Source organism: Rhea americana, unplaced genomic scaffold (assembly GCF_003343005.1).
Source record: "Rhea americana isolate MKP2758 unplaced genomic scaffold, rheAme1 scaffold_67, whole genome shotgun sequence".
Classification (NCBI taxonomy): Eukaryota; Metazoa; Chordata; class Aves; order Rheiformes; family Rheidae; genus Rhea; species Rhea americana.
The window spans coordinates 2,957,809-3,029,897 of record NW_028186834.1 but is presented as its reverse complement, the minus strand read 5'-3'; the positions used below and the strand labels follow the sequence as shown (position 1 = coordinate 3,029,897).

Here is a 72,089-nt window from a genome sequence, read left to right as displayed (position 1 = left end):
GAGAGGAATAAATTTACCCAATAAGAGAAAACAAAAAAGCTTAAGCTAGAAAGTTGTTACTGATTATAACATTTTATTTTTGAATTGCATCCCATTTACTGTTTTCAGCTTTATGAAACAAATTACTACACCAGGCTACACAAAGCTCTTGCTGCACTACAGACACTTAGATCCAAGAACTTCTCGTACTGCTACTGCCACCTTATTATAGGTTTTGATTTTTCTTTTTTCATCTAAGTTTTTTTTTCCAGGTAAATTGTTTTTCAGTGTTTTTATTTTTTAAACAAATACTACAAGTACTGTACAGAGAGAAATCAATGTCAGCTATAATGAGTTTTAGTATGGCAATTTCAATACCAAGAAGTAATTATGGTTTATTAGATTTGCTATTTTACTGGAAATGTCCACACTGATGATAAATTGTTCAACTACTCAGTCTGGATGCTAGGCCACATTTTACATTAGGGGAAATGACAAGTTCAGTTACACAGCTTGTGACATGATGCCRACTCCTTGCACTCAGCAGAACTCTTTCCTATAGTAAGAGACAAAATATCTGGAAGTTTTGTTTCCATACAGCTAATGAAATCAATTAAGGTCTAAATTTGGCCATAGAGAATTTTATTAATGCTAGCTGAAAGCTTAAAATCTTAGACATCACACTTCAACCATACTTTTGCCATAGCCATTTTGACTGTTGTAGCCATGGACAAAGGTATTTGCCTCACAAAGATACTCTCTAATCATTTTCGTGGGTTATTTTCCTTCCAAATATGGCATTTGCATCAGTGAGAAGCACTGCAGTACGCAGTGCTGAACATAAAGCTATTTATTTTGAGATAAGCTGAACAAAACCAAAGTGGCCACTTCTTCCGTGACTTGCAAGCTTTTCCCTTCTATATTGCAGAGGTGTATTTGAAAGAAGGAATAGAAAAGGGAAAGAGGAAATAAGCTTCTCCAAGTGCTTCTTTTAAATGAACTCAGCTTTGAGTAGCCTTTTTCAGATTTATCAAGCTGATAAATTATCTAGGCTCAGTACTAGGTACCTTTAAGGAAAGGAGACATATGGAGAAGGAACACGGAACAGCAACTAATAATCTATTTTCCGCTGCCACAAAAGCACCCACAGGAGCAGCCCATGTCCTGGGGCTCAGCCAACGTGCTGATTTCTCTGCTGCACACCGGACAGCAGAGCGGTGCGAGCCCTGCGGTCATCCTGCACCACTTGGCCTCTGCAAGCACAGCAGTGGACATTTACCAAGTCACTGCCTTCAGTTACACATCTTTCTCCCAGAAGAGGTGTAGATCTTAGCAATACCAGAATGCTACATTCAACGTTTGTTCAGAGGCTTTGAATAAAAGAAAAATTTTCATCTTTCTTTCCTCTTACCTCTGCTGAGGCTGGCTCTGCACAGCCAGCACACGATGTACCACACCATCCTCTGTGGCAGATGAATATTCACCTGATCCATCCATACCTGAGGGCACTCACACTGCTATTTCTCCAAATCCTTGCTTTTCTAAACTCCACCCTTGCATGCAGAGCTGCTTTTCCAAGCCAGGCAGTCACTCAGCCACGGACTCCCAGGAATCTCCCAGCAGAAAGCCAGCTGCGGGCCGAGATGGGCTTATAAACCTCCTGGCCCTCCCAGCTGCTCCCGTTACCTGCAGCAGCCCTACGATCCCCAGGGCTGCAGGAGGGGAGCTAACAGCCCCAAAGGGCAATCGTCCTGCTGGCTTACCGGGTTGTGAGGCAACAGCAGGCGACTCCAGGAACAAGGGTCCTAAATTATTCACACCTGCAGGCCCAGCCAGCAAAGAAAAAGTTACTTTCTTGAACTCAGTTCCCAAAGGTCTGAAAATCATTGAAGAAATTAATATAATATAATATAGTATAGTATAATATAATTTAATAAAGGAACTTTAAGTCAAAGGACAGAGGAACAGTAGGAGATGGTTACCTACAGCCGGGTTGCTCTCCGGCAAGGTTACTCCAGGAAAACAAGGACTGCTGCTTCTCTAACCTGATATATATCACCAAGATAAGAGCGAGTGATATCAGAACTTACTTCCCAGAGCAAAGTGACCCAGTAGAGGTTAACAGCTTTCCAGGCTGGATTTAGATTCAAATRGAGATCTGTATCCAGAAGACAAAGTGTCAAGCTATTCCCTGAATCTTCATTCCAGTGGCAGGGACATGATTTAGGGACCACAGACTAAGCAACTAGAAGCTTATCAGCTTGTTAAATCTCAGCTGAGACTGCACTTCTATTTGTTTACCTATAACCCTTTGTTTTTAAGCTTATAACTAAAAGCTTGATCTTAAGTCTTTTTTAGTAAATCTCCTCTGTGTTTTCTCATTCAGCCTGTGTACAGGGCAAAGTGGATTAAATGACTCTGACAAAGGTAGAGCACAACAATCTTCTCTAGAAATAGTCAGGCCAAATGAAGTGACGCATGGGTATTGCACAGACACTCCTAGACAGACTGTTAAAAAAGAAAAGTTTATTGGAGCCTTTGCCTGGGGTCCTGCTGACGTGGGGAATTGCATCTTCCCAGGATGATCAACTGCTCCCAGCRGCAGCAGAAGTCTCCACTGCAAGGGTCATTGCCACAGTGTGCCAGTTGGATCAGGTGAGACCCACTGATGCAGCATTCTGCTCAGTTTTTACATCCCAAGTGATCCTGCATGACCATCCGAGCCTGCRTATGATCTAGTGCTGTTGGGGATCTTCGGCTACGCACGGAAGAGGGCTAACTACCTCAGCTACCTACAGAAAGCTGCCAGGAATGGCTTCTCCATCTCCACCAATGCTACTGTAGGCAAGTGCGAGGTAGGCAAAGACRTTTTTAAGATGCTAAAATGGCAGATATCCTACTGCCATTCATTAACTGAATTATTTACAACATGATTTGTTTCATACTTTCACCTTCCCTGCCACTAGAGACACACTATTTAGGATTATCAGCCCTTCTGTCTTTACAATATGTCCTTATTCATAGCACCTCAGGCTGCTGTTCCGGCATAATTCAAAATGGATAGGAGTTGGTGCAAAAAGTGTTTGTATGGGAAATCTCTAAGGAATACACAAGTTTTAGTGCTGCAGGGAGTATGAGCCTTTCTTCATATCAAAAACCCCAGTCGATTCCTAGGGAATTCAATGCTATTAAATAATGCATTTCTGAGATCAGAGGCAAGAAACAGCTACTGCCATAAACTGGTCAAGTTTAATCAGAAACATTCATCAGAAGATAGTTATGGCCAAGAAAACTGAAATATTTCTCTCTAAACATCCTGAGCTCTACAAACTTTTGCTGAATCCTCGGCATGGTTCCCGGAGCAGAACAGAGCTGAATTCCAGGCAGACGCTGCCAGAATCCTTAGATCTCAGACAGATCTGCCACAAGGCAGATTTCCTCTGAAAGGGAACRTTATCTCCAAGTTTTGGCAGCGTCTTCCAGAACTTCCGCGTTTCTGCCATATACTCAGGAAAATTTGCTTCCAACTCTGCAAGTCGGAAAGCCCCAAAAGCACTGTCTGGCTCTTACAGCTTCCAAATTCTTGCTGCGGAGGTGGGATTGAGACCAGAATGGAGCTTTCTTCGGGGTTTTGGGGTGTTTGGGGTTTTCTTTCTTTTCCTTAGAATTCCCACTTGGCGGGTTATTTTGAATATTTGCAGTTTTTCTCCACTTAGGATTGAAATCACCTAGTAGATCCAATTAGGCAAACACAAAATTTGAACTTTCTAGCAGGTTTTTTAACTTTTTTCAGTACTGGAAATATCCTGCCGCTATTATTTTCTTCTTTAAAGCAGTACACACAGACATGCAATCGTTAATCCTCCTTTTGTGGCAGAATAATTCCCAGGAAATGTCTGCCTAACCTGTTCTTTAAATCCTCACAGTAGAAGTGCTACTGATTCAAATGGAAAAGAGACTTGGAGAAAGAAGAAAACCCTGGCATGCAATCCCTTTGCCCACTATACAGACCCAAGGGAGAGTGACAGACTAACTAGCTGAAAGTCCAAGAAGTGCTAATATGGTCTGTATTTTAGCACTTTGTAACATAATTTGAGCATTCCTCCCAGAATCAGAGCACACTCATGTTTACCTAGTCCAGAAGTACTGATGTCTTTCCAGTGCCTAAGTCCAGCTTGCTAAAAATTAAGTCTCGCACTTCTTGCTTTACTTACAATAGTCATGGAAACAGTTTCTTTCCCTTTGCAATGTGTTTCTCAACTATGCCTGAGACCTGAGATCATCCCCTGATCCTCTCTCCTCTAGAAGACATAAATGCAGCACTTTGCTCATACATCTCACTTTCGATAGCACTGAATGAGTCCACGCTTTTTACTACGTGTGGTAGCAAGTACACCAGCAGAGAGCAGTGTGCAGAGACTACTGCAAACATTTTAAATACCACAGTCCTCTTTATTTATCACAGCACAGCGTTTTCTATTATTATTTTGGTGGGGAAGGAGAGGAGTATGATGTTCACGATTTGCTTGACATAGAAGAACTGCTGGAGAATAACACAAAGTGGCTCAAAGATCTTATTTATTAGCATCTTTTGTAGCCTACTTTACACTTTCTATAACAATTCTTATTTAAATTTCAGGCCACTAAAAAGCTCATAATTTAACTAAGAACATCTCTTACCAGACTCCCTACCTCCTTTCCACAGCAGGATACTTTGCTCTCACGTTACTCAAGAAACAGCCAAGTCTCCCAAGTACCTTTTCCCTGTGGATCTGTTTCCCATGAGGAAATCCTATCAATTATCAGCGGGAAGCAAAGTGTGCTATCCTAAATTCATCCTCTTTACTCTGTTCTCCCTCTTTGCTTTCCCAAGGACCCCAGTCGCTGTCACTTCATGATCACTGAAACTGCCTTCTATTCTCAAGAATTCCTCTCTGCTGACCAGATTCAAAGCTGGATGAGCCCTTGTGCTCCCTCCTTTCCCTGCTTCTCCACCAGAAAATGTCTCCAGCAGACTCCAGGAACCTGTGGGTCACTGCATCCCAGCATATTCCCTTCTTGATTGACCCATGATTAGTTGAAGTTCCCCATCAATTCCAGCTCTACCCTTTGGATGATGCTATTTGGTGATACCTGAAGTCTTCTCCTCCTGGTCTGCTTCCCTTGGCCCCAACCACTGTCATCCTTATTCTTTGTCTTTTTACATTTAACCAGAGACTTTCAACAGCTTTATCACCACCTATATTCTGGACCTCAGAGCAGTTATATATTTCTTTTCTTGGTAAACGTTCTCCTTTTATTCTGGCCTTTCTATCCTAAAGGCACTGAATGCGCATACATATATATTCCACCAATGAATTATCTGAGTTAAACCACACATCTGACAGTGTCTGAAAATGTCTATAGCTTCCTGTTCATCCCCCCCTGTTAATGTGCACACAGCACATGCATGTAAAAATAAAACTTGATTTTTCTTCTTGTCCTTCCCAAGGCCAAGACCTCAACTACGTGAATTCCCACCAGCATCCCTCTTCCTGTCATGTCTTTGTCCAAGGATCAGTGATTTGTATCACCAGCCTGTCAGTCACAAATTTCCTTTACTAGTTAGCAACCGTACAACCAAAGATGCAAWTCTGGCATTTAGATTTTAGATAATATTTTGATTTTCATACCACTTTCTTTCCATAGGCTGAATCACTCTACTGTAAATATTTGATGTATGAGGGAGGGTTCCCACAAAAGGTTGTTTAGCAAATAACCACAGTATTCTGGAACCAGAATAACATAGTAATAAATCATTATTTTTCTTGAACATTGCTAGAACAAGAACAAACAAAATCTATTTATAAGCATATATATAGACAGGGAATGAGAATAGACAGAATCACGCTTTAGATCTTGCGCTGCTGCTGCAATTCTACAAAAACTGAACACTTGCTGACATAAACTGGATAAAAAAACAGCGTGAAAGCGAATGCTCAGTGGCACCAAGGGACGTTCACCTGAAGGCCCTCGTGTGAGGGGGGAGGTGACAAGCTCTGGACACTTTGCAGGACCGAGACTCCCACCGTAGTAGCTGCTGCAGAAGTAAGCCAGGACCAAGCGAGGGCTGCGCCCAGCGCCGCGGCCGGSCGCATCCCCCGAACGGGCTGTGGGGGATCGTGCTGGCATGTGTTTCCTCCCACCGCTTCACCTGATGTTATAAACGTAGCACTGCGGCCGAGGAGAGACGGAAGTTGCCAGTTATCGCCCGGTACGTGGGAATTTCTCTTTTCACTGCTTTCGGGTGAATTTTGCACCAGAGCAAGCAGAGAAGCAAATTTCTGTATAATATTTAATACACCGATGTGTTTAACGAAACCAATGAAAAGGGCAAAGTGGTGCAACCACGAGGTAAAGCAGCAGCTCGTTTCCAGCTGCTGCATGGAGACGTCCTCTGCTTAGGTGCTTCTGCGAAAATTAGTCATACTTCAAACTTGGGCTTCGGAGGTTTTCAGGAGGTTTTTGTCCAGCTGYGACACCTTGTCCCTTCCTGCAGGGAAACCTCACGTCTGTGCTGCCTCTCTATTAAGGCCAATAATTTTTGTTTAACTAGAGACGTCCACTCGTGAGTTACGACAACTAGTTCTGATCTGAGAGCATTAAGACACTGCGAATCAGCTGCTCCGCTTGGTAATTTGTTCCGGTGGTTAATCATCCTCACTGCGCAGGGCTGTGCTGGATTTCTCCTTTGGATTTATTTGGCTTCAGCTTTCAGCTATTCATTCTTTTTACACCTTTTTTCCCCCAGCCGCTTAACTCTGTAGTAACCATTACTCTTTTCCCTGTGGATTTATGTAAACACCATAATCAAGTCACCTCCGTCTCCTTTTTGGGTAATCTGAACAGTRTAAATTGTTTAAGGCTGTCACTTCCACATTTTTTCTGCAGCCTAAAATTCTTCTTTTTTTTCTGCTATCCCCACTTGTGCCCGTCATCCTTTTTAAAATAGATCAGCCTCATTACATTCATATTAAAACGCATTTTGCCTAAATAAGCCCCGCTTCCCGTGCGATCTACATAGTTTTAATTGACTTCCCCTTCTTCACGCAACATCTCGCTTTGCCTCCTGCAGTTTCGTAACCCGCATCTTTGTATTCACCCGGGCGAAAGGCAGCCGCTTCGGGGCTGCCCCAGGCAGGTGGTGGGCATGCAAGGGGCTGCCCCCTCTCGGACCCCCACCCGGCCGCCCGACTCCCCCAAAACCCGCCTGGGCRCCCCCGGGCTCCGCGGCAGGGGGGTGCGTGCTCCTGACTCAGCGGCGCTGCGGCGGCGTTTTTATTTTCCTTTCTTTATTTTCCTTTTCCGCATCACTTTGCAGTGATAGGGCACTTTTATTCTTTCAAATACCGGGCAGCCGCGTTTTTGAGCAGTTCGGACGCTTCTGAAGCTCTTCCTGGCTCTGCTCCCTTTCCTGGACGAGGACTCGCCCTCCGCCCGGTACTTACTGGAATCGATCTTTAACTCCAAGCGCTCCGCTTCGCGGTCGCACGCCGGCTCGCCCGGGGCAGCCGCCCCGTCTCTGCCTTCGCAGGCCCACCGCTCCTCGTTCTGCAACCGCGAGGAGCAGCTCTCTGTCGCTCCCGTGAGAGCACGAGTTACAAGAAATTTTTATTTTTTTGATTTTAATCGCCTAACAAATGAACTTGGCCTTCACTTCGCCTTGAGCTTGGGGTTCCCCTTTTGCCGGTCCAGGCGTGGCCGGAGCGCTGCCTCTCCACCGCGCGCTTCCCCGTCCGCCTTGCCTTCGCTCCTCCGTCTCGGCGCAGCCCTGGCCGCCTTTCGCACTTTGGAAATTGCTCTGGATACAAATAAATCCGCTTGTGGCTCCACACGCAGGATTTTAAAAGTTTCTAGGAGATCRGAAGTAACATGGGACAGATCTGAGCCTGAGAGTCACATAACTGGTTTTAGGGGGTGGTTTTCTCATTTTCTTCTTTTATTAACTGACGTTCTCTTCCATTTTAAAGGGCCTCAAKATGTTAATTCTTCAAAATACCAAGTCCTGATCATTCTTTATCTTCTCTGTGCTTTTCTGCTTTTTCTTCCGGCAAGAACACCAGCCTGCACACGGTATTTAATTCACTCTGCAGACTCGGTTACAGATGAGCAGGCTGATGCCTCTCACGCAGCACGCCGCGGCTTAGAGAAACGCAAGTAAACACCTAATATTGGACTTGAAGGAGGGCTCCAGACACAAAAACAAGCCACCGCAGCTCCAAAAGTGTCCGAGGGCCACCCGGGCTGCAGTAACTGTCTCCGGTCATGCTTGCAGCAGGAGTCAAACAGGAGGTTATTTGATTTAATTTGGTCTGCAAGAGGGAAGGACAAGCAAAGCCCAACTCCTTTACGTTTAAGACRGGCTAAGATGGTGCCTACAAAGCGTAAATACAGCTCTGCTCGGGCACGGCGACTTCTGAAGCTGCTGTCGCCCGTCTCTGCGCTCAGGAAGGGGCTAAGCACCAAGCAACGCTTCTCGCCTCGCTCTTCTGAGCTGAGGCGTCCTCGCGTGGGCCGTAAGCCAAGCAGAGACACGTCCCTGCTGAAATATTTTTTATTAGCTGCAATCATTTTCACTATTTTAGAAACACTGCGTGTTGGACTGCTATTATTTCCTAGTTATATAAACTCCACATAAACTTTACTGTTAACTTGCCTGATAGTCATTTGCTTAGCATGGAAAAATGGTGCCGATGTCTTGCRGAACTATAAAACACACGCAACTTCTCTGTAACACCCACCAACTCTCTACTTTAAGGATAAATAGGTATCTGAAAGAGGGTATGTCTACAGTTAARTGTAATTGCTGGCATTGCAATTGGTTGGTGCAGAGCTGGGAAAGGGTCAGATGATAAGGAAAAGGGGATTTATGCCAAGACACCTGGTTCCTATTCCCCCCRAAAAGGGGGTTTATGCCAAGACACCCAGTTCCAGTCCTAGGCTTTCCTTGGGCATGGATTTCTCTCCGTGCCYGACTTCCCAACCCGCCTTTTCAAATAAGTGGGAAGACCAACAAAACCACACGGAGAAAAGCCTGGAGGCAGAATACGAGTCACTGAAAATGCCACCGTGAAATGTCCTGTCCATTGCTTATACCAGCAAGGGAGTCAGCGCACTCGGTGAGCGGCGGCACCGAGAGCTATAGCCTTCTCCTGGGCTTTTGGGAACGCTGTTTCGGCTGGCTGTAGCRAGGAGCTCAGAGACAGCTCTTCCAAAGGCCGGAGATGATCAGATGCGAASTTTGAGTCTGTTTCATATTTGGGAGAGGGCAGAATAACATACCCCTTTCCATATAGTTCTACACAACACAGTTTTTCTGTTTCACGCTGCCAGGCGCCGCATCGCTCTCCTTCACCCCTGGCGTCCGAGTCGCGCTCGCAGCCCTCSCCGGCTGCTCTTCTCCGTCGTGTCTACACCAGCGCAGGGGTTCGTGTCTCTACGTTTGCTGGGCATGACTTCTTCGGGCCTCGTGCGCTCCTGCACACCTGCTCTCGCTACCCTACCGTTTGCTTTCACATCACTTGTTTCGTATCTCCRGGCGGTCACTCTCCCCGTTAGTCCCCTCGTTTTGCATCCTCCTCCTGCCTTGGCGGCACGGCCATCTCATCGATTACGTTTCACCTTGCACTTGCTTCAGACCTTACGCTTGTCAACACTGTGATTTGTTTTGCATGTAAGGTTTTAGCGTCAAAAGGCCAAATAATTGCACGGCCATCGCTGTGGACTGGGCTGGGTGCCCACAGACCTGCGAGCACTTGGGCCCCGATTTCCAGGGGAGGCTCCGGGCCCGTCAGCCGGCTGGGGAGCCCCGATGTCTCTCAGCTGACGGGACAGCAGGAATCTGCGGTATCACAAACGAGGAAAAGAATGGAAAGAGCAAACACATCATGTTTATTGCAACCGTAACGCTATCAAGCTCAGCACGTATTGCTTTATTCCAGATTTATAGCTCGGATCGGCGCACGCTCCAGGGCTCAGCATGCAATCCCAAAGACACTATATTTGCATGTACTTCACATCCTATAAATAAAAAATGGAAGTGTCAGAGAAGCATTTGAAAACACTCTGTTATTAAGCAGTTACCAGCTGATCTTGTGCGTTTTGGCCATTCGTCTTCTCCAAGCTGCCGCTGTATGCTGTGACAAGCCGTAGATGTTCCAGCTTTGGTGCCTGCCTGAAAACCAAAGCAAAAGAAAAGAAAAAGTGGGATGGAAMTGTTATCTTTAAATCTTTGTGTCTTTAAGATAATCTCTCGCCTGGGGGCAGGCAGAGTGGCAGCGAAGCCCCATCTCCCAGCATTTCTAAGGAAGTGGGTGCTTTCCACATCCCCCTGTGTCACATCTCCTGTCCTGACAGCATGGCTCAGGGGAAGGCTTCAACTGGGGTGCATCAGCCTGTGTAAAGCAGGACACCTGGCACAGCCACCCTATCCCCCCACCAGCATTAATGCAAAATGGCTACAGCCGAGTTTTCACCCACCCATTTTTTTCCTGCCRGGATTCAGGACCAGAGAAATGATTAGAGCAATGCAGGAATAATACTCGGRACCGAAGTAGGGGTACTCATCCCCTCCAAGGCTCAAAGCGTGCAGAGGRTAGGGTTCATCAACATCTTGATGAACCCTTTTGTTCATCATCAAAGCTGACAACMTCTGGTGAACATCAAGCCTGGCTGGCTGCTACTGCAAGCCCGGAGAAACACGATCCTCTGTYGGCAGCACATCCCCCTCTCCCCAAAAGCCAGCATGGGTGTGCTGACAACCTGCTCACCCTCCCCCTTCCCTGTCACCAGCAGTATTAAAGTTTAACATCCCATTTCATCCTGGACCGTCAGCGCAGAGGAGGAAACCAGCCAGCCTGGAGGGAGCCAGCAGGTAACTATTTTCCATCGATGTCCTACCCACAGCTACCCGACCTCCCTTGAAGTTGCCCACCCCACGTATCCTATCCTCTGCCTTATTGGCTTGTTATCTACTTATTTCAAGCCTATCAGTATCTTCTGATTTCAGTGCTGCTACTCAGGCAGGTTAATGTCAACTAGACATCCCAGGGACRTGCGATGTCCTTGTTGACTACAGTCAGCTGCATTGCTCTCCACCTTCTGGGATATAACTTCCCTTGTATTTTCCTTTAAAATGCAAAGTACAGCACTGGTATGAGATGATCTGTTAGAGGTGAGTACATTTCTAGCTCTCTTGTCCCTGCAAAGGCAAAAGTAAAATTTAACTTGCCTTACAAAAGTTGGACTCTCTTAGCTCCATCATGYTATCACTTAACCGTTGGCAGGTCCATACTGCACTGCACAAAAGAAAGAAAAGGTATTTCAGAGTCAAACACAAATAAAATAATTTGCACAGTAAGGTACCTCAGTCATTAGGTAATTAATCTGAGTTATTTTTGTGTTCTGATAGAATGGAAGGATGAATCATACCTCAGTGAAAGAATATTTTTATATCTCAGCTTTATTACCCGTTCCTGTGCGCAACACACCATTAAGGGTCACACGTGACGCCTACTGAGGTAACAACAACCACAAGCCCATACCTCTCCCTGGCCAACCTGGTGCTCCAGGCTTCACATCCCTCTCCGAGATCTTGATGTGTTCCTTGAAGCCGCAGTTCCCAAAGTCAAGCTGCCAACAGGGAAACAAAAGAGGGAAGAAAACTGTTACTATTAAGCACACACGGGAAATCAATCCTCTGCCAAGTCCTTTCTCAGAGGGTTTGCACAACCCACAGCCTCCATGGGTTGGTTGTTCCTCCGCTCTGCCCTAGCGATGGGAAAGTGCAGCTTACAAGCTTGGTCCTTGCTGGGCAAGAGGGAAGCTGAGGGCTGACTCCCCAGTGCCCCAGAATAACAGCAAGGGCTGCTCTTCGCTGAAGCAATTTCAGGATCCAGTTTACAAGGCAGCCAAGCAAACAGCTGCATGGAGAGGGCTGACGGATCGCACCCTGCAGCCAGGAGGCCATGAAGGGCGACCRAGGGGGCTCTGCAAACTGCCTTGGCGTCTTGCACAAGCCTTTGCACAATTTTTTCTCATGTCAGTAGCGGATCCCACTGTATGTGAAATTATCTGCACCTCTGTTCTCGTTTTGCTGATTTACTGTTGGGTCATCCCAGAAAAAGCACCATCGCAGATGCAGCTGTGAAAATTGCTGGCCTAGGCTTTTTTATTATTATTCTATTTCCTCTTTGAGAGAGGATGTGCACTACCAGCTCTGTGTTCTTTATTTGCAGGTGATTTTTATTTAACTGCACTTCTGATCCCAAGATGGATAGGCAGCCCTGCAGCCTGGGCCCTGTCTCTGAAGGCGTGAAAGCTTCATTAGATTTATGAAATTCTCCAAGATTCACAGAGGCTCTGCAGTCCATCTAGCAAAAGGCTTTACGCTCTACTCCTGTTCCCGTGATTTGTATTCCCTGTTGAACGATTATTTTATTATTATTGTTTAGATTCAAGGTTTCTCTTGCAGCTCAACTGCATGTGAAATTCAGTTAACAGATGCACACGGACAAGAGCAACCCACCCCACCATGGGTCTCTTGCATACCTTGGCTCTTAACCTAATCTTAATGCTCTAATACACCCTTCGCAGCCTTGTTCTCCAGGCAGGTGCAGGAGCACTTGGTCACCCCGTAGGGACACAGATCCCAACCACTGATCTAGGCAGGAGCCAGGACTTGTGCCAGCTCTGCTGCCTCCTTTCCTCAGCCGCAAAAAGCAGGAACTGATGCTCTCATCCAACCTCCAAAACCTGCTGAGTTCCCGCTAAGGGCAAGACCTCCCCAGGATGTTTCCTTGCTTCTTATTTAATGCAATAATATTAGAGAAAGCATTAGTGGGTACCAAAGGGAGTTTTTTCAAGCCAAGATTATTTAGTACTTTCCCTAGGGATGAGGCTAGGACAGTAAAGGGCAGGTTAATGGCATTTGCGGAAAAGACTGTATCAGAAGATGAGAACTCCAGAGAGAATAATAAAGTTAAATGGATATAAGCCAAATAAGAGTGGAAAAATGCAGGCTTGTACATCTAGGAAATAAAACCCAAAGTGTGGGATTTTTATTCAGGAAAAAAAAAAGATATTTGGAAAGCCATAATGCAGAAAAAGCCCAAGAACAGGAATGGGCAACATATTAGTCATGAGTAAGATCTGACCAACATCACCAAAAAGGGTCTTTTACAGCCTCATGCTGATCCCACCAGCCTCTGCAGGGTGCTGCAAGGGGCTGGTTAACCAGGTGGGAAGTTCATCGAGCTCCTCAGATAAAAAGCACTATCGGATGGGCAAAACATTATTGCAAATAAAACCGTGGCTGAAAAAGTGGTTGCAGGAGGCCATGCTGCGCTAAGCGACTGCTGTCGAATGCCAGCCCCCAAGCSGAGCTTCGTCTGACCTTTAAAGAGCCTCTCGCCGGCCCCTCGGGTGGGCACCTTGGAGAGCTTTCGCTCTCTGGTCACGCCGTAGGGTTGTTCCCTTCCCAAACACTGCACCGGCACATTTTCTTCAACGCCTATTTTTATCCATCCTTTTAATCAATTATTTCRTCTTGATTAATGAACGCGAGCAGGATGCCCCCTTGCTCAGTGACCGGGTCCTTCTCTTCGCGCCCCGTTTCGCACCCACATCACACCGGTGCCCTTTCATTACGGGCGCAGAAGTACGCGGCAGCCTGCCAGATGCTGAACTCCTGTTCCTAAGAAAGCTTCCTAGAACTTACTGCTTTCTTGAACTAGAATCCGAGGCAGCGAATTATTTTGAAGTAGCCTACCTAAATATGTGACCACATTRTTTATTTAAACATAGTATTTTTAAAAGCTCTTGAAAAAGTCCATCTCTCCAAGACTACTGATTTTTCAGTCCTGCTTTATCTAAAAGCATAACCCTTAAAAAACAACAAATAGAAATGCTAAACATATTTCAAAGCTGCCCAAGAGCTATTTGGACAGATCAAACAACATCACTGTGTTATATTTAATTAACATGCGCGCTGCAGGGGCCCAGAGAGGCCAGCCAGGTTGAGGTCCCGCTTTGTAAAGTTGTGCAGCAAACACAGTCACTGCCCYCAGAAGAGCTGCAGCCTCGCGAGACACGTAAGGGGACTCGGTCTGGAGCAGAAAATATCCCTTGGTACATTACAATTCAAAAAACATATATGRTAAACATTGTATAGCTTTTATTTGGGGATTAGAGTAAACTATACACACGAGGACCAGAAATCTATTAAAGTATTCAGCAGGTAATAATTTCTGCCAAATTAGACGGTTATAGTAAATGCTTCTAAGCTGTGTTAGATACCTCCAGAGAGGAGGCGTCTGCCAAGCCTGCGGCCCAGGACCGTCCTGCGATCTGTTTGAGGCCGTTCGTACTTGTCCGTCCCCCCTCAGGAAGCCAGCGGCTGAAACGGGTTCGTCACGGGCTCCTGCTCCGTAAACTAGAAAAAATTCATTTGTGAATGATGGCAGTAAAAGCCACGGGCTGAGCTGCACCCTGCTSTTCATGAGTTTTAAGAGAAAATTATACTTGAAGCTCAGGTGAGCTGAGGAAGTCACAAGGAAGTTTTGCCACCGTAGCACATGGTGTCCTTCAAAGTCATCCCCTTCGCGCCAGGAAAGGGCACCTCGCGCCGGCAGGAGGGGGGCACCTGAGCCCTTCCGTAGCCCCAGCGCACGCTGCTAGCAACATACTCTGATTTTGTCATGAAAAAATTCATAAACTGAAGAGATAACACAAAGCCGTCAGAGGTGCTGGCGCCGCTGAGATGTTCTAGTCGGACGGACCTTCCCGGGGTTTCTCAGCAGAAATCCCAAACCCGGTTGTGGTGCAGCGTAAGATGCGTTGCCRAAATCACCGTCAGTGTTGCTGCGACGCGGAAGCACGTTGATGTTGGAGAAATAGGGCATTGCTTGGAGCCCCTGAAGAAATGCAGCATCRCTGCCTAACCTTCACACTAAGCCACCAAGAAGGAAAACCGACCAAACACCGCTCGACTGAGAGCAGCTCAGGCACCTGGTAGTGCCCTAAGTGACCCATGTCTTCTTCGAAAAGTGCAGCTGGTTTTAATGGTCATTTCATTTCCATGTGACACCTGAAAAACCACGGTAGAGAGGCACCACATAAATAAATGTATTATGCAGCAAGACAGACTTATGCTCATCATATAAAGACTGGCTGTTTAATAGCTCTTGCTGCTACATTTTGGGGGTTTTCTGGTTTTGTTTTAAACTTTAAAAAGCCCTGTRTACTGGTATCAGAATCACTGCTATCCCTACTTGCATTTTCATGGTGTGTGATGCAGCCATGAACAAGCCAAGCATCCTGTCACTTCAATACCACCTGTATACAATTCTGTTTCTATATCAATATAAAAGCATTAAAAAGTCGATTTTGTTTACCTAGTTAAGAAGAGCATTTTATATGCTCTCTTAAGTCAGTGCACAATTTCACTGGCAATCCAAAGCTATTATTAAGATAAATGCAAGTGCTATATAAAAAACTTAATTTGGTTTTTATATCTTTGCAGTTGCCTCTTTTTTGTGTGCCGCCGTGTGAAGTATCAGGCACCTGTTCCTCTCCTGACATACAGATACTTTCAGTTATGATTTTATTGCAGCAGGGAAGGCAAAAACCCCAGGCTATGTGCTGCGCCCGTRGGTAATAAAGAACCACTGCAGACTACGAGACAGCAGAAGGCCACGGCTGGTGGACACCATCCTGGTGTCCTGTCCAAAACCTTGGACTGGGAATTTAGGGCTGAAAAGCACCTTGTGTTTCCCTAAACGGACCTTGATGGATTTCTAGATATTGGAAAATTGCCTTTCTTCACCCTCCATCCCAGCCACGATCAGCAGGAGCCACTTTGCTGTTGGGATCCTCCTTCTTACGTTTGAAGTTTATCCTTCAGGACAGTTCCTGGGAAATTTTGACCCTACTTTCTTCCCGCCCGCTGCTCGAACACAGCACAGATTGAAATCCTCCTCGAACGCAGAGGAGGGCAGGGGGCTCGACGGCCGTGGGTGCAGCCCCACGGCTACGCAGCCTCCTCCCCTTCACCGCAGCGAGTCGCGGCGTGGGCTGCAGGACTCCGACGTGCTCCGGCACSGCGCTCCCGCGCTTCCCTCCCGTCTGCTCCACGATTCCCTGTTTTTCTGAGCAGTGTCTGGCCCCCCCGACGCTGGCTATCCGGTGCCAGAGGGATCAGCCCCAAGCTCCCCTCTGTCTTGGAGACCAGCCCCGCTCTCCCGGTTTGGGGCACTGCAGCCACTGCCACCGCGGCRCAGCGAGCCGCACTCCTGCAAAAACCGGAGGCGGAAGATGTAGCCACAAACGCGTAAACATTGCCGCTAGTTTGTGCAGTTTGGTAAATAAACCGCATCTGACGTTCTAGATATTTAGCGAGATAATGGAGGTAGGAGAGGAGCTGAAGGTTGTAAGGTCACAAACTGAGAAAAAAATCGATGTGCAATAGGCAATAATTACAGAAATGCTTCTAAAGCTCCTTCCTAAATCCATTAAAGCGAAGGGAGGCGCACGGCGCAGGCTCGGCAGGGCTATTCCCASGCTCGTTCTTGCCTGATTTTAAAAAGTCAGTTCAAAACAAAGTCTTTTAAGCTGCAAAATTTCTTGACCTCTTTCTAATCCAAAATTGAAGTATAATATGGAAAGTTCAACTGTTCTATTTGCAAGTAGAAAGCAAATGATTTTTTTTCCACTCCATTTACACTACATAACTTTATGATTTTCATTAATAGAAGCACACRGAGAGAATGACCAGTTTACAGCTAGTTGATGCCTGGCATAACTAAATTCATCCTTACGTCTGTTTTATGTATTGTTTAGGTGATGGGTTTGGTACATTTTTCCTCTCTGTAATGCACAGATTTGTGATACTAAAAATTCCCAAGGTCCACCCTGCCCAAAACCTTCCCTAAAGGGAATAGCTTAGAGCTGCTTAGTTTTATTTCCTCCTTGGGATAGTCAGCACCTGCYGTCCCTATAGCTGAACTAGCCCCTTTGAAAGCATTTTCCTTGCCCTCCCAAATAGTCCCAAATGCAAGAGGGGCAGAGAGCAGTGGGAGAGGGAAAACTGAGCACGGGCAAGTTTTATTGGCAAAGCTTCAGAGGCCAGAGAAACCTTCCTGATGAAAATAACACAGCAGTGCTAAATTTCTGCCAGATGACTCCATTTTTGCAAAGTTGGGTAACGCCGCCGTTCCCCTCGCTTCGCGGCCGGCCCGAGCCTCCCCCGGAGGGGCCGGGGGCTCCGGAGCGAAGCCTCCCGCCGGCATCGCCGCTGCCGGGGGCGTTTTCCAGCCCCTCAATCCACCGCTCGGCGCCCGGGACAGGCAGCGGCGGCTGCCGGGGACGCAGCGGCACCCGGCGGCGAGCGCCGTGTTGTTGTTTTTTTTTTTTTTTTTTTTCCTTAATGCACAAATCCAGGTTTTCTCTTTCAGTAAGCAGACACACTGCCTTGGGGCTTTTTCTCTGCTTTTAGCTCACTCTCAACACGTCAGACCAGGAAGCAGACCTGACGCTATGGCCAGATCGCGCTCCCAAGAYGATAAATAGTCCGTGTTCGCACCGGGCGCTTACGGCAGCGCCAGCACAAGCTCATTCGCTCCAGGACACTGTCCGCAGCTCAGCGACCACCACCTCTAMGTCGTCTTCAGGAGAGAGACCTGCCAAGGCCGAGCTGCCATCACCTGGGGCCACTACATTCTAGTTGTGTTAAAAAACAAAACCTTCATAAAACACAGTATCTTCACGCTGCTGCAGAGCATTAATCCGCCGTCTATGGGATTTCCATTGGAAAGTAGCCAGRGGAAGAGCATATCTCACATTGAGCTGGGCAAAGCAGCCCAAAATTATTCTGCTTAAAGCTCCGTTCTCCACGAATGGAAAACYTGAGAAGTAAAACATGCCCCAGAAAGTTTTGTGTCAGTGTTTTTGCCGCCTTTGCTTTACAGATAGATCCATTTGTTTTGCTTAAGATGTTTTTTCCCCCCAGGATCCTCAGACCTGCCACTGCAGCACTCTTTCCATGAAATGCAGGTCCATGCATACCTGAGGAGGGTATCAAAGAGATCGACTGGGCCAACTGCAAAATAAAGGGTATTTCTTCCTACTACTGAGCCTTACGGAGGGTCAACACATGTCCCAGAAATGGGACGGCAGTTCCACCTTCTTTGAGTAGGAGTTACTCATCCCTTTAACAGGGGTCCTGYGGCCAGGACCTACAGGGCGCAAGGAGCATGGTGGTGCAGCGCTTTTGCACGACCTCATTTTTAGAGGCTGCTGCTGAGTGTAGTTTGGATCTCCAGGTGCCTGCCTGGGTCATACCCAACAGCAAGGACCTGGAAAGAATAAAATAAGAAAAAAAATAAAGAACCACTAAGAATATAGCTTAGTAGTCAGGGCATTTAAGCTGGGAGGAAGGAAAAATACATTTAACCTCCTGCTCCAGTTAGCACAATTATTTACCAAACTGGCACAACTTAAACGAGATTTTTTTTTAAAAAAAAAAAAAAAGAGAGAGAGAGAGAGAGAAAGAAAGAAATCAAGCTTTGTCCTATATGCCCACAAAACAGGGTATCTCCTGGGCTTTGGAGAACYGAAAACTGTTTCTTCTATGCTGGTCTTTCACATGATACACCTTAATTTTTAGTTATCTACTTCAGTTTCTGCAAGGAAAGCTTAATTACTTGACTCTCTCTCTTCTGAGCAAAGTCAGTGTTACCTGTTTTGTATTACACACAACTCATTCTCGGCTCTTATCGAACTGTTACCGTTCTATTCTTGAGGTCTCTCTCCAGCACTAAATGCATTTGCACTTATAATCTTGCGATGTCAGAAAAAGTTCTGTACACAACTACGAATCAGAGCTGATGAGACGACTTTCCCAAACTACAGGGAAATGCTCCTGTAAAACAGAAAACCCAAAAAACGTCTTGAATCCTAATCCAAAACACTATTCACAGTTCTTCCTCTTGTTCAGCTTCTGAAAAGATGCAAACGTTCACCATATTGMGTGACATGAAATGTTCCTGAATAGTTCACACCAACATTGCCAGAGAGCCCGAGCAACCAGTTCAATCTCTAATAGGAGCAAAAATAAGCTGCTGTGCCAAGAGCAAAGTTCTAAAAACCGCAACCCAGASGGGAGGACGGGAATTCCCAGCTGCGCAGTATTCTCATACGGACGGTGCGCTGCAAACTRCACGAGTGCAGTCAAACGTCAGCCCATCCCTTCTCCTTGGTAAAGAGATTTTTGAAAAAATTTTGAGTGACGAGACACCTGCAGAACACACAGAGTACTGGGCTATTTTGGATTGCCCAGCTTCCACTAGAAACACGAAACTCAGAGACAGGTATTAGAACAGCGAGGGTTACTGCTACTCAGTTAATCCAACTTTCTTCAATAGTTAAATCAGAAGTAAAATCTGGCCTATAGCATTGTACATCACTTGCTTCTTCAGGGAAAAAAGTGACTGGCTGATGATTAACACTTGACATATTTCCCCTAATTTTACCACCAAAAAAAGTTTTGCAAAAGATTTTTTTTTTTTTTTTAAGTCATGCTTAAATAACAAAATGGCTATCAGAAAGCAAGCTCAAAATGTACCCTCCTCTCAGCTGGCTGCAAAAATACACTYAGCTCAGCAAGTTCAGCAGTTGCCTGTAGTCAATCTAGCTTCATCCCATAACAAAAGTTCTGCTTCAAGGAGACACTTCATGTATTCAAACTTCCAGAGAATTACTGCATTTTTGACATAGCTTGTACACTTTTGCTTTTGGCAAGACAGTAATGGACACATTTAATTGCCAGTTTTTTTTATTATTATTATTCMTTTAATTATGTYGGGTCATTTTGAAACTTTAAGTCATTAGAAGAAAACTGCTATATCAAATCAATTTTCAAAACTACTTTTTCTGCAGATTACATTGATTATTCACTGTCAGCTCTTCAAATAATAAATTATTCATCTTAACAATACTTTAATGTTTGGATCACGAATGTTCAAAGGAAGAATGTTTCAGTCTAAACACTTGGGTTTTCATGATGATACCTTCAGATACAATTTTAATGAAAAAYTTTCAAACAACCAAGGATTTCAGAAGAAAAGCAAAAGTTTTCACTGAAGACAAAATGAACTAGACTGACTTRGCAGTGACCCGTCATTTCTTTTAAATCCAGCTGCATGTAAATAACAGCTTTTAATCACACAGTGCCAATTAAACCTGGCTTTCTGCCTCTTCCAGCAGAATAAATCAGAATCTCAGAGATTAGCGAAGTGTGCCCAGTTCAGGTAGTCTAATCCTGAAACTTCCCATGCAATTTTCTGTGTGTAAAATAACTGTTCCAGATTATTAACTAGCCACGAAAATAATAAAGGTATGATTTGCCTTCATAACCTGGCAAGTTCAGTTAAATCCTTGGTAATACAGCAAGCACAACATCTTCGCGGTATGTTTGACGGTTACGGAGAAACACTGACTGAAGAGCTTTTGCTGGCTCACGTCTCCACCGGGACGTACTTGCGAGGAAGCCGTTGCGGCCGCCGAGGCCGGAGGAGCAGCCCGCTGCGCGCCRGGGCCGTGCCGCTCCCCGAGCCGGCGCGCGAAGCTCCCCGCCGCGGCGGGAGGGTTGCGTTCAAACCGAGCGCTGCACCCCTTGCCCGGCGGCGCTATCCATTTCTGCTCGACCTGAGAAACGCGAAGGAGCAGGGTTCGGTCAACAATTTTGTCTCTTCTTGGGATGTTAATTACCAACTCGACAGGATTCTGAGACCAGGAATAAAAACTAAAATTTGTACAAAGGTGCAAATTATAACCGACTTATCTATGTATTCTCCCCCGACAGCAAATCGTAGGAGAAAACGCTATTTCATTCTCAGTGTTTAAMACACTTGTGCCTTTGCAATTAACCTTTCGGATGTTTTAAACCCAACCCAGCAGAGAACGAGGGAAGGTACRAGTTTAAGAAGAAGAGAGCTTATTTTGTTTTCTTGAAATTGCCTTTTATTCAAGTTGTACAGTACCCAATTACAATGGCTACTGAACCCTTCAATTACTTTTCTAGCTACAATTGGCCAGTTTCTGATGTAGCGTTACGGTGGCAGAACACTGTTTTCAAGGGGTTACTCCAAATCAGAACACTGTAATCAAGTGCCACGGCTACCATGTGTAAGTACTGATGACTCCCTGTGTTCAGTCCAAGTCAAATTCATGATTAAAATCTCAACGGTACCTGTACTTCCCTCTCCAAAATACTACCAGAATGCCAAATACATTCCATTTTTACACTTGGCAGGCATGCCCATTCTCAGTCTGAAAGCTTTCAAGATCAAATGTAAACCCATTCGCCTTCAAAAAAAAGTTCACATATGAACTGGCTTGTTAAAACTAGCTGATACAGAATTTACTTCTTAATCTAGTTATTATCGTGCTAGATACACAATCCACCTCTAGAGGGCTCCCTACTACTTAAGAGCGAGAATTTTTACAGAACATCAACCTAAGAGAACTGCTTGAAGCAATGAATCTATCSGTGCCCGCCAGAGGCATCATCAGCTCTTGATGTGGGCTATTCTTGCTTGTTCTCCCCTTCCCATCTCCTGTGCAATCTCAGTTGATGTAACACATTACGGAAGAATTCGCTTTCTCTGTCACACATCACAGCCAAGAACTGCRAAGTTCTGAATACTTGGTTGCCACAACTTTCTAACCCAGGTAGCCGTTTACAAACCAGATCTATGCAACACCTACCTACCTATCAGCTCAGCCAGTACCCAACCCCGACTTGCTGTGTGTGATGCTTCACTTGATGCGATCATCTGTCCCAGAACTTGCTTGGGAACACACTACAGGGTTCAAGAGGAATAAGAGCCGGAGTCAGACCTAGCAAACGCTCATTCCAGAAACACAAGGTAGAAGCCAACCCAGATCTGGGCCCACTAGAGGCACTCCAAGGCTGCAGGATCCCATTGCTTGTTTTTGGTTCTGCAGCTAATGTTGCCTTAAGTGCTCCAATGAAGTGCTCMAATCACTTTTTCCATTAGCAGGAAATACTTGCATCAACCAGTACAGCTGTTTGCCAAATGAACAACTGGCCTAATGGCTTTGCCCTCTGGCTCAGGCATAGTTCAACTGTCTGAAGTAGGACAAGCAGCATCTCTTCTCTCCTGACAAACTAGGTAGCATTGTATCAGAGAGGAGTCTTTCACCTGCACGTCAGTCCATGTGTGCGTAYGCATCAGTGACATAAGCAGTGGCAAGATGTAACATCCTATTAAGATCTGAATATAGCATCTGTAGGTTCTTCTTTAAAACACAGGTTGAGCTCATCTACAACACAGCTACTGAGCAAACAAATACCTGTTTTAAGTGTCAGGGCACATCCTTCTGGTGCATTTTAATTTATAGGGTCAAGTCAAAAACCTCCTGACTATGGATGCTTTCTTGCATTTACTATTATTTGAACAAATCAGCATAAATGAAGCAGCAACCAAGGCTGTCTGTATATTACTTCTAAGCCACTCCCCATTTACAGTACAAATTGCAGCCTGTAAATGATCCATATAAAAATCAACTTTGAGTCTCACTTCTGCCTTTCAAATTTTCCTGAAATCATCTGTGACCCCTTCCTCAACGCCTGCACTCAGCGCCCTCGATGCCGGCCGTCCCTCAAACTYGTTGTACATCACCAACTTAATTCTGCTGCTGCAGCCTTTTCACAGGCTGTATTAGCCCCTCAAAGAGGCAACAGTGGGGGCACAAATGCAACAGTGGAGAGAAGAGGGGAAAACAGGGCAATTGAGGAAGAAACAGCAGCAAACAGGACATGTTGGCTTGTGCCAAGACAAGCCCAAAGGCTTTTATGCTACACCTCGTATTTAATTAACATCAGGATGCTACTCAAGTGACGCACCCATGCACCCTTCACTTCCGAAAGACCAGGAAAGAAAGGCAGAGTTTATCTTAAAAACCTACGTTCATGCACCTCTCCTTAGTCTACTCACAATCCCACAGGGTAGTCACTCTCCCAGYTCCAAAGAGACATTGCTGGATGGCATGCAAAGTCGCTCTTTTGCCAGTCATGTCATTTTGTGGAAGTTCAATCACAAAATGCAATGCACCAACGAGTACCCAACAGCATTTTCTGCATTTGCGAGAACTAATGGAGAAGATATATCTTTACCTGCTGTTTTAGGCATAAGATTATCAGAGGAGGTAGATGACACCCTGCAGAAACACCTCAAACTGTCCTTGCCTGGAATTCTCACACAATAGCACCCAGATAATTTGCCACATGCGCCACTGAAACTTCAAGCTATGTACCATCAATAAATTTTTCAATCAAATTTTTAAGACTCTAATTTCTGGAAATAAAATAATTCAAAAAAATATTCTTGCCTTGCATTCAGGCCATTGAATTTTATCAGGAAATCCAGTCACTAGAGCACRGTACAGCTGCAGAATTGGAAGATTCTTGGAAAAGCACAGCTTGTATTACCCTTTATTTTACCCCTATTTGCTTACAGGTCTCATCACATGAATCAGTCAGTCTTACTTATGACTCAGAAAATCATTATTTGGAAAACCCTAAGCTAGGTACACAAAATATGTATACATACACATATATATGTATATACACACACATATACATACATATATAAGTATATATACACACACTCACATACATATCATTGGTCAGGATAGATTAATAACATAATTCAGTAATAAGATTTAACATTTTCTTGTTTGCAYCAAGGTTTTATTCAATTCCAGCACGTGAAGTTTTATAATGCTTGCTGTAAAAATAACTTTCCATATTTACTTGTGTTTTGGAGTCTCATTTATCATGCTTTGAAGTAACTGAAAGCTCTAGCAATTAATCAGCTTCTCTCTTCATAAAAAAAATGAGGAATCTGTTTTCAACTCAGGAGAAGAAACCAAGAGATCTCCCTCTTGTAGTCTTCTGTGTGCGCAAATTTAACTACATTTGTGAGCTCAGAAGAAAAGTCTGAAGAAGAGATTGTTATCATCAAATATTAACAGCAACTGCAAATAATTCCATTCAATACACGAAGCTTTCCTCCTAGAAAGAATGAAGAGGAACATTTTCACTTTACTTTTTATCRATATGGTATTTCCTTGAAGGAAAAAAAAAAAGACTTAAAATGCATTGCTGTCTCCTCTATACCACCACTTGAAAAGAAAGTGGGGRAAAAAAAAGTTACAGAAGGTAGTAGTAGATGAAAAAAAAATCTAACAACTGAGATGATGTCAGGTTTATCTAAGTAAGTGCTATAGTGCTATGTAGATGAACATATAAACTGCAGTTCTAAACATCTCACACTTCAGTTTATACAATGCACATAACTATCTAACAAACCAATCTTACTGTTCAAAAACCACAGCAGATATGTAGGAACTTTACATGTAATGAGATTAACAAGTCTGACACAAACATAAAAAGAAATTTTGTGCCTTTATTGGAATGGTGTTAGGCTTTAAATACACCAATTTTGATAATCTGATTATTTGGTTTTGATTAGAAATGACACTACAGAACTGCAATACTGGTCCAACAGTCTTGTCTTTACTTTTTTCTTTTTTTTAAGCAAGAGATAGAATGAAAATGCACCGAGTAATCAGAAAGCACTAGCAGGCATTGGTTAATCCAAGATACTAGCTTCTCAGTTCCAAAAGCACTCGCATTGTATGGAACCCAGGATTTAGACTGGTCATAATTTGCAAGAACTAGTTGCATAAATCATATGACTTGTTCTTTAAATTTAAGTGGTCGCTGGTAATTTTTTTCCTCAAATATTACAGTTTTTAATTCATATTTTTCTTCAAAGTATAAAAAAGTATGAAATATAAACAAGCTCCTGCATTGCACCCATGAAAGGGTGCAACTGAAGCGTTAGGGAGCTGACTATCTACAACACCACCAAATCCCATCAAATCTTGGATAATTCATTCATATACAAAATATCAGGGCACAGAAAGAACTAAAATTCACTTTTTTGTTTTGTTACACACAGGCTCAAATAATCAATCTAAAGAAAAAAAACAATCATTTTGGCTTTCCACTACATCTGCATGTTGAGACACTTACTAAAATAATCCTGTTTGTGTTTGGTCTTTTTCTTATTGTCAAGTCATGTTTGTTATCTTAATACCGGCCATCAGACAAACAAGTAATCAGAGAGACTCTTCCTCCCCACCTCCCTAGCCCTGACCCCTCCACGGTCAGCTTTAAGACATGACTCCAAACACAGGGTTGTGACGACAGATGCTAGGACCAATCTCTTCATAATCTTTTTTGGTATGGCATACTTGGTAGAACTCAGGCTGTAAAAGGAAAGAGAAAATAAGTTAGTCAGTGCTGGGCATAGCTGATTTTAACAATATAAACATTTCTGTTGCAAACAGGAAAAAAAAAAGATAAATAGAAAATTTGGAAACCCTGACACTATATATTACCACAAAACCAGAAAGTTACATCTGAAAATTCTCACATATGAATATGTAATTTTGCTTTCATTTGCTTATTTAAGCTTTTAAAGTTTAATGGAAAAAACTTCGGGGGCAGGGAGGGGGGGTGTATTTTTATATTTGAAGACTGCTGGATTCTCCAACTGCATTTAAAGCAAAGGAGAGAAGAAAACTCCAAAAGCATACTCAGGACCAAAACACATTCAGCTTTATAGCCAACTTACTGTGGAAGCCAGCATTGATCCTCCAAACCAAACAGCGTATCTCTGCATGTGGTGTGTAATGACTTGAACATCAATAGGCTTAGGCTAGTTTGGGAGAAAAAAAAGGAAAAAAAAAAAAAAAAAGAGAGAGAGAAAGAGAGAGGGGAATATGTTAAAATTCACTTTTGCTGGTGACATTACATTAAGTGCATACTCCAAGCCTTATTTTCATAATTTCATATTTTCTTAAATGCCACATGTAAACACACACTTCTACTACCAAATTTCCACTTGTACAATAGACTGAGAAATAAGTGATTTATCAGCCAGTAAGAGCTACCTACTTGAGCAGGCATGAAAAGGGAAAACCTGCATTTATGCCACTTTTCTCCCAAGAGCTCCCCTACCCTGTTCTCCAATTATCCACCTCCAATTTTCTGAGTTGTCTGAGGAACTGTTTACATAACCGTAAGAACAGATGCACACTTTGCCCTTTCCAAATTTAACATCCTTTTAAATTTCACAATAAAGCCTTAGTTGCAGATTGATTAAGAATCTAGCCAGAATCATCATAGCCAGTTTTGTTTTCCTAAACTACAATTTCATTCTAGTTATCCCCCTTCCTTCTATATCTACAAAAGCTTCCATTCCTACTAACCAGAGTGGTTACAGAAGGCTATATCATAACTTGTTCTTATCAAAAAATGGCACTGTATATAACGAAGTATAAGCAAGAAAGAATTCATCTATTCCAGTACAACTCACTTAAACATATTAAGTGGTTTGAATCAATCACTTGTAATACATCTGAAAAATTCAAAGCAGTGATTATTTACAATATCTAGTACTCTTAAGAAGGAAGAATCACCRATTTCCTTATTCATACCCTATTTTCTTATTAAATGGTAAGGGACTATCTAGTAAGGAGAACTGAGAATAAACAACATTATTTGAACCAGGGTACTGTATAAACTTTGAAATTTCAGAGTTATCAGCATGACATATTAATGAGAATTGTTTGAGTTTGTCYAGCTAGTTTACCATGTAGAAATAAATGAGGAAATCGCTTCAGTCTTGCCTTAAAAGAAAACTACAATATGAAAGACATCAGAGATGTTATGTATACGAACTGTAGGAGTATTAAGAGGAAGTACTAGGAAAAAAAAAATAAAAAAAAAAAAAAAAAAAAAAAAAAAAAAAAATGCAGTTAAAAAAAAAAAAAAAAAAAAAAAAAACCCACAACAAAAAAGCCCCAGAAAACTCCACAAAAATTATATCAGAGGTCAAAAGTAGAAAGAACTTAATCACGCAGTTCAGTGAAAATCTGAAATCATTTCATAGGATAATGTACATTATTCAGAGTTTTATCCAGTCAGGTCTTTAAAACCTCCAAAGATGGAGACTGCACAACCTCTCTGGACAAACTGTTCAGATACCTGATAATCCCCATGGTGAGATGTTTTTCCTTATATCCAGTTTGAATCTCTCGTTTCAATTTATGTCCACTGATTCTCATGCTCCATATGCAAACCATGAAGGGTCTAGTTCCATCTTCTCCAAAACCTCTCCCTAGGTAATAGGGCTCTTATTAGACCCCCCCCCCCCCAAAAAAAAAAAAAAAAGCTTCTCTTCTCTAAACAAGCTCAGTTCCCTCAGCCTCTCCTTACAGGGCAAGTGCTCGCATCCACTGATTATCTGGTGACTCAGCACTGAACTTGCTCTGGCTTACCAATGTCTTTTAGAAGGCGGAGGAGAGARAGAGAGACCTGAGACTGATGATTTGAAACTAGTCCTTCCCCCTCCACCACCATAAAAGGAAGGAGTGGGAGGAAAGACGCACCAACTGTTTTTACATCAAAAGTCCTATCCTTTYATTAGGTAAGATTTTTGTGGTTCATATCAATAACAGCAGATCAGCAGCACAAGAACATATTTGGGGAAAGAGTATGGTAGAATCCTAGAACGAAAGAATTATACAAATGTCTTTCACAACTAGTCTTCAGTTCACTACAATATGTGAATCTCTGTAAAGCTTTTAGAACTTTGTTTGAAACTTTATTTTCATTTAAGAAAGAATGTCACTGCAATACGTTATTTTCATATTTTTCAAATAATAAGGCAGAGAACAGTATTTATTAAGAGGACTGGCTACAAGAACTCACCTTCAGTCTGCCGCCACTAAGTTCTTCACTAAGTTTCAGTCTAGCATCAACAGTCCTTTTTAAGTCTCGCTGTAAACGGCGACCAAAGTCCCTGAACATGGTTGAACCCCCAGAGAGGACAATATTCTGTTTTGAATATGTACATATACAAAAAAATAAAAATAAAAAATAAAATAAAAAAGAAAAAGAAAGAATAATAATTATCAGTTAATTTTTGTTGACAGTTACTGTCAAAGGCAATAGCTACTCRTATCAGTAACAGCATGATGGCACTTTCTGAAAACTGTCCAGGACACGCATTCATTGCTCCTGAATATCATGCCACTTTAAAAGGTATCAAGGCAGTTACAAAATTTATTGATCACTTCTGGAAATGGAGGTTTCTAATCTTATCTAGTTCTTGAATTCTAAATATAATTCTTAAAATTACAGTTAATAGTTATGCTTTTACAGTTAACAGGTATGTTTTAGTTTTAAATTATCTAATACTTAAAAGTGACAGATTATGAATTCACCAAGAAGTTGTAAATGGTTTTTAAAGTACAGCCAATTTTAATGTGACATCTTACCACATCCCCCTCCTTTCAGATTTATCCCAKTTCCTTTATTTCTTTTAAATAGAACCTGACTAATGAAACATCACATTCTAAAAAAAACGTACGTGAACAACATAAAGCCTTTGGCATATTGGACCAATTTCCAGAAAAAGAGTTAGTGAAGGCTTCTGTTCTTAAAGTTTTTGTTTTTTAAATYGAATTTCCAATACTCATTTCAAAATAAAGCAAAAATCCCTCTAAAACAAGTATTTTTTWAAAAAATACATACTATTATAACTACTGACCTTATAGAGAGGACGTCTAACATCAATGGGACAATTCTGAATAACTTCGTCTACTACTTCGGAGATTGGTTGTGTAAAGTCAGGATTAGCAAACTAAGATTAAGAACAAAAACAGAAAACTCAAAATGCTGGGACTAAAAAGAGGAGAAAGAGAAGGAACTTTCCTAYTGTGCTAGAGATGTAGCAAAAACTAATAATGGAAATAGATATGTTAGACATTTTTACTGCCATTTAGAAAAGGTTTGAAAGGACAATATATCTAAAGTATCTATTTTGCCAGCTATTCTTACAGGTTTTGTTAACTAATGAATCAAAGAATACACACCCTATTCAGATGCTGAGCACTGGAGCAAAACAGTCTAACATAGCATGAAGGAAAAGATGTGACAGAATATATTCAAAAAAAAAAAAAAGAATTATTCCCATTTACTTTTTGTCAACATTGGAGACGAGTAAGACCGACTGTACAAAGAGACAAGAGGACAACGTATTTAGAAACGTTTGATATTTGAACAGATAAGTAGAAACAGGAAATAATGCAGTGATGGTGAAACCTAGGAATTTATTTWAAAAAGCAAGAAGAATATATGCTTTATGTAAACCATTTAAGAGTTCCAAACATGCTGTGTTTAGTTACAAATTTGTATACAGATTGTCAACAATCACAAACTGAAAACACACTGACTTATAACAATAGCTGGCATTTATAAATAAACAAAGAGAAATTTAAATCAGGATAGCTACTTCTTCAGTAAGTTACAGATGCAATTTGTTACCATTAAAATATGCCTAAAACAAAAAGTGAGAACATTCAAATCAACTTACCTCAGGATGAAAGAAAATTTCCGGCCCCAGGAATCTCTCATAGCCAACATCAATGGTAAATTCTTTCTTTGAGATAGCATTAACTCCAGTATACTGCTTAATCCACTTTGTACCATCTGTGTCATACTTGTTAAATTCTTTTACTAAGTCAGGGCAAACATAACTAAAGCGTTCCTGAAAATTAAAAAAGTGCAGTTATAAGTATCTTCTTAAGYATAGTAGAAAACATAGTATGAACTTTGAAACTGTGTATTAATTTGGATCTTTAAGAATAAAAGTTGAAATTGGCAGATACAGAATAGGCCTCAAAAATGGCTGAGCTGATGTTTACCATATACAATTAACTGCTACTACAAATCATTTCTGTGCAGCATTGAAAGCAGCACATCTTGCTGGGCTAAATTGTTTTTCTTCAGTTTTTTTTCCTCAAGTTCTACAGTAATGAGAAATGAGTTCTACAGTATATTGAAGAACTGCCATAGAAACAGGGTTTAAGTGTACTTTAAGCCAAATACCTTTCAGAATAGCTTTATATTACAGAATATAAATTCTGTACAGAATTTTGTAGAATTATACTACAAAAAAAGTAGCAATATTCAGAAAAGAGTAAGTATAGCTCTTTATATTACATATCCCAACAAGAATGTTTCCTACCAAATATAATGAAAAATAATAATAATGCAGGGGGTGCAACAGGGAGATGACAAGTTTGAAATTCTAGGCTAATGTAAGCATAATCCAACAGTATAGCTTAAAAATGTACATATCAAAATTTTTATATTATTTAGAAACAGAACAATTTTCCTTTAAAAAGGTAATGATTTTAAGAGATTACTGTATTTTAGAAACAAAGATCTATTCTAAGACAACCTAAATATTTGCAACATTCATGTTACCTTCACTGCTTTAGCTGTTTCCAAAGATTGTTCAGGAGGAATTCCTACTTCTCGCTCTCTCAGCAACTGCTGAATGAAGTATGTTATATCTCGCCCTGCAATTGGAATGTGTTTGATACAGCTGCCAATGACATATCCTTCAGCCTGTAATCAAAGTAATTGGGAAAAAGACATTGACAGGAATTCCACTTAACAAAACTCAGAAGGGAGGAATAGAAAGAGACAGAGCCTGTGAACTCTTATTCACTACCTATGACTGTGAGGTTGAAGCATTTTAGGACTGTCTCACTTAACTGCCACAATTTCAATTCATCAATAGCCTTATCCTGCTTGTTAAAGTGTTTCTCAGTAGTATGTCTTCTAATAGGACCATAASAATATTCCTGTTGTTACCTTCTTGTACCTTTCTTTTTTGATGCTTTGCATTTGGTTCACAATTCTTACAAGGTTAGAAGGACCACAAAGACAGTACATAACACAGATGAAYAGCCAGACTCACTACTTTGGGCCTTATTTTCTTTTTTACGTAAGGTTACTCCTAACAAAATGGTCAATTGTGCAACGTTAGTTTAGAATAAATGACATGGCTTTGCAGTAACAGCTGCTTATGACATTACAATCCATTCGAATGAAAATTAATTTTCTGAAAACAGGGAGAAAATGCATTATATCAGCACAAAAACAGACTGGCCCATACTCATCTGCCAGTCTTGCAAGTCATGCTCATCTCACAGGCCAGTACCTAGGCATTAAAAGCATCTGGTCTAAATGGAGAATCCAAGAGCATTGAAGACTGGCATCCAACCTCACCAGATCAGCTACAATGATATTCAAACAGATGAATTCAGATACTGCASTAATATTAAATGCTTAAAATTCCCTATGTACCTTACATGTATATAAAGTGAGGGCTTTTTCCTAATGTAGAAAATAGTTCAAAGTCATAAAAAAATTACTATAGTTAGTTTCAGTATAGAGATAGGTGTTTGTTAATTCCTCTTTATCTACTCTTCAAGAATTAAAGTGGCTTACTACTGTGGTTAATACGTTCAACATGTTTAGAAAAAAAAACAAAAAGTGAATGTTACTCTAACAGAGGAGCTTAATGCTTCAAGTGATATAAAATAAACACTCATTCAACTTCTTAAAATTCACGTTCAGGAAAAGCTCAACTGTTTTAAATAGCAATTTGAACCACTAAGTATTATTAGAAAAACCTCACAATTTAATTTTACAAGGTTCGAAATTTCAGCTGTTAGTACTAAGTCTTAATTAAAAGAAAAAAAGCTATCTCAGATGAACAGCCACTATGTTTCACCAAGATTAACAGGAAATTGCTACATTATAACATAATTTTGATCATCATCAATGCTACTATTTCTTATAATAAAGTCACTATAAAATTGAAGTCATAGTAGCATAATCGAGCTTTATATGATTTTTAATATTTAAAAACTGCAGTCTAACTTCGGTCTTTGAGGAGAAAAATGTGTCTGGTCCCTAACTGTACATTCTTCTCATCAAGGAATGATGAGCAGAAGACATGTTTCCAACTATTTGGAATAAGAACGCTATTAAATGTTGCATTTGTAAAATTTTAACTATATAGCTTTGTAAGTGGGAACTCCTAAATACAGAGTAAACAGTAATTTTATAGTTAAACTGCAAATGCAAATGTTAATTATTTAATAATGTACTTTTTGCTTTTAGGCTCTTGTTATATTGGAACAGATATTCAACTTTATTAATGCTATCTTGAGTCAAGTAGATATTTTTTTTTTGCTCTGCATCACTGATGCATGATAGTATACTACTCAACCTTCAGCATAGATAGATGGAAACTCTAAACTTAACACAAATGTCTGAGGATAGATGTATTATAATTTAATTTTATATATGAATTAAACGCTAATTCCTAAACCTTTTGGACTACTATAATGGCATATTCAACTCTTCTTGGTAAAACAAACTGAAAACACTATAAAACAATATAATTACCTAAGATTACTTCGCCTGGCCTTGCAAATCACGTTTTTTAAGAATCATTGGAAGACAATATGCCAACCTCAGAATGCAGATGAGCTCATCAAAATTCTCTGTCCTATGGAACAAACTACCTGACATTTTTGATGATTCCTAGCTATAATTCAGTCAGAGAATATCTTCATATGAAGCAATCATACCTCCATATAAATATAAACTGCACAGAAGTTACAGGACAAACTGTCCTCTAGTTGTTTCTATAATCTGGATGAATACTTACCACAGGAATAACGTGAGTGACACCATCCCCACTGTCTATAACCGTGCCAGTCAGTGTCCTTTCTCCTACCTGTCTTGACGTCCAAGAGGCAGCTAAGGCAAGGACAGCCTTGCAAAATACATACAAAAAAAAAAAAAAAATCTTAACAGCAGCACCGGGTTACACATCCCACCTTCTACTACCACTCCCAACAGTATCTGAACAGACAACATTTTAAGTCTAACTAAATTCAAATCTAATCCCAACATCAGGATGTTTTTAAACTGTATAGACACAAATCAATACGTGATGGATGGAATGTTTTCTTAATCAGAAAAAATAATAAAGTTCAGCATAGCAACAACAACAAAAACACTACCAAGCACAATAGATTATTATACACTTATTATACAGATGTACTGACAATAGAATTATTTAATTGAAATTATTATAACAATTAATCACAAYAGATTGTGTAAGATATCAAAACTAGAAGAGCTTGCTAGCATTCCATCTCCTTTTTACAGATAAAAATCCAGCTATAAAAACTAAGCAGAACATCCTCTAATCAGACAGTGCTGTAAAAGCACTCACTAAGTACATTAACTGAGGATGCAAGTGCTACACCTTTTACCCAATCCAAAACTCATCTGTCATCCAAGCTTTCTTCCAGCATTAGAAATAAAACAGAATTGCAAGYTGTTCTGACAGTTTGATAGCACAAAATTACAGAGGAAAGACCAACAGAAAAGTTCTATGATGGATTAGGATTAAACCTAAAATCCCACTTTTGGCATTTTTCATGTAATAGAGGGAAAAAAAAAGACATGACAAACACCACCTTTTGGATATAGTCTACATTTTTTATTAAAGCTTAGTAAACAATTTGAAAATAAAACATATACACAAGTCACCTTAAAGAATAATGAGAGAACTTTCCCCGCAGAAAAATGCAAGGATGAAGGGGCTGCATTTGTAGAGGGAAAGGCGAAGGGAGGAAGGAAAACAGACAACAACATACCAGCACGAAAAAAGAAAAATCTTAAGAGGAATGTAAGGGTACTCCCTCATGGCCTCCAGTAAACCACTATTTTAGGTATTTGTTAGTGCTTTATTTTGCATTAATTAATACTTTCACCTTTTCTCCAAATCACAACAGATTTCCAGTGGGAATCTGATTCTGGGCTATTCTGGAAGTTATGAATAAATATAATTGCAAAGTATACTATACTTTGTTTTATTAGCGTTTCATGAAAATAAATGTTTTCTTAAACTGAAATGATTCAAGTATATCACAAAAAATAGCTTTTTCTTAAATCCTGTTTACAAAAAAGTTTAGAAATTGCTTCCRATTTTGTTACCTGTTGAAAAATACCTCTTGTCACAATTATCCTCTTAAATGCACTTACGAAAAGTATTTGCAGTTCATTCGTGGTAATTTATGGCATGGAAAATGATTTAGTAATATTACATGTATGCATACAACAGCTTACAAAAAAGGCTACGTAAATGTAGCTTCAGGTACATGATGCTTTCTAGTCCTGTTCAACCAACCATCTTTATCTTACTTCAGAGTGAGAGGAATTCAGTTCTTGGCCTAGCACCGTTACTGTAGTGTTTTGTATTTATAAGGCAATAGATTTTACACAGTACTGTTCAGAGTTCTTTTATATATACAGCTGAGGAACAGAACCTAGAGGACACACTATTGAGTTAACGCCGTATCAATCATCTAGTGGTGAAACTGCTGACCAAAAATTCAAAGTATTCCAAACATCACTTTAGATTTCATACTGAAATTTTTCTCTCTTGAGTTGTAACTCAACATGTAGCCCTACTTTCAACAGTCCTACTCTTACCTGAACAGCAATATACAGCCCTGGAACATTGAAAGACTCAAACATGATTTCAGCAGTATATTCCCTATTCTCTGGAGTATTTAATGGAGGTTCAGTCTGTAGGACAAAAAACAAAACTTTGCTTACATTCAAACCAACAGTTGACATTGCTTAAAAATTACTAAGAAATAAATTTTGAAAAAATTAGTCATTTAATGAATACAYTGTATAAAAGTAGAAACGTGTGAATGGTGCTTTTTAAAAGCAAACAGCAGATCATACAATCCAGAAACTCTACCACCACCTCTAGCAATAACAATATTTATGCAAGCCACATTGCAAAAGTATGATGATCCGTATGAAAACAGGAAAAAAGAAGTGAGATAAAATGTCATAGTTATTACTGTTTAAGAATATACCCTGATAGTATCTTCTGTGACTTGGTTAGCTCATTGTAACTTTTGCTTTCACTGAAAGAATCAAGCACTATCAACATGAAACAATAAAAGTTGCAGTTCATCACATCTGAAGAATGACAATTATTTAAAAACAATTCTCAGCCATTCRTTAAAAAAAGAAAAAGAAAGAAAACTATTTTTTTTCAGCAGGCAATTACTACAAAACAAGAGCTTATGTCCTGCTGTAGAAATTTACTTAGCTGAGAGAAGCTAGCAACACTATGTGTGTCCATAGYATGCTGTCATTTTCATAAAAATACCAAGCATACTATTAACTCTCCCCTGAAAGAGTACTTTGAATAGCGCTACAGAATATTTGAGAAAAAATATCAATCTTTCATTGCACCAATTATATAATGGAAGGGAACAGAGGAGACTGAGCCACACWCTCTGTTCGGGGGATGAGACAAGAGGCCACAGACACACACTGCAACGTGGGAAGTCCTAATTAGGCATCAGGGACCGTAAAGGTGGTCAAATATGGGGAAAAGGTCTGGACATGTTATGGAATCTATCTTTGGAGATACTCAAAACTTGGCTAAACAAGGCCCCAAGCAACCTGATCTAATTAGACCTACCCTGAGCAGTGGGTTACATTAGACGACCTCCAGAGATTCCAGAATAGGTTGGAAGGGATTTTATTTGTGCATTTTAATACAAATAGCTAAGACCTCTATAAACTTCACATCAATATACCTCACCTATTTCTACATCTTAACTCCTTACTGAGGAACAATAGAGGCTTCAGAATAACACTGGCCTTGATTCAATCTAAGCTGCCCAAATATGACGCACAAACCCTTTGAATTTCATGAAGAATGAGAAATAAAATTCATTCTCCAGACTAACCATGCAGGTGGCAACATAGCTAAAACAACAGTAACTGCAATCATGTAAATTCAAAACACACAGGTACATGTTCATGCAGAAATACTGACTTGAAATTTTAATAATGATACATAACAGCAGTATTAAGTTCAGTAGCTAACTAAAAAAAAGGGAGAGGTACAGAGGCACTTGTGGGAAGAAATAAAAGAGGGAAGAGTTTTCATTTCAGACACTTGGGCTTTTAACATCTTTAGATAGTTAAATAAACAATCTGGATGGGGATAAGCCAGGCCAGAAAAGTTTCAGGTAATATGCATTTACTTCACTTTTCAAAATAATCATGCTTATATGTAAGAATTATTACATAATCAACACAACATTCTTACTACTCTTAAGCAATTTCATAAAAAAGGCATATTGTTACCTACCAAAAGAAAATAATGATCCTCAGGTTCTGCCCTTAGATACTTAAAGATTATTTGTTCCATAAACCTCTCCATCAGGTCCCAGTCTTCAACTATGCCATGGCGGATGGGCCACTGTTGCAGGAAAATACCAAAACATAGATTGAAATATAGATAGAACATAGATAGAAAAAAATAAATTTTTCTTTTTAAAATGTAGTAAAAGCACCTGATCTACATCTAAAACCCTTGTGTTATTTCTCTTCCTAGCCCAACCTGAATATCTATTTGAAATTCACTCTCTTGCTGACCTTGAATAACAGGGACAGCAACATTGCATTTTACCCAAGACAAAAAACAAACACACACCACATGTTGGTACTAGGCAAACCAAAGGTTCCCCCTGTCCAACATCCCAACTCAGACATGGCTGATAAGGGATGTCTAGGAACAAGAACCAACCCAATTACACCTCCCCACTCTTCCAATTTCCAACTATTCTGAGCTCACCTCAAAATAGATGTATAGTCGCATACTTTTTTGCAAATTCCCACAAGCTCCTGCAGAGTAACAAAACTTACATAACAACAGACTCAGTTTTCCAGTAACATACAGTTAATAATAAAGAACATTAAAGTTATCCAAAAACTATCCATCAGAAGCTATTTACTGCATAGCTGATGTTTTCTAAAGAGAATTAGAAAATTGTAAATATTTCTTTTAATACCTTGGTTGCGTAAGTTGGTTTTTCTATTGCTTCATCCCCAATAAAGAAGTCTAAATCATCAACACCTTTCAAAACCCTTCTTTGTGCTTGATCAACCACTTTTGCTGATTCTTTGATAGCAATACCTTTAATAGAGAATAGATAAACAGTACTGTAGATTATATATCTTCCACATACATACATATATTGTGTGTATATACATACACAATATATGTACACATATATATATGTGTACGTATATACACACAAACACACACTGAATTAAAGTAGGAAAACAATGTAATTGTATTCATCCTTTGTTTCAGACAAACACAGCAAATAAATAAAACATAAATTTCAATTCTAATCATAAACTAACATAATTAGGATTTACAAAGTCACACTATACAGAAGTAACTACAGGTTTATTTGTTAGACGTTCAACATGCAGCCAGGAAGATGAAAATACAAAAAGAATCACTAAGGTAGTGTATCCCTATAGAGCTCACTTCATTTGGCAACTGGGCTAATTTTCTGCATATTCAGCAAATACCTGAAAAAAAAGAGTAGTAGAAGTTGTATAAAGAGTAAGAAAGAGAATGTTGCCACTATATAAACTGATGTTTCACTTCACTTGCATTAGTTTGGTTCCTGGGCACTTTATAATGAGATATGGCATACAGAGAAGGGACTGAAAAGCAAGTAAGTAAGAACCACAATAGACAAGAAGGAACAAGTAGGAGAGGATATGAGACATGCATTACTACTTCAGGAAGGAAATAAAAGAACTTTTTTTAAAGGATAGAAATTTATATGGCTACCTGATGCATCTTTGGATGCTTTAATATAGATTTTCCACAAAGTCTGTAGATGTTTAATTTCTTCTTTTTAACTTTATTTGCATCTTATTGTTGAGAATGGATTGAAGGAATAACAAAGAACAAAGTTATAAATCTCTCCTTCATTTTAAGAAATAACTGGCAAAACTCAAGAGCTTGTATCGGTAATTTACTTCTTCCAGAATAATTACTCATCACAAATAAAGAAACAAGTTTATCAGAAAAACATTGTCTAAGGCTAAACATAAGATCCTGGAAATACAGATCAATGATCAGGTATCACAAAAACACAGTCGTTCCCTCTCCTCATCTTTTGCACCTGCCCTGATCCCAGGTTATCTGGGCTTGAGTGCCAGCAATATCTCCTATATTTTTTTCAAATTTTACTAATCGCTTTTAAAACACTTTCAATTACACAAATAATAAAATTCACATATGTAAGAACTATAAGCATTAATTATTCAAAGGTTATGATTTAAAGATTCCTCAAAGGCAGAGTACTTTTGCTCACTCTCACCTTAATTGAGAAGTTGTATTCACTTACAACTAAGATCAACATTATTAAAATGGCTTTTGCAGCCTCAAGTTGKCTGGCAGGGGACTGCAAAGCTACCTGAATTGGTAATTTATAGCATAGTAGGTTAAAGCACCATTAGCTCATTTAGAATCACCACCCTTCTTCCTTCTTTCCCCACAAGGAGCAACAAGAGATGAGCTGCGCAGCCAGAAAATGTATAAATAGTTAAATATTGTGAAAGACTGAACAGAATAAAGCAGAAGTTATTCTGTGCTCATTAGGAGGAAAACTGAATCACACTGTAACTTCTGTAGTAGCTTACATATTATGAGAGAGGAAACAAAAGGGATGGAAACTGTAAGTGGGCGGAGAAGTAGAAGCCAAGTAGAAGCCAATCTTGCCAAGCAATTTTCAACTCATCATTACAGAGCTTATGCATTTTTAGGAAATTTGGCTGCCCAGCTGTGTGTTATCTTCAAGAAGTTTCAAGAAAGATCCTATCACTTGCCATACTATTCTAGAGACTTTCAAGTCAAAGTCATTATGTGCTGCTACCAGCTTAAAACAAGATGTTGGCTCTAAACATATTGCTGAATTTGAAGCGAGCCTCTTTGGTGTCATTTTTCAAAGTCAGAAATGAAGAAAAGAAAACAAGCTGAATCAAAAATCATATTCTGAAAATACAAACAGGAAAATAAATCTTGCTAAAACAAGAACTAGGTTATGATTGTGTCTGAAGATGGGAAGCAATCCAGCAATACCACAGGAAGTTTGGCTTTGGTTTGCTCGACACAAGTATAAAAGATTTTAAAAGAAAGAGGACATACTTGAATCAAACAAATTTTTGTTCTTAACCACTACTTGGGCCACTTTTTTAAAACTGTAGAGAAAAGACATCCTAGTATTTAAACTATCACAGATAATCTGAAATAAATGAAAAATCAGGAGAATGCCTGGGTATTGGAAATAAATTGATTTCTGTTTTAACATAAACCAGGAAAGAGTTCAAAATAAATGAATGAAAATCACAAGATGAATGATCCAAGAGATCTATAAAGCAGTGAACATGACAGGGGAAGTGAGCCAGTCTCTGGAGAAAATTGGCCCTAAATATATTCTCATTTACACCATTCTCCAAGCAAGCACTTGTAATTTYTGCAGAAGCATATTCAGAACCAAAACAAGAACACAATATAAGAAGGGTGGGAGATAAAAATTTGTTAAGAGTAAGAATAAATAAGATAAGAAACAAGTGAACAACAGAGAAGGAATGCTGCTTGAACCAGTTTAACAGCAAACATTTCTTCTAGAAAATCAGATTGATAAAAATTCAACCACCATTGTTGAAAATAAAAGCAGAAACCACAATATTAATTTRAAGCGTGGACAGTATAAAGAGAAACTAAAGACACAGAACTGCTTTAAAAAGAACTCTTGGGTGGGTTTGGGGTTTTTGTTTGTTTGTTTTTGACATTTTTTACTTTGAAACTAACTACTGCTGTACTCTATTCTTAATTTCTCCAGAGTGGATTACACTAGTGCTATTAATGTAAACTCATGCTGTCGGTGTAGTTATCTAAGCTAGATTACAGTACAAATGAGAAAAAAGCCTCTTTTCATTAAGTAAAAGCGTAGACATGGACCATTTCAGCTGCAGTAGCATTTACACTAGTGTTGGAGTGGGGGGCGGGCAGAGGTATGGTTTTGGTTTTTTAATACAATACACTATATCAAATAGCTAACAAAAAATTAAATACATCACACTATCAAATACATAACAAAACAGCTTAACAGAAGAAGCTTCTCAGCTACTTTAACACCACACCTGTTGTATGAATTTCTCTGCTTAATGATCAATAGGTCATTTCCCAAATTTGTCTGAAGTGTCATTACCACTTTCTCATTATAAAAAGGAGAAAGTATTTTAAAACTAAACTAACCTGAATATGCAGAAAGAAAGTATAAAAATCAGTGATCTGAAATTGAATAAATCATTTACCTATTTTAGAATTAAACTTGGCTATGCATATAAAGAGCAATATTCAGCTCTTTTTCAGCTATTCAGTAACTTTAAATTTAAACACATAAAAATTAGACTTATGTGAAGAACAAGACCGTAAAGAATATTTATATATATGCATACATATCAGACACACACACATATATATGTGCATGCATGTATATATAAAACAAGCAAAATATGGAGGTTAAAAAAATATATAAATCAAGAACTATATATTAAAAGTCAATACTGAAGATTCTTTCAACTTACATAAAAAGAACAGAATGCATTAACAGCATTGACCCTAGCTTTGCATGCAAACAGCTTTTTGAAATGTGCTTTTTTAAGAACACAATTCAGAGCCAGACCTATCAAGTATTACTTTGCAGCAACTATACTTAATTACTATTATTTACAGCTCTCTTTTCATGTTGTATTTACAAGAAAAATTGGGTGTATTAATTATTCCTGTTTACCAGGATATAATACTTAGTCACTTTGGCCTTTAGCCCAAATGAACATTGATAAAATGCTACGCTGTGTAAGAGGTCAAAAGGTGAGGTATTTCTAAAGGAAATTGGTTGAATTCTACCCCTAGTCTACAGCTGTATCACTTTAAGTGGCAGGAATGTTTCAGAAAATAGCAAATAAATATGTACGTGATTATAAATGGGGAAAAAATAAATTGAAAAGTTCTATTTGCAAAACTTATTAAATTACRTAATATAGCTGTAATATTGAAAATATCTGTTAAGTGTAAGATTTTAAGTCCTAAAGGTATCAAAATATCCTTTTTTATTTTTACRGTTACAGTCGACTAAAGTTTTATATGCTGTATGACTTGACACAGAAAGAAGCCTTCTGAAAAGTAAATATATCCATGTTACTGTATATTAACATGGAYTCAGCTTCAAGAAATAAATTTTGAAGATTCCTTTATTATTTTAGTGAATCTGCATTTCTAAAGTCATCACTTATAGCACAATAGAATAGAGCTATGCCACCACTCTATCASAACTCAGAGGACTAAGTCACTCATTTTTAATTGCTTCTTTTACATAGCAAATTACAGAAGCACTAAGTGTAACTTCAGTGCTCATATACAAATAACAAATACTTACATGAAGGAATGATGAACTGTGGTTCAGTATTACCAGCATAACCAAGCTTTGTATACCTATTAACACAAAAAGTTATTTTTTAATACCACAAATCTTCCTTTATTTTTTTTTATGAACATACCCCTCTTCCCACATTAAAAGCATTATTTTTCTCTTTTTTAAAAAGTAACAGCAATGCTTCCTACCACAAAGCAGGTACCAATGCTAATTTCTACTTAAGTGAAATTTTCCTACTGAATACATGAAGCACAAAATTCAGTTGTTCAGTGTTTAGACATAAAATTTAGAATTAGAGCAGATTTCTTCCCCGCTCAAAAGTTAGTGGTTCTATAGAAACATTTGCACATAGTAAGAGTCAGTGGCAGTTTCTATAACTGCTAATTATAGGAAAATAAATYCCTTGCTAGGACTGCCAGCTAGACTTAAGGAAGAACCGATGATAATTTCAGAAATACACTTCCTACGATGTGCTAAGATGTCCTAGATGGGAATTACAGATAGCTGTTAATGACCACATAGCAACAGAAATTCTATTTAATAAATGGAAAATAGTTTAGGAAATGTATTTAATTAGGCTATGGAGAATAAAAGGAAAAAACTACACACCTCCACAAATCAAATTTCCGGAATTTACTATGAATACATATATCACTTTTTGGGGGGATCAAGTAAGAAAAAAAAAATGAAGAAATTACCAATGTTTTCACGAAAAACTGCAGTACTGAAATTATCAAGTTGCAAGAAATGTTGAAGCTCAAACATACAAAATATGTTTTCAGTAAAAGAATTAATTAGAATAGTCTCTCTTTTTCCACAGAGAATGGAATAGTAAAAGTCATGGTAAGGTTAGGAGTTAACAATAGCATAGACAAATTTTAAAACATGCAAACCAAAATSTATACTACATTTAAGAGTTACAGTCCATGTACAGGTTTTTAAACAAGCATGAATGTGGCAGCATTTTCATTGTCTTTAAGTAGCCAGATAGTCGTAGTGACTACACTAACACCATCAGCAAAAGCATAAAACACTGCAGCTGCACTTCTATAATTTTCAGTATTTAAATATAAACCTGGAAGTTTTTTTTTTTTTTTTAATATACAATGTAATGCTAATTTTAGTGAAAGCTATAAATCTGTATCAGTAGCACAGCAACATGCCTGGCAACACACACAGTAACAGACTGGCTTTTAATAGGCTAGAACAGGCTTGCTGCTGCAGTAGGTTTTACTGAGATGCTAATGATGCAGCAGTTCACAATTCACTTGCACGCTCACTAATGTCTACACAACTTCRGCTGCTGACATTAATTGTGTACAGTAGTGCTGGGCCAGGAGAAGTGCTATCTTCAATGAAAAGGAAGATAAATTTCTCTCTAAATAACACAGCAATTAGCACAGGACCTCATCTAACACCAAACATGCTTTGCAAGAGAAGTATTTCAAAGGCTGTAAACCCCATGTTGCCAATAGTGCACTGTAATAGTTGAGAGGAATCGTTCAAAAAAAATTTTTTTTTTTTACATTGATCAACATTAGTGTTATCTGAAAAAGAAAACTTCACAGGCAAAATATGATATATACAGGAAAAGGACAAAAATTAAATACAAAAAAAAAAATCATCACCTGGCAAGGAGATGAACATCATGTACTACATGTGCCTAAATTCAGGACCTGTAACTCTGATCTTGTAGAATCAAGTCACAAGGARCACAATTTTACAATTTTTTTCTTAAATACCTAGTTCCTAAAATAAATATGAATTTGACAACTAGATACTTCTATAACCCATTGCTACAGAACAAAGCTGTTTAGCATAACTGTATTCTTTTTAGATGTTTATAATTCCACAAGAAAAATAACAAGAAAAACAGTAACTATAGACTCACTCTGTCTTCCCATATAAATCAGAAACTGCAGCACATACAATTTTTAGAGCTACACCTACAGCGAGGCTTTGGAACAGGAAGGCTAGCTATGTAAACCTACAATCACGAATCTCTGAACCCTTTAGTTAGGTTTGCAGAGTTCACTATAATTCTAATATTTATAGTTAATCCACATGATTTTTACTGCTATTTCCATCTTTTATATGACACTCACTGGAGAGGCTCCAAATAATAAWCCCTGGACTACTGGTGTAAATCCAGATCTCTTTCTTACAGACAAAGGAGAGGATCCAACATGTTGGAGTCTACCACATATAAAAGTCGAGTTAATCATTTCTGAAAATCAAGCATCTCTATTCCTTATAATCCATGCCACTATATTCCATCTCTGGCAACAATAATGAACTCTTCTTTACTCCCTTCTTCCTTCGCTACCACCAAACACAGTCTTGATTCTCTGAGTCAAGCTTTCAATTTTAGTTTAGGAAAAAAAAAATTGTCTGCATGGCTAACACGTTTTCCATTTTGCCTAGGTAAAATGAAGTTACACATTAACATTAAAATAAGTAACAAGTCTCAAGATAAGTAACAAGTCTCACTCTMCTTTAGGTAGCAAAAAATGTAATGTAATAACCTAGACCTTACAACTTGTTCCTGCAAATCTTTGTTAGCTTCAGATAGCACTGCACCCCAATTCTAAAATCAGAAAAATAAATAATAAAAAAAAATCTATGTGGATAGAGTTAGGACTATGCACAGAATGCTATAAGGCATYCTGAAAATATTACCAAATAAGTAAGAAGTGCCTTAACATGCAAAAAAGTTAAAAATCATTTCCTTACTAAACTCTGTATTTCAAAGAAACGATAACTAAAACTGTGGCAGGTAACATGCTGCTTTAGTTCCTTGTGGTGTGGGAAGCAGTCCAGCATACACACACATCTTCAGCAGACTGAAAGAAAAATACAAATGAAAGATGYGTTTTAAATAAAAAGGCTGTATTCAGACACAAAATCAGCATATCTAAAAATACTTCTGCTTACTTAGAGGGAAAAAAAAACAGTCTTCTGACTCACAAAAGGAGTAAGTGTTTCATTCTTAGAGGATAAAGAAAGAAAAATACACATGGATTTGGGTCTCTGACTACTGAAGGATTGTAGCAGCAACTCTCTAATCTAGTCTCCAAAGCAAGGATTCCCATTTCTGCTACATCAACATTTCCTTGCCACATCCTTTCTTCCACATTCAGAATGACAACCCAATTTGCCCGTAAGTCACCAGGCAATAACCTGGTGCTACCTCTTTCTCAGACCTTTCCTTACAACTCTTAAGTTCTTGCGCGTAGACAATCTTCTTGCGGCATTTACACAGCAACAGGSGCTACAGGAGTCTGAACAGTATCTATGGCTGCTAGGGACTATGGTAATACACATAATAAACAGTAAGTTTGATTTTCATAAATAAACATATATACAGGAACTCTAGCATTAAAATGAAGGGATTTTTTTTTTTAAAAAAAAAGAAAAGATAAAGAAGGTAAGGAACAGTCTAATAGATCAATAAAAAGTTGATATAAAACTTCAGTCCCCCAAAGGCATCACCAGAAGAATCATTTTAAAACCAGTAACTTTTGCAAAGGCAAGGCTTTATTCACACTGAGCGGTCTATCCAACCACTGCCACAAAAAGTAAACAATATTTAAATCACAGAAAAAAAAAGAGAGAAGTGTTACCTTGCGCAAGCTGGATTTTTACAAGTGTGAAAGACTTCCACAAAGCAGTTCATACACAGCAAAATGTGTCTGACTAATGTATGATTCATAGGGGGAATAAGACACACCCAGTCTTACTCAGAGGAGCAATTATTCCTCTTCTGTCACTACGGAAAAGAATTCTGATACGGAAGAAATCATATATCRTATTGGCTGTACCAATACAGAATCACGTTTGCCAGTAAATCACATCTTTTGCTTGCTACCTTCAAAAGTCACAGGAGTGAATTAAATAGAGAAAGGCAGGCACTCATTACTTAACGAGACAAACAATTATCCTCACACAGAATTTAGGGCGCTTAGCAGAGCCAAGGCAGCATACAGATGGGTGTAAAATTCAGCTAAGCATAAGATTTTTATTAACATCTCTAATACATATTGCTCTACAAAATCCCAACAACAACAAACAGCATTCAACTTTGGTCATTCCAATTCTGGTTTTCCATTCTGGTTATTTCTCCACGTCCAGCTACCCTAAGGTATTTCTGTAGCCCTAACAGCTTATTTAAGTAGAAAGGGGGGGGGAAAGGCCCTAGGGGAAAAAGTGTTTTCTGTTGGATAGCCACAATCATTGAATTTACTTTGCAAGGTAAACTACAAACTATCCAAACCAGTCCACAACATCTTGATAGATCCCACAGAGACAGAGAATATATATACATGTGCACATACACGTATATATRTATGTGTAAACTAAGTGCTGATATTTCCCAGGGATTTCCTTGCAACTTCCTCAAAAGGCAGATTAGTTCTCAACACTTGTCCATTCACCAGCCTGCGCAAATATAGCGAGGTGACAAACATGAATGATTTTTTCTAAGACATTCRTACCACAAAGCAAGGTGCTAAGGAAGGTTGCTACTATCTCAGTTTACTCTACTAAATAAATTTGAGCTATCAATGAAGTAGTATCTCTACAAAGTCACACTCGTCTCAAATCCACACCATGAAATTAAAAAGTAGTTTTATAMTAATATGCATGAGAAGAGATTCCTGGAAGGATGTCCAAAAGGCTCTTAATGCTTTCAACTGCACTAACGTGATTTCTTATATATGCTCTCTCACCTAGAATATGTGTTTCTAAAGAGATGACATGAGAGCAATAATAAATTCCCTTGAAGGTTATTTGCCAGTCAGGCAGGCAATTTTAAAGCCAAAAGGAAACAGCATTTATAGCAAGAACTTTTAATAAGAAYGTCATTAAAATACTCAGTCTGCAAACCACAAGCCATGACCACTGYTCTTTTCTCCATTTATTTTCTGTCCACAGTACACATCATTGTATATACATTCTCCAAAATTAYGCATCCTAATTCTGGCAAAATTGCTATTTTAACAAAAACCTAAAAAATAGGAAGAAAATCATTTTTTGGATGCTGTATTTGTTGAGCTGCCCCCCAAAAGTGCAATAGGTAATGTAGTGGCCTGCTACCAAGTGTATCCCATCCATTCTGCTGACTATCCCATGCAAAGACACAATGAGCTAGCCATGCACAAGCAGAAAAGCGCACTGTAGGAGAAATATCATCTAATYTTCATCAACTTCTGCGGAGTAAGTCTCCTCAGCTACACCTGATGAGCAATTTCATACAAAATAGACATTTTTAAATGCACACAGACAGGAATACGATGCAACTCCAAGGCTGGTCACACAGTAAAGATGCAAAGCGACTCCAGAAAGAAAGATTTTTCTGGCAGTTGGAAAAAGGAAGTACGAACAACCTGAAACTCCCTGGAAAGAAAGCCAGRACTAGGCTGAAATTTAAACAGCCTCTTTCTTGATTAACTTCAAGATACATTAAGTTAGAAAGTGGAAGGATGATTTTTCCAGGGTTTTCTTTGTTGTTGTTCAGAGCCATCATCAAGAGATGACAATTTGATGAACTAATGTCCACGAGCTGAGCCACAGCAATCTTTCTGTGCATGTTCTCAGTCAATCTCAAAACACAAGACAGATTTATTAGCTTGCACAAACAATGGGCTTCCTGATGCATGGTAAATCTTACACACAAGTTAAGTGTGTACTGTATGAGCCCTAAAATTCTCCTTGTGTGTACAAGAGGCAGGGTTGGACAGCTTAGTGCTTGTTCACCACACCCACATCAAGGATTCTCAACCTAAACACATCACTGTGAAGTCCTATACAAAACCCATGCATGTAGTCATGCTCCAAGCWTGTCTACATCCACTGAGGGGTTTAGGCTTCACACAAACTTCATCCATAGCTATTCTCAAAAATAAGCTGATACAGCTTTTTCACAATAGATACCTCCTGAGCAAGTGCTTCATATATTTAAGAGATCAGCATTCCACATCCTCTTCCATCCAAATGGGTTCAGAGCCACATCTCCCATTTCCTACAAGTATCTCATGCACTTGCTTATCAACTCTTCAGAGGCAAGAGCATCTGCATTTCTTTCCTGAAATTATATGAAAAAGATTAAGACTCACAGGGCCAAAAATAAAGCAAGATGATTGTCCAGTAATCAGAATGCTCATCTAGAACAGGAAAGAACAGAGTTTTGATCCCTGCTCCAAAGACTGCTCAGTTATTTTATTTTATTTTATAATCTAAATATACCTTAGAAATGCCTCCGAGAAGAGATTCTGACTTTTTCCAAGAAATACAGTGCCAATGGGAGTCAAAATTATCACCACATGTTAACAACTGCACATAACAGCATATTGGCTATTTAAAAGAAACAATTCCTGCTATTTTCTTAAACGCAATACAGATACCTAAGTCCAGCAGTTTAAGGCCTGTGAATCATTATTTAATTGAACTATTTTTCTGTGGTTTAAAGTTGCATGCMTCCAAGAACAGGAAACTTTAAATGCATCTTAGCATTTCTGCTCTCCTGCCTAGTCAACTCCTACTTACCACACCAGCCTCTCTGAATCCTATTCTGAGCAGACTACCGTACTGACCAGGGTGCCACTCCACAGACACCGTGCATCAGCATCACGGCACTAGAGTCCCTTTATGGGTCTTCAGAGAATATAGTCGAGAAAAAGACTGCACAGGGCAATTGCTTTGGTTCAATAAAGAACAAAGAGGAACAAAAAAATGCCTCAGCTATGCAAAACAGAACAGTGTTTTGCATAACTTAATTATGTTGAACTTAATTATGCAGATCTTCTCCATCATAAACAAACTTTGCYGCTTAACTAATTTTACAGAGAAATTTACAAACTTTTTAATAAGATCCTGATTTAAGTTCATTCACCATACAGAACATCATGATCAGTCTACTAAGGCATGTTAGTAAGGTCCAGTTACATACTCTGTATGTAACTGGATAGGAAGCATATAGGATCATGCAGATGCTACATAAGTTAGTTGAAGTGTGTAAATTCTGTGTTGCAGGTGTGCACACAACAGTCAAATTCAGTTCTGGCCAAGTTAACCTATTTCTAGAAGAACTGTAATTAAATAAGCATGTTGAATAAGAAACTACAGAAAACTGCAGAAAGGGAGAAGATTCCAAGAGGGACAAACAAAAAAAAAAATAAATCAAATTGTAAAAACTCCAAGTTTTTGACAGAATGGAAAGGGATTCTACTCTTCAATTCCCAGCTACTTGAGGATATTCTGTTCATTCAACCAAATAAGCTACTATCACTTGATTAACTATCAGATGAAAAAAACAGATCTCACGCTTGTATATTTTGTCAGAAAAAAACAAAATAAAATAAAAAAACACACTCTGCTTAAGCAGAAGAGAGATTAGAAAACCTCAAAAGAACTAATTTGGGTCAAAGCTTCAGCAAAGAAGAGTTAATATTCTTTCCTGTGTCAATACAAGAAACATATAATTTACAAGATAGGTAAGGTAGTTTACTGTCTCATGTCTTTTGATAGCTATTTGCTTTAAAAAGAAGTGAAAACTTGGCAAATCTGTATAAGCCCTTAGTCTTCATACATATATTCTCATGTAACCAAAAGTCTGCATAAAGTTTTACATTTTTATTTGCTGCTTTTCTTCTATCATCATTCTTGAAAACCAAGTGAGATTGGAAAGCCCAGGGAACATTTAACTCTCAATTCCCTGAGAAGAGAAGTAACAGGAAAATGATAGTGAAGAGGAGTAAAGACATCCTGCCCCTTTAAGAAAGGTTCTAGTCTCTAACACCAGGTGAAAACTGGTTAAGTAGCAGCAGATCATCAGAAGTCCCTGAAGTAAAGGAACTGATTATATGAGGAAAGTGGGACTTGCATAATATATTAGTTTATCATCTCTTCTCAAATGCCCTTGAAAAAACACCAGATAGCAAGACTTTGAAATAGGTCATGTCTTTCATATTATTTTATGCCTTCAATAAATACGTTTATCTTTTACACATCACTTTTTTTTCTAATCGCAACTGCTTGTATCAATTTTTAAAACATTTTAAAATTTTAAAACATCAACAAGTGTTTTACACAGCCAATAGTAAAAAACAATGACATAGTGGAAAAAGAGCACAAGACTGGAACTKAAGACAAAGAATCTTGTTAAAGTGTAAACAAGATGCATCAGGGAATGATAAGAGGGTATGTTTCAAAGACACATGGGATCCATAAATGCTAGAGAGTTTATAAATCTTGCAGTCTGCAACCCTGGTCTTGGAATCTACTACATTACCATGAATCTGAAACTATTTTTTTAAAACATTTCACCTGAAAAAATAGCAATTCACTTGAACAAAAATTTTCACCTTGCAAACAAATACTACATCACATGCTATAATCATCTCAGTAAAGAAAAACATAAGAATGAATGAAGTGGTACACAATTTGAAATTTGAGCTCAAAATCAGCTCAAAAAGAGAAAAGCTTCTAAAACCTTTGCTTTCCTATACTACAGGATATTCAGACTAAAGTAACATGAATCAAAATAAAATTTTCTGGGGACAGTTTTTACAACAGTTTGGAAAACTCAGAAAGCTACTAATTTTAATGGCATATAAATGGAATAGAAGAGCATCTACCTTCAAATTTGCTCTGATTTATGTTCACTTATATCAAAGATTAAAAGTAGTAATTGCCCTGGAAATAAGTTCTTCTCTCCTAAAAGTGAAGAGGAATATAATATGCTTTAAAATAACCAGAAGAACTTAGTTTACAACTGAGTCACTATGTCACCTGGAAAAGCCCCGTATTTAAACGTAATAGTACAGTAGACTAACAATATCCAAGTTCATGCATTCTGAAGATACTAACAGCTTAACTTGTAATGGGTCAATTTTACATATATTTGTGAAATCCATTTTAAATATTTAATGCTGAATTTTAMTTCAACACAGCAAAGAAAAGATACCTTTGCTTTGAATATATCTTTCGCAAAGTAAGAAAAGTAAATGGCTTTGTACAGTATCTCTGTATAATGAAAGCAGTTTGTGTTGGCAAAAGCAGAATACTCTCTTTCTTACTTAGWATTTCCTCTGAGACCTTTATACTAATTCATTTTAAGAAGTGTCTTAGTAGTGCCCCTGTGTTACACCATACCCACACAATACTAAGCTATACTTCCTGTTTTTAAAATAAATTACATTTTATTTTTATTCACGTTTTCTGARTATTTTTGCAGTCTAATTACTCCATGTGATGACATTTACAAATAATAAGGAAACAGTGCTCCACAAGTTTGAAGTCATCTTACCTAATTCTTCRTACTGTAAGCTGTTATAAGGGAGAGACTAATTTCGCAACCTTCTGCATGGATTTGCCCAAAATAAACTGAACATTGTTCAGACATTTCTCAGAAAGAAAAAAAAATCCTAAGAGAATACATTAGCTATACATAATTTTCTATAGCTGAAACCAGGAGGGTTTAGTTGAACCAAAAAATACAAGATATCCAAGTAAAAATTTTACATTTGAAATCCTTATTACCAGCTTCTCACAACAGTGGGTCTATGGATATGAATCAGATAAAGACTTTGAGTCATATGACACAGAAAGAGGCATAGTTTACTTAATTTGAGGTTAAGGTTAGTTAACCTGAGGTTAGACTGATTTAACTTGAGTTTTTTTTCAAACAAATGCAATATAGTGTCTAAAAGTGTAAAGAGATACTCCACATTATAAATATTTATATTCAAATGTGTGTGTATATATATATATATATATATATATATATATTTATGCACGCACGCACACACACAAAAGATCATTTGCACTTGGTATTTTTACTGCCTTCATACCTGACAGCTCCAGCCATCAATCAGTGGCTACTATGCTACAACAACAGCACCCCTTCGCCCCCATCAGCCCATTACAATCTAAGCAGAGGGCAAGATATAACCAGACAGACGATGGATCAGGAGATAAGGAACCAACAGCAAGCACAAAAGGAAACTTTTTTGGCACATCTCCAGTCCAACCAGTAAACCAATCGACAGTTTAGCMTTTCAGTAGGTAACCAAATGTTTTCTATCAAGAATGGGTTTGCAGGAAAATAAAAGTTTACATATTTACCATGTTACACCATATTTCTAATAAAAAAGAGCTTCAAATTAGAATCAGTTGTCGTGTAGAAAAAAAATGTCCTATTAAACTGTGAACAGAAACAGATCACTGAATTTTGTTCAACAAAAAAAAGCATGTCTCATTTAATAAAAGTGCACAGGTTCTGAAGTCTGACAGTAAATATACAAGGAGTCAGATTGTGAGAGTTCTTGCAAATGATAAACAGCACAATAAATCTAAGGCAAGTCACAACATACAAAATGCTAATATTTCCTGAAAAAATTGACAAATAAGAGATATCGCATAAACTAAAGAATTAAAATTTGGATTCATTCATTGACAGTTCATAATCAAARTAGACTTTCAAGACATCTTCCTGTCTTGCTCCCCACAGACTGATCATGCCGAAATACACCCTGTGCACAGCTGCAAACACTTGCAAGGCCACAAGGGAATGATAAAGAGAAAAAGGAAGCCTCAGAAAAAAAAGATATCTAAATTAAACTAGAGTTTCACTGTCTAGTCTTAAAAATGCAGACTCATGCTTAGACTAAAAAGGAAAAATTGAATGACGTTCTACCAAACAGGAAGTCAATGGCTGGAATTATGACTTTTTAGGATATAATCCTCCTTGATAATTTTTARTTTTCAAAAACAACAAAAATGAAAGCAATAGATCAAACAACACACTGAAAGGACACTTTTTCTCTGATAGGTACAACAATTCTGATGTGGACACTTACAAGTTTGCACTCAAAAATGGTATTTTTAAGCATCTACCTATAGATGACTGTTAGATCTGTACAACAAAATATATTTGTTTTGGTTCAGTGATCAAAGCAAACCAAAAAATGAAAACATTTAAGCAAATTGAAAAGTTATTTTTCCCAATGAGAACAGAACTAAAGAATTTAATTGGGCAGAAACCAAAATATATTTTTAGTTTTTTAAAAAACCTTTGAATTTAGCATTTTCTCCTTAAACACTTTATTTAAAGAATGTTATTTAAAAAACAAATTTTAAAAAGTTGTTTGAAACTRTCAAAACAAAGCCTCTTAGGATTTCATAAAGAAAGCCTAAAATGATGAAACTAAATGTTCAAATATTTCTACTGTTGGTCCCTCCTGTCAAAATTCAGTCTGAACTCATAAGTTATTACGGTATTACCTCTACTATTCCATCTTGCGTAACAACAAGCTCGTCAACGGTTTTTTTTTGGCCTACTTCAATTCTCAGATTCCATGACTGTTTTAACACACAGACTTGGCAAATGGACGTATCAAATCCCCATGGTAGATTCTAACGAACATGATCTCTGATTAAGAATTCAAAGATCTTTACAATTCTGATGAACATGGGGAAATGTGTAAGTTATAGAATCATTTTTATGAGTATATATCTACCTGACCCAATACCCATCTCATGGGACCTTAAAGTGCACRAATTAAAAGACCAATCATGGAGCTTCTTATATGTGTCTATAAAATAATATACTAGATGGATCCTCAGCAACTAATATAATATTTCTGAATTCCTAGAAGCTGTATTTTCAACTAATTTAGGTGACCTAATGTGCACCACATTCATGCATTGAACATACTTTCCAGGTAGAACATTCATGCCAGGAAATAATAATAAGCAACCAAGAAACAAAATGCAAACATGCATTATATCACCCCACACACACAACTCCTATACTCTCCCTTCAAACATTTAATCACTCCCAGGACCATATTCTATTCTTAGTTATTGTTCAAGCTTCCCACACACGCCTGAGTATGAGCTCTGCTGTACATAAAAGGTTGTTCATTTATTATTAGCTTTACAGACTCGACCCATGGATGCAAGTGCTTTTGCCCTCTATTCAGAGAGAAAAGGAAGAAAAAAAAAAGATAAAGAAAGGAAAGAAAAAAAAGAATTTGAAAGGAAAAAAAAAAAGTGGGAAGTGGGAAAGAAGCAGAAACAGAAGGACAGGAAGGTGGCATAGATCCTGGATGGCTTCATACATGCATTTGAATAAGATGTTAACTGATTCCAGAAACACTATAAATGCACAGAGCCTACAATGTGATGTTACAACCTGRCTATGATGCATCACTTAAGAGATGYCCATAGGTACTCATGGGGCYTCAGAATTTATTTTCAATTATTAAAGAATTTATTATTTTTTCTTTTTAACCAAACTCCAAATCTAGCAAAATGCCTTTTTCCACTTTAAGGATGAATTATTTCCTCATCCTTCCCACAGTCATTTTAGTTATTGGCAAGCAAAAGATTTTTTTAAAAAATCCTGGAACACTCTTTTTTCCACACTCCATTAAGGAATGACCTAGGAGATTTTTTTGTTCATGTTTTCCATAATAAAAAATTACTTCTGAGATGACACAAATATGCAAAACTCAGTCCAAAAGAGAATGGTTTCATGAAGACAAGAATCCATTAACAGAAGTTATAACACAGTCTAATTGACATATTAACTGCTAAAACATCATAATGCTGAAATGTTTTATACCAAATAGGAGTTACATTTTGAAATCTGGTGGGAAAAATCCCATCCTGGGAATTTGGGGGGGGGGGGAATCATTTAATTATTTCAGATACAGTGTAAAATAATTTTTTTWAAAATGTGTTAAACAGGTAAGATTACAGCTACAGAAGCTGCATATGATGTTACTTCCCCTTACTTTTTTTTTTTTTTAATAACACTAGATTTCTCATCTCATGTACCTTTGCTAATGAAAATTATTAGCTTTTCATGGATCTTGTAACCATTTACCAGCTCAAAACCCAAAAGAGAAACAACAGTATAATCCTGTAACAACTTTTCACACCAAAAGACACTCAACCTATAAACACTTTGCTCTACTTAAAAGCATTAAGTATTCAKTTGCTGCATAAAGATCAAGTAGAAAGATTTGAGGTGGATTGAGAACTGGCTGAAAGGTAGAGCTCAGAGAGATGTCATCAGTGGCGTGGAGTCTAGTTGGAGGTCTATAGCTAGTGGTGTCCCCCAGGGCTCAGMACTGGGGCCAGTCTTGTTCAATGTATTCATCAATGACCTGGATGAGGGGACAGAGTGCCTCCTCAGCAAGTTTGCTGATGATACCAAGCTGSGAGGAGTGGCGGACACACCTGAGGGCTGTGCTGGCATTCAGAGAGAGCTGGACAGGCTGGAGAGYTGGGCAGAGAGGAACCTCATGAGGTTCAACAAGGGCAAGTGCAGAGTCCTGCACCTAGGGAAAAATAACCCTAGGCACCAGTGCAAGCTGGGGGCTGACCTTCTGGAGAGCAGCTCTGCAGAGAAGGACCTGGGAGTGCTGGTGCTGGTAGACAAGCTGACCATGAGCGAGCGAGCAACATGCCCTTGTGGCCAAGAAGGCCAATGGGGTATCCTGGGGTGCATTAGGAAGAGCATTCCAGCAGGTCGAGGGCAGTGATCCTCCCCCTCTGCTCAGCCCTGGTGAGGCCTCATCTCGCATACTGCATCCAGTTCTGGCCTCCCCTGTACAGGCGAGACACAGAACTACTGGATAGAGTCCAGCGTAGGGCTACAAAGACAATCAGAGGACTGGAGCATCTGCCCTATGAGGAACGGTTGCAAGAGCTGGGCCTCTTTAGCCTGGAGAAGAGACTAAGAGGGAATCTTAGCAATGTCTATAAATACCTTAAGGGAGGGTACCAAGGGAATAGGGYCACACTCTTGTCAATGGTGCCAAGTGACAGGACAAGAGGCAATGGGCACAAACTGAAGCACAGAAAGTTCCATCTGAATATAAGGAAGAACTTCTTTACTGTGACAGAGCACTGGAACAGCTTGCCCAGAGGGGCTGTGGAGTCTCCTTCTCTGGAGATATTCAAAACCTGCCTGGACATGATCCTGTCTAACATGCTCTAGGTGACCCTGCTTGAGTAGGGGGGGGTGGACTAGATGATCTCCAGAGGACCCTTCCAACTTCAACCACTCTGTGATTCTGTGATCAGTTGAGGAGTTCCCAAATGCAATGTCCGCTCTGCCACACACACAACTTTAGCACTTGGAGTGAAGAGTTGGACAGAATTTCAGCTTCCGAGGTTTAATATTTTGAAATTTATCCTTACTTCATTTATAGCAAACCCGGTTACAGAAACTGAACAGCCAGTAAAGTCTCAGTGATATGATTAGTTCTGACAAATACTTTACAACCTCCTGTCACGAAAGCTTGGAAATCCTGAGCAGCCTTAGTTTCCCACACTCTCAGTTCAGAGGGAATCTAGACACCTTCAAAGCACTGGGCTACTATTAGGTTCCTAGGGGCTGTTATGTTCCTTTCATGAAGAGGAGAGCTTACTCGAGCCAATTCCAAAACCTTGAATTCTTCCCTATTATTCAGGGAGGGAAAACTACAAAAAAAGAAGCAACAACAACTTACCCAGGTTACAAAAATGGAAGTGAAAAAGGAACTTAACTTGGCATGTAAAAGGAGACAGTAGAAAAAGCAACAAGAGAGACCAAAAACTTTTTGACACAACCGATTTATTCAACAGAAGGCTAACCAACATATCTGATCCTACTGGGGGGTGGGAGGAGAGAAGAAAGAAAAAAAAAGATCTGGTGTACATTAGAAAATTCATTGACAACACTCACTATCAATAGGTATCGTATCCTGCCAGTATACACAGGAAAGCAGCACACAAGCCTTTAGAAACGGCAATGTTCAGGTCCAGAAAACATAAATACATTGCTTTGAAACATTTTCATTGTTAAAATTAAATTCTTATTTTGGAACTGCAGTAGCTTAGGAATACACAGCCACTTGCTTCAGCTCAACTCTAGAGCCATTATTTTCAACACTTCTGATTATCTGCCATCCCAAATGAGCTAATTCAGGTACCAAGTTTATCCTAAGAAAAAATGCATTCACAACCATTCCAGAAATACACAGCTAAGATGTGGCTGTCAAGCTAATCAAGCTAAATTTTGAAGTAGCGTAGGAATAGCATTTAATTGTGACTTTCAGGCTGTCCTACATTCACCTATAGAATAGGCAAAAGGATCTATTCGAGTACCTAAAAGGCACAGAGTAAAAGACTGCAGCCAATTAAGATTAAGTGTATGTACAGCATACTAAACAGAAAAAGCCTCTTACTCATTTGTTAATGGAAAWAATTCCACCCCACTTTTCTTTTTCTCTATTTTTGCTCTAAAATASATGAAATATCTGCTTCAAGCCATGGAGTATTTAAGAATCTCTCACAGTGTATATACTAAGTCAGTGAGCATGATTAAAAAAAAAATAGTATGAAGTTACTATTCCAGACTTCTTTTTTGAGGAGACACAGTGTCTCAAATTTTGTGGAGAGAAGGGAAAGAAAGGGGAGGAGAGCACAAGATCAGAGTGAAATCAAATTAAGTATTAACACTGATGTTAGATAAATTCCCAAAGAAGCAGTAGGACATCTAAAATTAACTGGATAACACTATCAATTATAGAAAGGAATAATCCCCCTTCTAACAAGTGTTTTCCACTAACTAAACTCTTCAGATTTTTTATTTCTATAACTTTATTATGTAATTAAAAGAAAGTTACTTCAAAAACAAATAGTTCTAATTTTTTAATTGCAATTAAATATTYAATTGATACTCTTTTTAGAGTATCCGTTACCTTACGTTCTAGATATCAGGTTTGGTTAAGCAAAGAACACACAAGAATTTTTCAAGAATGCAGATTTCAGAATAACAAATGTCACACTGGAAGAATCTTTGCTGTGCCCATAACCTGATTGCCATGTCATTGACTTCACACATTTTCCAACTCATGTAACTGGACAATCTCTAAAACATTTTACTAACCTGCTGTTAAAACCTTAGCTAGGAAGCATTACACTGCCCTAACCTCTTCTAGTGCTTTGTCAGTCTTATACTTCGAAAATTCTTAAAATTTGTCTAATCTAATCTGGTTAACAGCAGACTAATGCTTAAAAGTGTCCCTTATTGAGTGTCACTCAATTTCAGTTGGAAAAAAAAAAATCTTAAACAACAAACTGAATCAACTCAACCAGTGGTTACATGCGCAACCGGCATAAAAGGACACCCTTATCTCTCCTACATCTTCCCTSTTGTTGATTAAGATAATGGATAACATACATATTGAAAAATCTCCTTCTAAAAAGTTATACTAACTAGAAAAACCTCATGCACTTTTATAGTTTTGCCTATTCTAAACAACCTTTCCATATTGGTTTTATTTTCTGAATAGCTCTAGCTTTCTTTTCCTGTCTTAAGAGGCTACCTCCATTTGTCTGCTTTCYTAAATTTTGGTACACAGAACGTTGAGGCCGCAGCTAGAGTACTGTTCTGCAGAGAGCACAAGGCTTATATAAACTACATGTAGTGTTCTTGCTTGTACACACAAACTCAGATTTAAAGGGTGAAGGAGGGAGAGGCTCTGGCTTGGGGCTCTATCCACAATTTTGTGAACCAGAATGTAAGGAAAGAACCACCTCAGACTACCAAGTGATCAGAAAGGAAAGCCTAGAGAACAGAAGAGTTGGGATTCTTTTCAAAAGAAACACAGATTCACAACAAAACAGTATCTTAGAGATCTCTGAAGACTAAAGAAAACAGAAGCAAGAAGATTTGGTCAGCCTCACAAGAAAGAACGTTATGAAATACGCCCTCAGGCACCAAAACTGATTAATGGAACACTCATATACTGATCTTCTTCAGGAAGATTTATTGTAACACAAAGGTCCCTTGGTAAACCTCTCACATTAAAAAGGCAAAGTGGTTTCATATCCAGCTATGTTGTTTCTATATTGTTTCAGCTATGTTGTTTCTGCCTGGAATCACTGAAAGCACTGAGTGAGCTACACCCATGGAAGAAATCTATATTTTGCACTGACTTTAATGGGACTACCTATAATGCACAAACTTCTAATATGGAAGAAAGCTTCTTGTATATGTGGCAGGGTTCATTCCAAATTTCAAGTTCTGCCCCCTCCCAGGGAGTGTAAATAGTGCATATACACATCATGTCAGTCACRTATACTTCTGTGACACTTGGTTACACATGCACGCTCCTACTGYGCTAACTTCCCCTTCGTTCCACAAAATGCAAAGTTTTAGTTTTTGCTGGAGCTACAGGTATGAAATTTCCACAGAACTATTAAGCATACAGTCATTACAAATGCATATATACCTGCTCATTAAATATATATAAATTGTATGTATTTTTTATATATATATATATACACACATATATATCTTATTAACGCCCTAGACCAAGTGGACTCTCTTAGGAGGGAAGATAAGCACAGTCTTTTAAAAAGTGTCTGGATTCAAAAAGAACATGCCCTCTCAGAAGTCATCTACAAACACTGTATTCATTCTAAACTCAGTAAGAAAATTCTTCAATTATTTTTAACAAGACTGAAGAGAAATGAAACAAAAAGAGAAGTTTAAGAATTACAACACTATGCTAGCTCAAGACAGAGAACTTTGAAATATATCAGTCCTTTTCTTTCCAATAAAACCCCACTACATATTTAAAATAAAATATTCCACCCTTAAAACCCTACTGCAGACCTTGGGTCACAAAGAGGTTTTCACTTCCTCCGTGTGTTCCTGTAAGCGGTACAGCTGAACCCTCCCAGGCTGGCTTCCTGCAGACACCTAAAGCTTTGCTACCTAAGTCACCTAAGTGAAAGCCATGCAACAGCAATAAATAAATAAACAAAAAAAATCCAAATCCCAAAGGCCTTCCACCGAAATACATTTTATGTTATGCATCACTAGGACTTCGTTCTCTTCATCATCTGGTAGCCGCTAAATACAAGAAACGGTTTGTAAGAAGCATTTSGTTCAGGTTTGACACTGAAAACTGCCTTATAAGGTATAAAAGCCTGAAAGCAGGAAGAGGCTTTGACAAAACTAAGGAAGTTCCTCTGCGCTTGCTCACTAGAGGGGGAGGGTTTTCTTTCCCTTTTTTTTTCCCCCCTCTCTCTAATTTGTCTTTTTTCTTTTTTCTTTTTTTTTTTCCTCCCCTGCCTTGTCCCCCACCCTGGCCGAGCCGGTCACGCTAAAGGCGACCCCGGAGCGGCACGGCACTGAGCGGCGGCCGCCTCAGGGGCGGCACCGCCGCGCCCGCTCGCCGCCCCGCCCGGCTCCGCGCCGCCGGCCGCGCTCCGCGGGCCCCGGGCCGGGCGGGCAGCGAGCGGCTGGGCCCTCGTTCTCGGCGCGGGGGAGGCACCGGGCCCGCGCCGCCATCTGCGGGGAACACGCCCAGCCCGCCGCCGCCCCCCTCCTCCCGGCGCAGCGCCGGCACCGAGCTGTCAGCGGCCGCCGCGCTCACCCCGTGCCGCAGTCCACCACGCAGGCTGGAAGCCGCCCTGCCATGCTGCTCCGGTGGCGGCGGTGCTGGGGAAAGGCGGGCAGCCCCTGCGCTCGCTCCGGCGGCTCCTCCGCTCTGCTCCGCGGCAGTGAGGGCGCTTCCGCAAGCCCGGCGCTCCCGCCCGCCCTCGCACGCACGCACGCACGGCCCGGCACGGCCCGGCGAGCCCAAGATGGCCGCCGCGCCCCGCCCTGCGCGCGCCGAGGCGGGCGGGCGGGCGCGCCAACCCGAACATTCGCCAGTGACGCCCGATCTCGCGGCCTCGGCCCCCGCGACGGGGCGCGGAACGAAGCGGGCGGGCGGGCGTTTGCTCTGCCTTTAGCTGCCCACCTCCGCCAGGGGAAAGAGGGCAGCGATCACGGTTTGACGCGTTGTTTAGCGTCCCTGTCGCGAATAATATTTTAACGCGGAAAATCTGGGACAAGATACAGGGGCAAATGTGGGGAAGCATGCCGGCGATGAGGAGGATGGGGCCGAGGAGGCCCACTGGTGCCCTGCGCCGCCCCGAAAGCCCTCTCCAGAAACAGCACGACCACACAACGAATGCAGAAGTATATACTTCTCATTCTGTTTTTTGATGTTTCTAGATGAAAAGCGGAGTGATCTAGCTGGCTTCCTCCAGCACATTTCACCCGCTGTGTCCTCTCTCCGGTAAATAAGGCGCTCCACCAGAAAAGCACCACGTATCTCACGGCASCAACCCCGAGCTGTTCTGGTCACCTTCAGGCCATCTCAGTCCCTCGCTTGCTGCAACAGCTTTGGCGATACAAGGGTATGAGCCTTGCGCTCTGACCACAGCTAGGGTAAAGTTGGTAGCCCATCAAAAGAGCTGGTGGTCAGGTGTACTAATGGGCCTGAAAGGCCCTGACTGGCCTCACCTGGGGCCACCCCACGTGCTCTGTCCTTGGCCCAGCACCTCATTTAAGATCAGCCCTGCTGGTCCCTGGTAATCTGCCTGGCTTGACCTCAGACCTGCCTCATCACCATGAGCTGCTTGATGACCTGGGCTGGCTGAAGCTGATCATCTAGGCATGGGGAGGTGAGGAACTGGCCACTGAGGCCCCTGCCGTGGTGGCTGTACTGCTGTGCTTGGTGGGCCATGGCCTGGGGTAGGTCGGTGCTGGTGTCCAGCTGCTCTCCAGCTCCTGCAGGTAGCTGGCTTGTGCTGGGGAACAGGGGTCAGTGAAGGAGGTGCTGCAAGCATCAGCTTTTTACTTTACTGGGGCAATGTTCAGCTGGGTTTGAACAGAGTTAGTGTACTGTAGCTAGCACTTTCTATTACTGAATATTTCTGACTAGTGCTCCTGATTAGTCTAGCTAAACTTCAGTAGTAAAGTAAAAAGACAGAAATTGAATTGTTATGAAAGTGTGCTGATGACTTCTTGCTAACCAAAGCATCACTTACTAGAAAATATTAAATCAACCCTTCAAGCACTTCATCCTGCAGCTGGTTTCTTTATGTTTTTTCTCCCTTTTTGAGTCCAAGTGTCTTCTGTGAGCTTGTAGGACACTGAGTAGGGAAAAAAAATATTGCAGGTCATATRGAAAGTGAAACAAATCTAGTTAACAACTGTATTGTGATCAGGTTATGTTCTTCCTGAGACTATCAAGACTGATACTGAAAAAGAGCAGTAATGATGCATTYTGCTTTACTAAATTGCAGCAGAATTTGCTTTCAAGGATTCTGGAAAGCATAGAATTTCTCCAGTGTAGAGATACTAAGTCAAATTTTGCAAGGGAAGAAGTTGAAAGACTAAGCTTGCTAGCCATGAGGTCTCATGCTTCATTTTTTTTTTAATAAGGCCTTCCAGAAGCAGTGCTCCARGGTGTTGTGGATGCCAGTAAAGTAAAGGTGCAAGATTCTTATTTAAGTCCCACATTCTTGCATCAGAAATGCAAGTTGGAGGTATTTCTCATCAAAACTGAAGTAGATCAAACAAATTACCAACTGATTCCTCTATAGATCCTTTGTAGCTTCATGCAGTGGGATATAGATTATCTTGGTGGATATTAATAGCYTAAGTCTTGCAGTTTAACTACAAAATTGAGCCTATAAAGTTAAAACTTAACCAGATCCAGAGAGATTGCAGTGCCAAATAATATATTTTGAGACTTTGTTATATTGAAACATTTTCCAAATCTTTTTTTTTTTCCAGTGGTTAAAGGAAAATCCATTTTGCTTGTTATTCATGGTTGTGTTCTGGAGGTCCAGCCAGATTTAACCAGATGTCAGTCCCAAACTCCTGCAAAGCTTTTCACTGTTTTCAGGGTGTACCTAATTTGAGCTTAAAGTACAGGGGCAATTGTTGYTTTTCATCTCCACAGTGGAATTGGAATGAGTAAAATCCCAAACTGCCTATATCTGGTACTGTCCTGTACCCAGTCCAGCAATATCATCCTGTGATGCCTCATAGTCCAGTCTTTATTAGCAGAGTTGGGTTGCAGGTGATTTTTTTTTCTGAATAGCAATGACAGTAGAAGAAATTGCAAGGTAAATATAAAACAAGAAACAACAACATAGAGGTCGTCTACCATGGCAAACTGTCTGAAGGCCAAGAATGCAGATGGATGCAAACATGAGGAGTGAAAGGATAAAGTTCAGGAGGAGCATGCCTAGATATTTGCCAACAAGTGAACACAGGAGCAGTCTCCCCATTTGACTGGGATGGAGGTAGTTTTCAGACAACTTTCTGCCATTTTATAGAAATAGCCTTTAGACCCCAAGCTTTTCCATGGTTCAGGTGTGATTTACTAGCTCTGGGCAACATTACACATTGGGCCAAAGGRCTAGAGAAATTGCAAAGTGCATACATAGACAAAGTGCAACAAATCATTTGYTAAGATACACAGGAAGCTTTTCAGAATCCTGCTCACTGTGGATTGTTTTCAGGCAGTTAATGGCCTGCTGTTGAGCACATAAAGAACTTGGCGAATCCATATGTGGATCAAGACCCAGGAAGCACAGTAAAGTGTGACAACCAAGAAAAAGTCAAMTTTGCAAGGGTGCAGGAAGTCTGGATATGCGTGGGAGAGAGCGTAAAATAGTCTGAGAATTTGATCTTGCCTGGGTCAGCATGTTGTAACTTAGACTGGTATGAATTAAACTTAAGAGGGATAAACTTCCACTATATTGCATTGACCATCCATTATGCCCAGGTAAAACTGACAATTAAAAAACAAGGAAATAATGGTCAAGGAAAATCAGGTCTAGATCATCACTAGACAACATTTGTTTTATTGTGAAGTACCTAGCTTAATTTATCCATCACTTTCTGAATATTTTCATTAACTTGTTTGAATACTTCACACAACAGAGCTAAACAGGAAAAGATTATATCTACTTTGATATTTGAGAAATGTAGATTTTTTTTTTTTTCTCAAGGATGATGACAAGAAAATTATGATATTACCAGTTGGTGTGTGTGTGTGGCTCTCTCTCTTTTTTTTTTTTTTTTTTTGCATAGCTATAGCAACAGCCATATGGGAGGCATGTAATTTAATTGAGCTGCACATGGCAAAATCATGGCAAATTACCAGGTTCTCATTTGGTGTGGCTTCTCTCCAAGAATTCTGATTCAGATCAACAAAAGCATTCACTTTTTAAATATATTTTTTCCAACCATAGTTCTCAAAATAATGAATGGAAAAAAACCCAGCTACCGTCTCTTATATGCTGAAGCAAGGCTTGTAAGGGGAGAGGAATCTATAAATGAGGGCTTGTTTATATCCTTAGACAACAYCACTATCATCCATTATATTTGTTAGAGACAACAAAACAGTGAGGAAAAAATATAAAGGAAGAATTTGACTGAAAACTTGATGGCTTATATAAAAACTTGATGCTCTCTGGACAGGGGCAAAATTTACAACAAGTCATGCTCTCCAGAGAAATGCTGAATTCCTGTGTAAAGCTCACTGAACTACATGTTGTTCCTTTATAAAGTTTTTCTAAGTAAACTAACAGAATGATGGCAGCAGTATTCCTAGAACAGCAAAATGGTACGCTGTTACAGCTGGGAGCCAGGTCATAGTAATAACAATTTGGTCATGATAAGAACCCATGCTTTCTTGTGTAACAAATATCCTTAAATATTCTGAGATGTATCTATTTACTACTTTGCCTGGAATCAATTCATATTACCTTTTTAATGAATCTTCTAGATACTACACAGCTACAACTGATTTAGGTTCACAGTTACATTAAAGTGTAAGTAAGAATCTCCCTTGCTTAAYGCTTGTACTTTTGGTTTCAACCTCTGTGTTCACAATCTCATGATCCTTGCATATGACTGAGCTCCATGATATCTTGCAAGCATATGTAAAAACACTATTTTTTTAATTTAGTAGAGCTTTTCCTATTATTTAAAAATAAATGTTGTTAATGTGCTATATCAAATCAGTAGGTCCCTACCTTAGGGTTTAGGAGCTGTTACAYGTATCTGTTAACAACTAGATATATAGCTGAGCAAGGATGCTCACTGAGGTAAAACAAAGTCAAAAAATAGCAAATACAAGTGCAAGGAAAGTAGCAGATCATATATGCTTAGAACAGAGAAGTCATTGGGTCATTTTACAAAAGTCGTAGGATGATGCATAGAGCATGTAATGATGCTGTGGATTTTTGAGCAAAAGCCATGATGTGACAAACACTTTGAACTCTTCAAATATTTAAAGCTGAAGGTAGTTGAATCTGTGATAGGTAAACAACTGGGAGGAAAAGTTTATTAAAGTTAAAACAAGCATCTCGTAGAACACATTTTTATCAAGTTCTGAAGGGATTTTGTTGCTTGTGTTCCACTTCCCATTCTAGATAATCCTCTTATGAAAAGTCACTTAGAAACACTTGTATTGTACTTTTTTTGATGAACTGAGAAGAACATAGTTTTTCAAAAATCAGAARGTAAAACCTGAACTGTTGACTCCTCAGATTGTTGTCTTGTCTGCTTAAWAACTGTTAAATGCTACTAAATTCCAAATATTGTCACACTGCCATAYTCTTCTTTTTACTTCTATTTCATGATGACATGGGGAGGTGAAGTGAACTTAATCTTAGACAACTGTCCTCTGCATCAAGCAGAGTGGTGGCTGAAGAGGGTGTTAGGCTTCCTSGTCAGCTGTATATTACAGTATCTGCACTTCTATTGGCAGAAGCACAAATAAGCACTCTCCTTTAAACACTCTAATTTGCTCCAGACAGAATGAGACAGATAACTAAATATATCCTCTTTCATGGCTTAAATAATGTGGCTGACTTCCCTCCAGCAGAATTAGGAATGTTCTCCAGCAGAGCCAGGCCACAGTAATGAACAGCTGGTATAGTATCTTTTTCAATTATCACAGCTATTAGGAGACCAAGTTTCTTCTAAGATAYATGATTTGTTTTGAAACCAGGAGCTTCAGTAGATCAAACTAGTCAAGGCTGGAAACATTTCAAAATATTGCTTTCACTAGAAATATGATTTTTAAGGACAACGCTGTATGCACAACAAAAATGGATACAATCTCAAAGCTGCACACAATGCACTAGCAAAAGTCAAAATCAATAGCTTTGTCAGTGCAATTTCCAATTCGAGAAACTTTGACTTTTCTGGTGTGRCTTAAAGGAGACTGTGTTGGAAAGACTATAGGTACTTCTACAAGACAAGAAAAACAGTATTCTCTTAATGAAACTTCTGTCCTGTGTTTCTCAACAATTTCTGTTGGATATATGACCTTTACATTGGGTTTGTTCAGTTTATTTGGTAATGCATAGAAAAAGAAATTATTTAATTTCTATAAAACTGGGTTTTTTGCCTTTGTGGAAGACTACAGGAAAATATCCTGAAATAATACAGGAAATTTTCCTGAAATAATGCCTTCCTTCATCAAGAAGTATAAAAGCACATTTGAAACTCCACAATGTCGTGTTACCCATTAAATTGACATAGGTAAGGATTATATGGCAGTTTTAGAGCACAATGCTCTGACAATATGCTCTCCTCATGTATAGTAACAGAAATACATGCATAAGCAGCAAAACAACTGAATAAAGTGTTTCACTCAACTCTTGCTGCTTTCAAAAAACTARTAAAAGCAACTACTGTGACAAGTGATCTTGATGGATATGTAAGCTGGGCCAAATCTTAYAGACAGACAAATGACCTAGACATTATGTTAGCTGTTACTGCAAGAGTGAAAAAGTGAAATACCTATTTGGGGCACTATATGCTTTTCCCAAATCAGTGTGCCATCCTGTGAAGTCAACCAACTTGACTTTCGTGAGTAAATGTTTTGAAGCTTTAATATTACCAAAAAACAAATCAATGGCTTTGTCAGTGTAATTTCCAAACTGATAAACCTTGATTTTTTTCTGCTTTAACAGAGACTGTGTTGAAAAGACTTTAAGTACTTTCACAAGATGAGGGGAAAAAAAGTATTCTCTTAAAGAAACTTTCCTCCTACATTTCCCTGTAGAATAGCTTCCACTTTAATCTATTTCCATGTTCTATATATAGAAACCTATATAGAGAGAATATCTCCCCTGCTAATATTGCAAGAATTAATATAGGAACATTTATTTCTTTGCTTTAGGCCTTTCTTATGAGGTGACTTATCTTGAATATTACGCATTTGTAGCTAGGGATCAGTTAACAATTACYATGTTGAGCAATACTGCAATTCACTTTGAATAGTACCTTATGTTGCAATTAGCCTCAGTGAATCATTGTGATTGTTCATGCACTAATGTACCCAAGCACAAATAGCTATTCTATGTTCTCCTGGCTGTACAGGATCAGATGACATTCAATACTAATTTAGTCCTGTACTGAGCAAACTCCCTGACTCAACCTTTAGGAAGATGCTTTTTACAGGACTATTCAGTGCAAGCAAAAAATGATGTTAGACACTGCATGGAGGCTTATTTTTCTGATTGAATCTCAAGACAGAGAGCAGTTACTCATACAAGCAATTCTGCTAGCTACAGTATCAAGTGATTTCCTATTTGTCAACAGGCATGAAGGTTACATATGCAGTCCCCTTAGGTTTGATTGTTCTCAGTAGCATGGTAAATCTTGGATTCAGAATGCTTCTGAAGGTTTGCTTTTCATTTACTTTTAGTTTTGCTTGGATAGGCTTCCAAAATTTTTTTAATTAATCTTTTTAAGAAAGTATGATCATTATTTTTCTACTGAAAATGATTGTGATATAAGTTCAATCATATCCTCAGTCTGGGAAATCCCACCACCAGCTCAGATTCCTGTTTTCTTGACTACGGTAAATCAGCAGAGTAGAAAGACTCAAATAAGTGATAACTTACTTCCCCAAACAAGTTTTCTTACTAGCTTGTAATCTTATTGCTAGCTAATATTTGTAAGTAACGTTCAGCRGAAACACAGCATAAAAAGTTCTGGATCCTAGTTCATTTTCTACAGCTATGAAGAATAATGTTTGATAAAAAGCTATATTGMAAAAATGTGGTTTCTGCATGTAATACATCTGCAGCATAGCATTTTTTCCTGTAAATACTGGCTGTTTTCATACTGTTGAGCATAAATTYGAAGTGTTGAAGTTCTTTAGATTTTTATCATATAAAGTAAAATGTAGCAGCACCCATTTAACCTGCTCAGCATGAGTCAAGAATACAAATAAAGTATTTGCAACTACATGGAAGAGAAATGAGCACAAAAAGGAAATCACCCCAAGTATCACAGAATAACTCGTATCCAATTTGTGATGTTATAACCTCAGCATCTCAAAAAGAACAGCAAAAGGGGACAGGGAGCACACCRCAAAACTCTTCCAAAATAAATCTTTAGCACTTGATGTTTCAGAGTACAGCTGAGTTCACAAAAGAGCTTAGACAAGTTCATAATTGCACCAAGAGCTATTAAACATCTTGGTTGAATTCTGGACATCTCTAAACCATTTATTTTCAAGGAGTACCATAGAAACAATTGCTCTGCAACTGTCCTGTTTCCAGTTCTGAGGCACCCATTACCATTTGCGGAGATTTGATTTTGGGGTGGATGGACTTCTGGTCTAACCTAATAGAACAGAGAAACTTTTGCCATCATGTATGCTACAATAAATAWAGTCCTGAACATTCAGATTACACCCTTCCCCTAAGAGGTAAAGAAGTGGACCAAAACTGACTGTTAGTTTAACTGTTAATATTGCATCTTCTGCTTTGCTGTTTACTTCTTGCTCATTAAAGACCTGATCRAAATCCTTTTGAAGGAAGCATTTCTCTGAAATAAGCAGATTCAGTTCCTTTGTAGAGATCTACTATGGGGCCTATAGCATATTGAGTTTCATCCCTGAGATCTGATCCATTTCATCCAAATCAGCAATTACACTATCATAAATAGAATATAGGTRAGCAGAAACCAAATTCTGTTTTTCTTTATTAATACACATTAATAATCACATTTGTGAAATACAACTGAGGATGCTTTCTTTCAGGAAGATATTACAGTGCTGTTGGGAAATAGATTTAATTTTRCCTTGCCTAGAAATGTGGCATTTATATTACTCTAATATTATTCACAGCACCAAAGTAAACTATGCAATATATATATAAATATATACACTTGCAACATACATAAATAGATAGTAATTTTATTTCAACATGTGATACACTTAAGCCCTAATTCTGAAAAAAAAAAGAACAGTAAAAGAGGAAAACCCAACTTTTACAACAATTTCTTTCAGAGTTGATAAGATCATCACATGAACCTTTACAATAGGAAGCAAACTAGTTAGTTAAGCACTAAAAATATAAAAGTCCTGTGATGTTTTTAAGTTTAAAAAGCACAAGTTTGTGGTCTGCTTAAAATGTTGACCCATTTTCTTCAAATGCCTCAAGAACCACAGCCTAAGTACCTCATCCTGTGATGAAGAAAAGTTTGGCACTCCACCTTTAGAACAGCAGTTTTCTGTTTGCCTGCCTCTTAGTGAAAATGTTTTAAATCAGAACAAGTTGGATTTAGCTCTACTGCTGCATTGARATGCAAACTGCATCTCATAAAATATAGAGAAGCAAGCTCACGTGCAGGAGAGGACACAAGAACTGCCCTTAAAAAGACAATTTTAATTCATAATTGGGTTTCATATGCTTTCCACTGTCAAAGGAACTGAAAGAAAATATAAAAAAGTCTGTGCATTTTCAGATGTTTTGCCATCCCTCACACTAGCCAGGGCCACTCATTTTGGGGCAGCACTTGCTGAGTGCAGTAAACATAAGTTGAGCTTTATTATGCTAGGCCCTCAAAAAAGAATTCACCTTTTCCAGTGTTTCTCTACCACTGCACAATCAGCTGTGACAGCTTAAGAGTTTTAGAAAAGGCTGAGGATCTGCACCTTTCTTTTTGCCTTATTTTGTCTCTCTGTTCACACAAATATATGCAGCTTGATTTTAATACAGGTTGAACAATCACTCCATTTTAATATAAATTATGCATAATAATTTTCAAAATATTTATTGTTATGTAAAAGCACCATTAGCTATCACTATAAATAAGTGTGACGTATATTTTCTAGATCAGAGTACTGTCTTTGGTTTTGCTACTTATTAACTGACTGACCTTGGATAAGCCATGAAAGTTGCCAAGTCCCAGTATAAATACTTAAAGGAAGCATGCGCAAGACCAAAGAAAACTGAGGTGCATATATATTTTTGTAGTTTCATTTCATGTAACTTTCAGCTCCTCCAAATCAACAGAAAACACCATTTTAAGGGCACTGCTGTTTTTCTGCAGTTTTACCTGAGAAATTTATTTAAGTATAATCTTTTTTTTCACAGTTGTAAAGTCAAAATTTTATACAAAAGCACCATATTGCATATTTGGACTCGAAGGCTGAAAACAGCAAGGACAGAGGCACACTAAATCAATATAATTTATAATATATGCTCAGATTACTTCAAAGAAGAGCTGCATTTCCTTGTATTGTTTAGACTATAAACACTCAAGGCCTGGGACTGCATTTTACTACTTCTAACAAGCAGTTTATGAGGAAGTTTATATGTTTATATAGGAAATAATTCAAGTCAAACAGTAACAGTCACCCAGGAGACTTAAAATAAGTTATGTCTGATAATTTTATAAGAGAGATCATATATGTCTTTAATCACTAACTAGTAGGAAGTACAAAATATCTTGCTTTATTTCAACAATTCATAGGGATGAACTGACATTCACTTCAGAGATACATCATATATATTACCTAATTGCAGTTAAATCCCTGCTTGAGCAGTGGGGTTGGACTAGATGATTTCCAGAGGTCCCTTCCAACCTTACTGATTCTATGATTCTATGAAATGTTATTGACCATTCTTTATATGGCCTACTCTTACTTCCTAGCAGTTTTCACTCTCAAATTCCCCACACATGTAATAGTTGAATTTTAGAGTTGCATTTATTTATTTTTTAATACTGAATCATTGGAAAAGTGCTAGATACACTGTTGTTTATAACCAGGTTGATATTATAAGTGTAGTTCTTAAGTACTAATCCACAGTGACTACAAGGAGTTACAATATAAACAATAACCTGACCTTGCAAACTCATCTAGGCCTAGGCTAGTTTACCTTAAAATGTAGGTTGGTTAGACAACAATTTATGCATCTCAAAATTAAGCTTAAGGTAACTCTGTTTTAATGTAGTTCATATGTTTGTAAAATTTAAAAAATGCAATTCTGTAAAGTTTGTTGATAAAGTACGTATCTATTTTGAGAATTCATTTAATTGCTACTACTTCCTGGTTCTGTGAGATATTGCATCACAAACTGTAAAGATCACTGCAATTATGAAACAGATTCTACCATCTCAGTGTATTTTAGGACATTTCTCAAGGTTGTTCATCACTTCGTTTTCTTTGTTCTCTCTTTAGGACATGCTAGTTCTGAGCTCCATCTCACTTCTCCATTCTCTAGTTCCTTAGTCTGTATGTTGTTCCTCTATGTTTTCTTTTTCTCCTTTCTTTTTTGACCTGCTTATCTCCCTCCACCTCAAATTACTTTGAAGGAGACTGTGTACAGGGTCAGTAATGACTCTTCTATCCAGAGGAAATTCTCTTCTGTCGAAACTATTCTATGCCTTTTCTTGTCAAAAGATGGCAATTTAAAAGATTGTGCTTCTGCATGGGGTAACAAAGAACTACCCCATTACATCTGACAAAACAAACAAAAGCCCAGTTTTACTACTACTTTTTTCCAAAGYCTGGAGTTCTTGATATACTGAATACAGCCATCCTAACCAAAAGGCTTCACAGAAACAGTTTAGGTTATTTTTTACTCCCCCYCCCCCCCCCCAAAAAAAAAAAAAAAAAAGTCCTGCTGAGGTCTTCTGTCCCATGTATTATAAATTGCCTTTAAAAGCTAACACTAACAAATGAATGTAAGTTCCCTCTACCCTTTATGGGGGTGTTATGTCAGCAGAAGTTAAGAACGGCAACATCATTATCTCTGATACCATCTGTAACTGGCCCATGTCATTGAATACTACTGCAGTTAGGAAAGGTGGAAGGGCAAAGCTCTGCTGATCCTCCCCTACCGAAACACTGACATGTAACTATTTTTTGCCAATCAGGAAGCCGTCTGCCTCCTTGTTAGCCTTCYTCTGCCAGGCTTTGAGCAGGGTCTTGAGACTCATGCTGTGCTGGACACAATCATCCTTGGCTCTTCCAGGACTCCTCACACCACCTGTGCAACACTGACTTCATACTACGACTTTGCAGGCCTACAACACATCCCTACCCCAGCCAAGCTTCGTTGAGCATACTTTTACCACTTGCAGATTATAGTGTTTAAAGGACAATAACATTTTTAAAAGCAGTTTACAGTGAATTRAAGTTGCAAAAACATTAAAAAGCTAAGCTTTTCTTCCTCACAGGYCTACCACACATTTGGATGCTTGAGCTGCAAACTCCAACATAGTTGCTAAAATACCACTGAAATGGAAAAAAAAAATACGCCTACTTTTAAGCGCTACACCAGTGTGCATCAAACTAAGCTACTGACACCCTTCTCCTTCCCCCATTTTTGTCCGGTTTCCGTTCCCCGTGTGCACCGCTCACTAACTGCCCTTTGTTTCCAGGTATTTATCCGCYCTCTGCTCGCTAGGTGTGTCCCGGCTAACGGAGACACTGCCCGGCGGGCGGGCACTCCCACGGCAGGTATTTTAAGCCCCAAACGAACGGGCTTGTCGCGTGACCGGACGAAGGGGGAGAGTT

The 72,089-nt window shown here is 39.2% G+C and overlaps 1 protein-coding gene across 1 annotated transcript; it reads right to left on the bottom strand.

The window, feature by feature from the left end:
• Window positions 1-24,486: 24,486 nt before the first annotated feature.
• On the bottom strand, window positions 24,487-60,039 carry ACTR3 (actin related protein 3). The gene is made up of 12 exons (XM_085320973.1): window positions 59,841-60,039; window positions 41,401-41,456; window positions 36,943-37,067; window positions 36,240-36,350; window positions 34,547-34,642; window positions 32,709-32,816; window positions 30,446-30,589; window positions 29,550-29,723; window positions 28,725-28,817; window positions 27,884-28,009; window positions 25,743-25,826; window positions 24,487-25,374 (listed from the first exon to the last, which is right to left on the bottom strand). Exons 1-12 carry the CDS (start codon window positions 59,882-59,884, stop codon window positions 25,279-25,281), a joined length of 1,257 nt encoding a protein of 418 aa, XP_085177099.1. The 5' UTR covers window positions 59,885-60,039; the 3' UTR covers window positions 24,487-25,278.
• Window positions 60,040-72,089: the final 12,050 nt, after the last annotated feature.

Bases quoted from the DNA above. Each gene is read 5' to 3' on its own strand.
- ACTR3 (XM_085320973.1), bottom strand. From the start codon at position 59,884: ATGGCAGGGCGGCTTCCAGCCTGCGTGGTGGACTGCGGCACGGG. The intron at 41,457-59,840 runs GTGAGCGCGGCG...TTGTGTTAATAG, and splicing joins GTGGTGGACTGCGGCACGGG to GTATACAAAGCTTGGTTATG. The intron at 25,827-27,883 runs GTGAGTTCTTGT...CTCCCAAACTAG, and splicing joins TTAGTGGCGGCAGACTGAAG to CCTAAGCCTATTGATGTTCA.